The sequence below is a fragment of the Podarcis vaucheri genome, assembly GCF_965113315.1.
Source record: "Podarcis vaucheri genome assembly, chromosome: 10".
In the NCBI taxonomy this organism is placed as follows: domain Eukaryota; kingdom Metazoa; phylum Chordata; class Lepidosauria; order Squamata; family Lacertidae; genus Podarcis; species Podarcis vaucheri.
In genome coordinates, this window is record NC_138748.1 from 74,787,003 (window position 1) to 74,858,565 (window position 71,563).

Sequence of the window (71,563 nt, forward strand, 5' to 3'; positions counted from 1 at the left end):
TAGCAATGATGCTGTACGAACTGTATTCTGGGATATGGTGGAAAACTTTTAAAAGTCCTTGTCACCCCATCCTCAGGGTGCAAAATTCCTCTTTGAACCTGTTGTGCAATAAACTTTAGTCTACAGCTATTTGCTCCGGCTGGCTGGACTCCTTCCTTTATTCCGCAGGGACCCGTGGGCTCAGCCCAACCAGCTGGGGGACTGAGCAGCCTCACACCTAGATTCTTCCATAACAGTATCAGTTGCTGGAAAGCGCAGCAGTGGAGACTGCTCCTGTGGGTTTCCCGGGGGGGGGGCACCTGGTCAGCCCCTCATGCTGGACGAGATGGGCTTCTTCCTTTGGCCTAATCCATCAGGCACTTCCTGGGCTCTTACAGTCATGTATTGAAATTCTGCCCCACAAGGAGAATTGAAAAAACAAATATGCCAAACAAGCAAGTGTTTTGATCAAAATTAATTAGACTGCTCTCCATTTCAAGCGCCCAATCTTCCTCTGCACCAAAGCAGGGAAAACCTGTTTTCAAGCTCACCCAAAAGGAATGGAAACTTGGCATTAAGAAAAGGTGAGGGGACAGGAGGGAAGGGATTCATTCGTTCATTCATTCATTCATTCATTCATTCATTCATTCATTTGATAATTATACACTGTTTGAGTGTTAAAAAACAAACAGACCTCAAAGCAGTTTACAAAGAGAATAAAACAACAAAGTAACCTGTGAAAACGAATCCTTAAAACATTCAATAGATAAAACCAGCAAGGAACTAAAAACAAACACATCAACATGTCTGGGTGGACTCGACTAAACAGAAATATTTTTAGCAGGCACCAAACAGAGCACAGCGCCGTATCAATAGTTCCAAAGTGTGGCTGTTGCCACACTGAAAGATGGCGTTCTTACCAAGGCAAATGGGCATTAGATGCCACCTGCAGCAGAGGGCATATCTGTGGTAAACTGGTGCCAGGTTGTTAAGGACTTTGTATCTTGATAGCAACACCTTGAACTTGGCCCAGTAGCAAATTGGCTACCAGTTCAGATCCAAGGTGCAGCCAAGGTGTTCTGTACTGACAAGGCCTCACTCCAGTCAGCAATATCCGCCCTCCCTTCCCCACAGGTGGGCGGGGTTTGCGGCACCAAGCGAGGCTCACCTGGGCGGGTGCCACCCACCTGCCTGAGCTGGCCTTTGACCTGCCCTCGGCCAGGGAGGACAATGGACAGCCAGCCGGGGGTGGGCCTAAGGCCAAAGGAAAAGAGGTTGACTCCTGGTCTGGCTCAAGCCTCTTTTGCTGCTCTTCCTTCTGGGAACATTAAAGGCAGCACTTTAAAGTCAGAACTCCAGTCAGCAATCGTGCTGCAGCATTGGGGACTCTCTGCAGCTTCCGGATTATCAGGATGTGGAATGCTGAACCGGCCTCCAAATTTTCTCCCTCCCCGGGTTACAGATTGTGCCCAGCACCACTGCCTTTGCTGCCCGCAAAACGAGCAGAACCCGCAGCAGCTGGGAGCTGAAATCCCAAGCCCTCGATCTGAGCCATTGAACAGTCAAGATTTAGGAAAGCTATTTTAATTAGCATTCAAATGAGTTGCAAAGATGGCGGTGGGGGCGGGGTGGGATTCATCCATAGCTCTGTCTGTCTGAGCTCAGCTCAACTCCTGGATGGAAGCATCACCTCAGCTCAAAAGGGACTGCTGGGGGGGGGGGAGGAATTGGGATGCAGAGAAAAGCGGGAAGATTTAGAGACGGTTTGTGTGTGAGTGAAATGAAAAGGACATGGGAGGGAGCTGGTTTTGAAAACTGGGTGGCAAGATGAGTCCTTTATCCTTTCATAACACCTGGCAGCCATTCATCTCCTGCAGGAGAGACGAGGTGATCAATTGAGACAACCCCCCTTTTCCAAGACCCGCAGGAACATCTGGAGAGACTTATTGGACTGGAGTCTTTAATATGCATCATAAACATGTTCTAAGCAGCGCTGTCACGCCTTCCCCCAAGAAATGACAGGCTAGCCTGCTATTGTGCTTGCCTATTGTATTTCAAATTACATTTGCTACATGTGGAAGAGCAGTGAAATACATCTCTCGAAATAAACAGCAAATTGGGAGCCTCCTAGTCAAATCAAGCTGCTCTTGGCCACTCACACATCCCTTTGCATCCACTCCAGATTTGACACCCCTGCTATGTAAACGGAGCTGCTTCCCTGCCAGCGCATTAATGGGCCTTCTTCTGCTGGGTCAGCAATGGCCTGGAGTCCAGAGCGGGCTGCAACTTGCCTCCTCACAGCCCTCCAGCAGGCATTGGGCTGCTTTGCTCAATGGGGAGAGCTGGGTGAGGGGGCCTGGGAGAGGCATCCATCCCCCCCCCGGAAACAGCCCCTCCCCTTGAGCTCCTTGCTAGCACCCAGTTGGAGCGTTCTCTCTGCATGCACAGTCACGTTGTGCTGGCTGGGGCTGGGCTCAGGCAGTCTCCCTCCCTCCGGCCCGATTATCATGCCCGGCTTCCCCAAAGATGCTTCCTCCTCCATCCATGTGGAAACCTCTCTTCGTCTCCCCCTCCCCGCCCCCCCGAAGGAAGCCCTTGGCTCCTGGCAGTGGTGAGGCTCATTTCCAGCTCCACTGTGAAACATCCACGAGGCCTTTCAGGAGTGGGTGCCAGAGGGAAAAGCCCCGTCCACACTGCAGAGAAGGACCTGCAGGCAGAGGGCAGGAGCTCAGTCCACAGGGCACGGCACTTTTGCCAGGGCCTGGCACCAAGACCGCCTCACCAGGCTGTTGGGAGACTAGCCAGACATCTGCTGTGGAAGGAGGGGAGCAACCAGGCCCTGGGTCGCTTTGGCAGCGTTTTAAACCCGTCTCCTTGGCACACAGCTAGGAACCAGATAACAGCAGCATTCCCTGGTATAGCGGGCAGGTGGGAAGGCTGCAAAAAGGTGTGCACAGACTCTAGACATGCCAGAGGGATGGTGAGAGATAGCAGGTGGGGAATCCCCAAGGGAAGAAGGCTCAGACAATGAGTAGCTTGGACTACTGCCATGCGCTCTACGTGGGGCTACCTTTGAAGGTGACCCGGAAACTGCAACTAACCCAGAAAGCGGCAGCCAGACTGGGGACTGGGAGCGGCCGCCGGGACCACATAACACGTGTCCTGAGAGATCTGCATTGGCTCCCAGTACGTTTCCAAGCACAATTCAAAGTGTGGGTACTGACCTTGAAAGCCCTAAGCCAGGGATAGGCAACCTAAGGACCAGGGGCCGGATGCAGCCCAATCACCTTCTCAATCCAACCCATGGACAGTCCAGTGTGTTTTTACATGAGTCGAATGTGTCCTTTTTAAAAAAAATGCATCTCTGGCCTCGGCCCAGTAAACCTGAAGGAGCGTCTCCACCCTTGACACCAGGGTCCAGCGCTGAGGGCCTTCTGCTGGTTCCCTCCCTGCGAGAAGTGAAGTTACAGGGAACCAGGCAGAGGGCCTTCTCGGTGGTGGCACCCACCCTGTGGAACACCCTCCCATCAGATGTCAAGGAAATAAACAGCTACCTGGCTTTTAGAAGACATCTGAAGGCAGCCCTGTTTCTGAAGTTTTTAATGTTTGATGTTTTATCGTGTTTTTAATGTTCTGTTGGAAGCTGCCCAGAGTGGCTGGGGAGGCCTGGCTTGATGGGTGGGATATAAGTAATAAATTATTATTATTATTATTATTATTATTATTATTATTAGCCAGAGGGAGAAGAGGGGAAGCCTGAGAGGATGAGGTGTCGGAAGCTGAAGATGCAACAGGGCTTAGTGAGCAGGAAGAGGCCGTGGCAGAGAGAAGTCCAGAATCAGAAGCAGGAGAGGAAGGAGGCCAAGAGGCAGAGATGGGTCAGGCTGGTGAAGAGGCCCAGGTGTCTCCCACTCCTGCCGAGACAAGCTCCCCCCCCATGGTCTCCCAGAACCAGGAGAGGCGTGAAAAGGTCAGAGCAAAGAGAAGCAGGCAGGTGCAGTCTCTGATTGCTTGGGGAAAGCTCTGGGGAGGAAGAGGCATAGCCAGCTGTGGGGAAGCAGGGACCTTCAGTCTCGGCAAGACCTGAGTTGCTGTGCTCACTAGGCCTGACACTCCTGTGCAGATCCAGCTTGCTCAGTGGGATTTACTGCTGACTTCCTTCTGTCAGCAGGTGGTGCATCACGTGAGAGATGAGATGGAGGAACAAAGCCAGGTGACATAGTTTAGAAGCTGGGCAAGATGTAAAATAAAATAAAATGAAGTAAATTAAATCAATATACAGCCTCTGAGTGTGAAGCTGATGTTGGGAGATTCTTCATGCAGCACACAGTTGAATTGTGGAAGTCCCTCCCCCAGGAAGTTGATGGCTGCCAACCTGGATGTCTTTAAAAAAGGACTACACAAATCCACAGAGGAGGAGAGGGCTATCAATGGCTCCTGGCCAGAATGGCTCTGCTCTGCCCTCCAAAAAAAGCAAATTGGGAGCCTCTAGCCAAATCTTGGGAGAAAAGCAATGACAAACCTAGACAGCATCTTAAAAAGCAGAGACATCACCTTGCCAACAAAGGTCCGGATAGTTCAAGCTATGGTTTTCCCAGAAGTGATGTATGGAAGTGAGAGCTGGACCATCAAGAAGGCTGATCGCCAAAGAATTGATGCTTTTGAATTCTGGCGCTGGAGGAGACTCTTGAGAGTCCCATGGACTGCAAGAAGATCAGACCTCTCCATTCTGAAGGAAATCAGCCCCGAGTGCTCACTGGAAGGACAGATCCTGAAGCTGAGGCTCCAAGACTTTGGCCACCTCAGGAGAAGAGAAGACTCCCTGGAAAAGCCCCTGATGTTGGGAAAGATGGAGGGCACAAGGAGAAGGGGACGACAGAGGACCAGATGGTTGGATATAGTTCTCGAAGCTACCAGCATGACCCAACTGGGGGAGGCAGTGGAAGACAGGAGGGCCTGGCGTGCTCTGGTCCAGGGGGTCATGAAGAGGCCGACAAGACTAAACAACAGTCAAATCAAGCTGCTCCTGGCCACTCACACATCCCTTTGCATCTGACTCCAGATCTGAAACCCCTGCTGTGTGAACGGTGCCCCTTCCCTGCCGGCTCATTGATGGGGCTTCTTCTGCTGGGTCAGCAAAGGCCTGGAGTCCAGAGCAATGCTTCTCAATGGCTGCTGGAAAGGGCAGAAGGGGAGAGTGTGGATCTTGTGGTTGGATGCTGCTTGTGGGTTCCCCATAATAAGCAGCTGGCTGGCCACTGTGAGAAGAGGATGCTGGGAAAGGTGGGCCACTGGCCTGACCCAGCAGATGTTCTTCTCAGGTTCTTCTATGGGGGGCAGTGGGAGCCAAGCACTCCCCAATTCCAAATCAGAGGGCCAGACCCACCCAAACTTCTGTGGCTGCTGTCTCTAGCACCCCTGAACTCTCTCTCTCTCTCTCTCATAAAGTTTTTATTAGCAATTTCAACATAACATTTTATCAAAAGACATATTATCCTTAGTTCCCCCCCATTTTCCCCCTCCCCCCTCCTGAGAAAGCACCACCACCCCCGACTTCCCTCAGCTCCTCTCTCTGGTTTCTCAATACATGTAATTCTCTGCATATTATAAAATTGTAAAGAACCTTAATTTATCTATCTATAGGTTGTTAGTAATAAATTTGTGTATGTTTACTCAAAGCCTGCCAAGGAGTCCAGTTCGTTTTGTTGTTTCTTTAAGTACTTTGTGAATGGTTTCCATTCTTCTTTAAAGTCACAGTTGCCCTTGTCACTCAGTTTATGTGTCAGTTTCACCAATTCTGCATAGTCCGTCAGTTTCTCTTGCCACAGCTCTTTAGTCGGGAACCCCTGGACTCTCTCAGTCACGGGGGCAAGGCAACATGCATGTCTCTTATGGTCCCTCCAGTCCTTTATCATCTGCTCTGATTGGCAGTGATGCTCCTCCAAGGTCCATGACTCTCCGTCTTCCACAGCCCCACTCCCTGTGATTCCTTTTTAAAGTCACGATTCAGCCTGGGACCACCCCCTCCCCTCTTTCTGCCCTGAGCCTCCTGCCCTCCCCTGAACTCTTTCTGCTTTCCTAAAGTCTTCTCAGCACCAGCAGCTGTCTCAGCTCATCCTGCTCTGGTGACACCATCTTCTGGCAAACGGGTTTCCTCTCTCCCTTGTTTTGTTGTGAGCGCAAGTGACAGTCTGGCACGCTGTTGCTCATAAAGGTTTCGGCGCCACCGTTTGTGATCCTGACAAGCGATTCGGATGGCCCAAGCACCAGAATCCTAGAATCAAAGAACCATAGAATTATGGCAGGGGTCAGCAAACTTTTTCAGCAGGGGGCTGGTCCACTGTCCCTCAGAACTTGGGGGGGGCGGACTATATATTGGGGGGGGGGATACAAGAACACCATGAGCCCCAGTAGCTGCTTACCTGTGTCTTGTGAGCGGCAGGGGCTGGTGGTGGTGACAGAGGGATGATGAGCGGCGTGTGAAAGGGCTCCAGAGAGGGGCTGCTTAAAATGGCACTCAGCCAAACGACCCGTGGCTGCTGCTGTCACCAACAACGCCCAGCCCCCTTCCTCCTCTAGGCAGGGCGGGGAGAAGCCAGGAGGAGGGAGGGAGGAGGTGCCAGCACTGCCGTGCGATGGAGAGGGAGAGAACATGTGCATGCTGGCAATCCACGCAGCAATTCCCGGACCGTCCACGGGCCGGATCCAGAAGGCAATTGGGCCTGATCCGGCCCATGGACCTTAGTTTGCCTACCCATGAATTATGGAGTTGGAAGGGATTCCTGAGGGTCATCCAGATGTTAAAGTCGGAATCCCCTTCCGGTCAGAACTTGAAGCCATTGGTTTAGGACAGCGGTTCTCAACCTGTGGGTCCCCAGATGTTGTTGGACTACAACTCCCATCCCCCCTGAGCTTGCTAGCTAGGGGTGATGGGAGTTGTAGTTCAACAACATCTGGGGACCCACAGGTTGAGAAAGGCTGGTTTAGGATCTTATCTTCTGGAGCAGCAGAAAACAAGCTTTCTGCAGTACAGGCACAAAAAATACCATCTGCCTGGGCACACCCAAATCTGCATAAAGTGGCCTAGTGCCTTTGCTTACTGAGCACAAATAGCAACCATTGGTGCCACTGTCTCCATTTGGAGAAAGGAGCCTTCTTCTGTCTAGAGTCATGATCAAGTGTGTGGAAGGAGGAGGGGGACCAGGATGATCGAGGGTCCAAAAACCATTCCTTGTGAGGAACGGTTGAGGGGTTGGGGATGTTTAGGAAGAGATAGGAGAGCCACCTTCCTATATCCGAAGGGCTATCTCATGGAAGATGGAGCAAGCTTGTTATCTACTGCTCTGGAGGGCAGGACACGAACCCATGGCTTCAAGTTACAAGAAAGGAGATGTTGGCTCAAAGTTAGGAAGAACGTTCTGACAGGAAGAGCTGCTTGGCGGTGGAACGGGCTCCCTCTGAAGGTGGTGGAGGTTTTTGAGCAGAGGTTGGATGGCCACCTGTCAGGGAGGCTTTAGTTGTGGTTCCTTCATTTCAGGGGGTTGGGCTAGATGATCCTTGCGTCCCAACTCACAATTCAATGATTCTACACACCTGGAACAGAAAAGCTCCTTGGAACGAGACTTGGCTTGGATCCTGCCCTCTGGGTACCTGCAGGGCAAACGCTTCTGCCCCAGGCTTCCTGCCACCCCCCATCCTTGTGCCTCAGTGTCCCCTTCTGCACATCCAGTCCAGGATCCATGCCTGGCCGCTGCAAAGAAGGACACAGTCTCTCCATCTCTCCATCTCTCCCTGCTTCCTGCCTTTTGCTCCGTGAAAGTCATGCAGTGCTTCTGGCCTGAGCGGCGGGGGGGGGGGGGGCAAGTGGGGGGGGGAGAGTGGCAGCTTCTGCCGTTTTCACCAGCCGGCCTCCCGGATCCCTCTTCGTCAAAGGCACTTGTGCCCATAGAGGATACATGAATAAACCAAATGTGAAGTTTCTAGGGCAAGCTATTTGTCAAGCATTACCTTCCGTGCAAAAAACGCCACAACTTTCCTCCCTCCGAAGGGTGAGAAACCCTTTCACTGTCCTCCAGCTCGCCTGTCGCCACAACGCCGGATCCAATTACTCTCAGATGCCCAGAGGCTGGCGCTGCTCAGGGAAGAGACCGGTGTGCGGGGGGGGGGAGCCGTCCGGAGGGGGGAGAGCAAAGGCCAGCTGGGACGGCAACCTTGGAGGGGGCCGTAGGGGGACGGAGCCCTGCCCTAGACAAGAGTCAGCAGAAAGGGAGGGGGAAGGGGGCTTGCTGGGGGTGGGGGAGGCGGGCAGGGTGGCAAGGGAGAGCCAGTGGTGGGAATGTTCAGGGAGGCAGGAGCGTGTTTAATTATATCCTTCCCAACTTGTGTTAACAAGTTCTATAATTTAACATCCCCCTTTTTAAACTTGTGCAGCGGACCCAGAAACTGCAACTAATCCAGAACGCGGCAACTAGACTGGGGACTGGGAGCGGCCTCCGAGACCACATAACACCGGTCTTGAAAGACCTACATTGGCTCCCAGGATGTTTCCAAGCACAATTCAAAGTGTTGGTGCTGACCTTGAAAGCCCTAAATGGCATCAGCCCAGTATCCCTGAAGGAGCATCTCCACCTCCATCGTTCAGCCCGGACACTGAGGTCCAGCGCCGAGGGCCTTCTGGCAGTTCCCTCATTGCGAGAAGCGAGGCTACAGGGAACCAGGCAGAGGGGTTTCTTGGTGGTGGCGCCCGCCCTGTGGAACGCCCTCCTGTCAGATGTCAAAGAGAAAAACAACTACCAGACTTTTAGAAGACATTTGAAGGCAGCCCTGTTTAGAGAAGCTTTTAATGTTTGATGTTTTATTGTGTATTAAATAACCTGTTGGAATCCGCCCGGAGTGGCTGGGGAAACCCAGCCAGATGGGCAGGGTATAAACATTATTATTATTATTATTATTATTATTATTATTATTATTATTATTATTATTATATCTTTGCCAGGCTTGTTTAAGCCTCTAAAATAAGTTTCCTGGTAATTCCCCTTTATTCCCTCTTAAAAGAACAGACACGACACAGTCTTGTATCAAAGCATATAAAAGAGTTTACTCACATTCTGTTCACAGGTGGATCCCAGAAGGCAGACTTAAGTTACAAAATATATACACCTGGAATCTGTCCCATAAGGAAATATTTCCTTTGTCCTCTCTTGAAGCCAAGAGAGCATCTCATGCTAAGGAGATGTTGCTTCTTTGAGGAATGGAGTCAGAGAGAGAGATGGCTGCCTGCCCTGTGCTATGTTGTTACCTGCACAGGTGAGGTCACGCCCACCTCTGGTCACATGGATAGGAAGTTTGTCCCTGTCCAGGAGGAAACAGGAAGTTCTGACTGGCTGGTCCAGACATCCTCTTTTATGTCCACTCTAGCAATGTTGTACTTGACTGCTCCGTGCTTCACACCCCACACCATTTAGCATCGCAGAAGTGTAGAGTTGGAAGGGACCATCAGAGGACATCTAGTCCAGCCCCCCGCAGTGCAGGAATTGCAGCTAAAAATCCCTGACAGGTGGCCATCTGAACTCTCTTTAAAACCTTCAATGAATCATAGGACTGTTGTCATTTCTGAATGATTCACCGACTTGAAAATAGACCCAGTATGTTCTATTGTTACTCAAGAAAATATTAATGATAACATAATTTCAAAACAGAGAATCATAGAACAGGGACCCCACAGTGCAGGAATCTCAGCTAAAGGACACCTGGCAGGTGGTCACCCAACCTCTGCTTAAGAACCTCAGATGAAGGAGAGCCCCCCATATTCCCAGGTTGTCCATTCCGCTGTCAAACATTCACATTCAAGAAAGCTACGGGCTCCAAGTGTGTAGGACTGGGATGGACAATGTCCTAGGGAGATTTTGCCCCAAAGGCTGTGCGATGGGACGACACAGTGGGCTCAGGGGTTTCCTTGTCTTCAGGGACTGTTGGACTGCAGTGTGAGGCCTGGCAAGGAAACCGTGTTATCACCACCCAACCCCTCAAAAAAATCAGGTTATCAAGATGATTTATTTTACGCAGCTTGGCTGACTTGCCCGAGCAATGCGCAGTCGGAATGGCAGTTGTCAAAAACATAGGGCAAAAGGAGATATGGATTTACATAAAATGTGCATATACTGATTGATATGGATAGATGCAAGTTTAGAAAAAGGGACTAAAATTGAAAGAGGCGACACAGCTCACCTCCTGTGCCCAGAGACCTGTGTCCGATGGACTCTCCTTCCTTGGAGGTTCTTAAGCAGAGGTTGGATGGCCATCAGCCATGGAGGTTCTGCAGGGGGTTGGACTAGAGGACCCTTCCAGCTCCACAATTCCATGATTCCATGCTGCTCCGTGTTCCCCCAAGGGAGGGGTGGGCTGCTGATCCACAAAGGGACAACCCCCCCCATCCCAATGATCTCTCGTGCCTGCAAACATCCACATGGCCTCAAGTTTTGCCTACCTTTGCATCCACAGTCCTCCTTGTTTCCTGCGGAGACGACTTGATCCCTCGCAAATACTTTTTGGGGTAAGGGCTTCCTGACTACTGACTGGAGGAACAGCAAGCCCAGACCGCAAAAAGATTCAAGAGAGAGAGAGAGAGAGAGAAGGTGAGGGTGGAGGCAGCAAGCGACAGCAGAAGGACGACTGCCCTGAAAAAGAGAGAGAAGGAGAAGGAGGAGAAGGAGGAGGAGGAGAAGGAGAAGGAGAGGAAGAAGAAGGAGAAGGAGGAGAAAGAGAAGGAGGAGGAGGAGAAGGAGGAGGAGGAGGAGGAGAAGGAGGAGGAGGAGAAGGAGAAGGAGAAGGAAGAGGAGGAGGAGGAGGAGGAGGAGAGGAAGAAGAAGGAGAAGGAGGAGAAAGAGAAGGAGAAGGAGGAGAAGGAGGAGGAGAAGGAGAAAGAGAAGGAAGAGGAAGAGGAGGAGAAGGCGGAGAAGGAGGAGGAGGAGAAAGAAAAGAAGGAGAAGGAGGAGGAGGAGGAGAAAGAGAAGGAAGAGGAAGAGGAAGAGGAGGAAGAGGAGGAGGAGAAGGAGGAGAAGGAGAAGGAGGAGAAAGAAGAGAAGGAGAAAGAGAAGGAGAAGGAGGAGAAAGAAGAAGGAGAAGGAGGAGAAAGAGAAGAAGGAGGAGGAGAAGGAGGAGAAAGAAGAGAAGGAGAAAGAGAAGGAGAAGGAGGAGGAGAAGGAGGAGGAGGAGAAAGAGAAGGAGAAGGAGGAGGAGAAGCAGGAGGAGAAGGAGGAGAAGAAGGAGGAGAAGAAGGAGGAGGAGGAGGAGAAGGAGGAGGAGAAGGAGAAGAAGGAGGAGGAGAAGGAGGAGAAGGAGAAGGAGAAGGAGGAGGAGAAGGAGAAGGAGGAGGAGAGGAAGAAGAAGGAGGAGGAGGAGAAAGAGAAGGAGGAGGAGGAGGAGGAGAGGAGAGGGAGAGGGAGAGGGAGGGAGGGAGGGAGGGAGGGAGAGAGAGAGAGAGAGAGAGAGAGAGAGAGAGAGAGAGAGGTATTAATGAGATTCAACGTACAGCAGCATGCATGGTTTGTCCCATCACTGCTCTTAAGCCTCCAGAGACAGAAGCTTTCCAGCTTTCCAGAATTGCAGCATTGGAAGAGACACCCAACGGTCATCTAGTCCAACCCCCCGGAATGCCTTGCTACTGGGCTGCATGTTCCAATGTCCAGCTGACCCTCTGGCTGCTGCTGCCAGTCTGTGTAAGGAGCAGTGCCCACCATTTCTCTGGCTGCTCAGTGGCTTCACCGCCTGCTCTCTGTCCCTCCAAAACTTCTTCTCATCCAAAATTGAATTCTCACCCCTCCACACCTCCCCTGGCACATTCCACATCTCCTGCGTAGGTAAGAATTTCATTTCATTTCATTATTTTATTACTTAATACACCGTCCTTCATCTAAGGATCACAGAGCCCATACGCCCTCCCTCCAGGTGTCAAGGAGATAAAGAACTATGTAACTTTTAGAAGACATCTGAAGGCAGCCCTGTTTAGGGAAGTTCTTAATGTTTTTGCTTTATTAGGTTATTATATGCTGTGTGGGACGCGGGTGGCGCTGTGGGTTAAACCACAGAGCATAGGACTTGATGATCAAAAGATCAGCAGTTCGAATCCCCACTACGGGGTGAGCTCCCGTCGCTTGGTCCCTGCTCCTGCCAACCTAGCAGTTCGAAAGCACGTCAAAGTGCAAGTAGATAAATAGGTACCGCTCTGGTGGGAAGGTAAACGGCGTTTCCGTGCGCTGCTCTGGCCGAGGGAGCCGGCGTACAGCTTCCGGGTCATGTGGCCAGCAGGACTAAGCCGCTTCTGGCGAACCAGAGCTGCGCACGGAAATGCCATTTACCTTCCCGCTGGAGTGTACCTATTTATCTACTTGCACTTTGACGTGCTTTCGAACTGCTAGGTTGGCAGGAGCAGGGACCGAGCAACAGGAGCTCACCCCGTTGCGGGGATTCGAACCACCGACCTTCTGATCGGCAAGTCCTAGGCTCTGTGGTTTAACCCACAGCGCCACTCGCGTCCCAGAAATCCCCTAGGCTTAGCTAAAGGCCACCCACAAGCAACATACATGCATCACAGAAATTTGAAAGAGCGACTCACCCCCTGTCTCTCAAGATACCTGACAATGCTTGCTGATTGCCTTGCCCTTGACAGTCTGGGCTATTATTTAAGAATAGCAAATGCCTTCACTTTTGAATCCATTGTCAAGGACATGTCCCATTCATGCACAATGATGCTCTTTCCAACAGGGCTGCTCTGCTTTTAACAGGTTTTGCAGAGGAATTGCCCATTCACAGGAGAAGCTTATCTATTTACAGGATTTGAAGGATTTGCAAGTGAAAAGAACTCAGCCGGTCTCTATTGGAAAAGGCTTTTTCCAAGGTGTTTCTTTTTTTGCCGCAGAGAAAATATTTGGGGTCATTAAGAGAGTCAAGATGGCTTCGGGGTTTGCCCTGTGAACTCAAATGAAGGGTCTACTCTGTCAGGGAATATTTCCTAATTTTTGAAGGTTTATTTATTTATTTATTTCATAAAATTTTATACACCGCTTGATTGGAAAGCAAAAACAACAAAATCACCAATAAGGAGAATCAACAACAACGTCTGAAGACTTTTGAAAGGTTCAAATTACAGACTGAGTAGAAATGTTTTAAGCAGGCACCGAAAATAATAATAATAATAATAATAATAATAATAATAATAATAATAATAATAATAATAATTTGTTTCTACCCTGCCCATCTGGCTGGGTTTCCAACGAAAGATTATAAATAAATTAAAATTTATTTTACAATGACCTTGCCAACAAAGGTCCGTATAGTTCAAGCTATGGTTTTCCCAGTAGTGATGTAAGGAAGTGAGAGCTGGACCATCAAGAAGGCTGATCGCCAAAGAATTGATGCTTTTGAATTATGGTGCTGGAGGAGACTCTTGAGAGTCCCATGGACTGCAAGAAGATAAAACCTATCCTTTCTGAAGGAAAGCAGCCCTGAGTGCTCAATGGAAGGACAGATCCTGAAGCTGAGGCTCCAAGACTTTGGCCACCTCATGAGAAGAGAGGACTCCCTGGAAAAGACCCTGATGTTGGGAAGGATGGAGGGCACAAGGAGAAGGGGACGACAGAGGACGAGGTGGTGGGACAGTGTTCTTGAAGCTACAAACATGAGTTTGACCAAACTGCAGGAGGCAGTGGAAGACAGGAGTGCCTGGCGTGCTCTGGTCCAGGGGGTCACGAAGAGGCGGACATGACTAAACGACTAAACAACAACAACAACAACAATAATTTATTATTTCTATCCTGCCCATCTGGCTGGGTGTCCCCAGCCACTCTGGGCGGCTTCCAACAAAATATTAAAAATACATTTAAATACAAATCCAGTGGGGATTATGTGACACCTGTAACAATCCTGCCGGTCAAGGGAGAACATGATTTCACAGATAAACCGGTCCCAAGTTGTCAAGGGCTCTGTGTATTAACAATAACCCCTTGAACCCAGCCTGGTAGCAAATCCGCCACTAGCGCAGATCTCTGAGCAGTGAAGGATTTCTCTGCTGACAAGGCCTGGCTCCTGTTAGCAATTGTGCTGCAGCGTCCTGCACTAACTGTAGCCTCTGGTGCATTTTCTACGCTGCGACTGACGAGCTGGGCAGTTGCACAGAATATTGTCAATTCCCTGCAAAACCAGACCTGTCCTTTTCTCAAAAGAGCGAGCAGGCAGTCTCGACGGAACAAAGATGGACGTGACAGCTTTTGCCCCGCGGTGGCAAGGCTGATCCAAACGGGCAGGGAGGTGGGTAACGCAGCCCTTTGAAGGATCTGGATCAGCTCAAACGGCGTGGGTCAGTTCTGTGTGTGCAGGTGTCACTCATTTCAAAGCATCCCAACTCCAGATTTCATCTGCACGGGAACAGTTCACCTACCGGGGGAAGAGTGCTTGTTTTTACCTATTTATTGCATTTGCATCCAGGGCCGTCTTTAGCAGATGTGCTGCCAGGGTGCAACTATCTGCCCAGCACCCCCAAATTGCCACGGATAGTGTGGAGGACTCCCTGGTACTGAATGGGGCAACTGTGCCCCTGAAGGACCAGATGCGCAGCCTGGGAGTCATTTTGGACTCACAGCTGTCCATGGAGGCACAGGTCAAATCTGTGTCCGGGGCAGCTGTCTACCAGCTCCATCTGGTACGCAGGATGAGACCCTATCTGCCCGTGGACTGTCTGGCCAGAGTGGTGCATGCTCTGCTTATCTCCCGCTTGGACTACTGCAATGTGCTCTACGTGGGGCTACCTTTGAAGGTGACCCAGAAACTACAACTAATCCAGAATGTGGCAGCTAGACTGGTGACTGGGAGCGGCCGCCGAGACCATATAACACCGGTCTTGAAAGACCTACATTGGCTCCCAGTGCATTTCTGAGCACAATTCAAAGTGTTGGTGCTGACTTTGAAAGCCCTAAACGGCCTCGGTCCAGTATACCTGAAGGAGCGTCTCCACCACCATAATTCAGCCCGGACACTGAGGTCCAGCTCAGAGGGCCTTCTGGCAGTTCCCTCGCTGCGAGAAGCCAAGTTACAGGGAACCAGGCAGTGGGCCTTCTTGGTAGTGGCGCCCGCCCTGTGCAACACCCTCCCATTGTCAAAGAGATAAACAACTACCACACTTTTAGAAGACATCTGAAGGCAGCCCTCTTTAACAGACCACTGTATTTTAATACTTTGTTGGAAGCCGCCCAGAGTGGCTGGGGAAACCCAGCCAGATGGGAGGGGTAAAAATAATAAATTATTATTATTATTATTATTATTATTATTATTATTATTATTAGGGTGGCCATAGCTGCACAATGCCAGCCATTGGGGGGGGCAACTCTTGTAATTTAATTTTGAATGGACAATAAGTATTTCAATGGTTTATAACTTTACAATGGACATGCAGTATGCTGATAAACAATGGAAACAAGGAAAGGACCAGGGGGAAGTCAAGTTTTTTTTTGCGTTGTTTCGATTTGATATTGCTATTGATTTATCTTTGTTATTTTTGGAAAATTAATAAAATTGTTTCACACACACACACACGCACACACGCACACACACACACTGAGCTTCATGAATAGGGATTTGAACCCTGGTCTCCCAGGTCCTAGCCTGGCACTGTAACCACTAGGCCACACTGGCTAGAAATGTATTGTTGTTATATTTATTTACCCGTATATCTCACATTTTCAAGTGAGAGCTGTTCAACAGTGGAACAGACTCACTTGGGAGGCTGTGGGCTCTCCTTCCTTGGAGGTGTCTAAGCAGAGGTTGGGGGGCCACCTGCCAGAGATGCTTGAGCTGGGATTCCTGCATTGCAGGGGCTGGACTAGATGGAACACAGAGGTCCCTTCCAACTCTGAAAATCAACAGTTCCATGATTCAAGGCTTACGCAAATTGAAACAACAGAGGTAAAATGCAGAGAGCTAAAAACATATAAAAGGTAATAACTTGTAGTAGTTAAACTCTAGCAGAATTAAAACTGTATAATAACACAACTATTACATTTTACAATGCAGATTGTAAAAACAGCACAGCACTGCTAAAACCCCTTTCATATTTTTTTGAAAACAGTTCCCAAAGGCCTGTCAAAATAAAATAGTCCTCACCTGCTGGTAGAAGCAGGACAAGGAGGAAAAGGTGTTCTCTGATGGCTTGTATTTTGTACATTCAAGTATTTTTCAACATCCCAGTCTCTGGGAGGTGGAAGAACATGGGGCCTTTGATTTTTATCATTACACATCACTTGGGAAGACAGGCGAAGTAATGTCAGTGTCCTGGAAGAAGCAAAGATCACCAGTGTTGAAGCAATGATTCTTCAGCATCAACTTCGTTGGACTGGTCATGTTGGGCGGGTGCCTGATGATCATCTTCCAAAGAACTCCTCTATTCCGAACTTATAAATGGAAAGCATAATGCTGGTGGTCAACAAAAGAGGTTTAAAGACTGTCTCAAGGCAAATCTTTAAAAATGTAGTATAAACACTGACAACTAGGAAACACTGGCCTTCGAGCGCTCCAGTTGGAGAACAGCCTTGACCAAGGGTGTCATGGGCTTTGAAGACACTCAAACTCAGGACGCAAGGGAGAAACGTACTAAGAGGAAGGCATGCTTGGTTAATCCACACCGTGATCAACTCCTGCCCGGAAACCAATGTCCCCACTATGGAAGGACGTGTGGATCCAGAAGTGGCCTCCACAGTCACTTACAGACTCATTGTTAAAACTGTGTTTATGGAAGACAATCTTACTCGGCTACAAGGGGTCAAAGAAGAAGAAGAAGAAGAAGCCCCCACCTTGCTCTGCCTCTGCTGCTGCTCCTACCAGGAGCTGTAGCTATCATTCCAAAACCCAAAGTGATCTGATTCACTCCAAAACAGTGCTAGTGTAGCAACAATTTTGCAGCAAAATCCCATGTTTTGCAGCACCACACCAACTGAGCAACGGCTACTCACTAGTGACTGGGCCCCCTTTAATCCCCACAACCACCCTGTGAGTTAGGTCAGTCTGAGAGGCAGGAACTGGCCCAAGGTCACAGCCCGTGAGCTTCATGTCCTACTCTGGCACTCTAGCCACTACGCCACATGTTGGCCTTCCTGGTGCCTCGTTGCCTGGCAGACACAGCTGTTAGCAATTTCACTCCTCCGATGCTGCAGCTAGTGACTCAAAACAGGTTTCCGAACCTGAGGTCTTGCAAGAGGTACAGGGCTTGTCCTCAAAGGACGCGATACCATGCCCAGAGGCTGCAAGGGCCAACACTGTTTCCTCAGACAGGAACAGAGCTAAGGCTCTAGTCCCATGGAAGGAAGCTAGCCAGAGGTGCAAAATGGTCAGGCATTTTACTGCCTCTCTGTATAGAAAGGAACTTTGGCCAGTGATTGGATTAACTGAATTTATTTTGTTCCATGTTTCCGTCATACAAGAATATGGTATGTAAACTTGTTGTTTAATGCGTATGTTACGTTACTTAGTTTTGTACAAGGATTATGTTATACCATGTTTGTTTAATTTAGAGCATGCACGACTGATGAAGCCCGGTTGGGCAAAACAAGGTATTATCCCGGGATCCTTGTCATGCCATACCTTCAAGTTTTCCATCTGATCTGATATCTACATGCAAGGAATGTTAGAATCCTCAAAGCAGCGATATGTGGAACATCATAAGATAAGCATCCCATATTGTGGTTAATGCCAATATGCCAATTTAGGAGCCGAATGGACTTTATCTCCTGACGACCCATTGGACTTTAATTTATCTTGATATGTTCCGTTTGCATGATGTGTTGGTCTATGGAATTACACTTTGTGAGATATTATATGCTGAATTGTTTTTGAAATAGAAGCTACATAGTCAAAAACAGCCTGTTACGTTGTGTGCGGCATCGGATACCTGAAAGACGGTCTTGTTTCTTCCGCTGTTATGTACTTGCACCTTTACTTGGTTTTTTTGTTTTGTTCTTGTCAGGGAACTGCCATCGGAGCCAGAGGGAGAGGGGGGGCTCCAGAGGGATTCCGGAGAGCGTCCCAGGGGGAGAGAAGCAGCCCATCTTCTGGGGAAGGAAATCAGCGTAGCACCAGTGGAGAAGGGGGGCAGATGGGGGAATCGGCGAGGTGGCTCCAAGACTCCTCGCCGGGGACCAGCGGGGAGAGCACGGGTCCTCCGATGCCCACACCCTCCCTGCGCAGAAGGCTTCCACACAGGGAGACTAGGCGGAGACTAGGCGTCAAAGAGCTTCTTTGCTGGAAGAAGTTCAAGAAAGGCCCACTGACGGATTCTGCCAGCGATTGAGACAGCCACGGGTGAGTGGCTGTCCGGACAGAAAAGGTTCACTCAGGCAACCCAGACAGTGGTGGTGCCGATTTACGCACGAGGAACCCCTAGAACCATTACAGTTCTCTTGGAGAGCCAGTGTGACGTAGTGGTTAAGAGCGGTGGACTCGTAATCTGGTGAACCGGGTTCGCTTCCCCGCTCCTCCACCTGCAGCTGCTGGGTGACCTTGGGCCAGGCACACTTCTCTGAAGTCTCTCAGCCCCACTCACCTCACAGAGGGTTTGTTGTGGGGGAGGAAGGGGAAGGAGAATGTTGGCCGCTATGAGACTCCTTCGGGTAGTGATAAAGCGGGATATCAAATCCAAACTCTTCTTCTTTGGAGCTGGAGAGAAAGGGATGCCAGTCAAGCTTGCAAAAATCTATCATTTGCCTGATAATAAATGTTGAAAATGTAAAGAAACTGAAGGTACATTCTTTCATCTTTGGTGGACATGCCCAAGGATTAAGGCTTTCTGGGAGATGATCTATAACGAAATGAAAAAGGTATATAAATATACCTTCCTGAAGAAACCAGAGGCCTTTCTCCTAGGCATAGTCGGCCAATTGGTGCCAAAGAAGGACAGAACTTTCTTTATGTATGCCACAACAGCAGCAAGAATACTTATTGCAAAGTATTGGAAGACACAAGATCTACCCACTCTGGAAGAATGGCAGATGAAGGTGATGGACTATATGGAACTGGCGGAAATGACTGGCAGAATCTGAGACCAGGGAGAAGAGTCGGTGGAAGGAGACTGGAAAAAGTTTAAAGACTATTTACAGAAATATTGTAAAATTAATGAATATTAGAAAAATGTGGGAATGAAGATATATGGCTTTAGCAGTAATGTTATAAAGATGTATGTAAAAATGGATTGTTAACAGGTGAAAATTCAAAGTTATAATATATTAAGTTAAAGGATTAAGACAAAAACAAAGAGGGAAAGGAATTGCTGAATTAACTAACAGAACTGGAATACAAAAAAGGGAGGTGTGAGGAGGTCATGGAAGTAAGGAAATGAAATGTAAGGCATGGAAAGATTGGTGTGGTTTTTTAAAGTGTTTTTTATCTTTTTTTCTGTATTTTGTATTTTTTCCCTTTTTATTTCTCCCCCCCTCTTTTTATTTATGTAATCTTTTCTTTGAAACTTTAATAAATATCATTTTTTAAAAAAGAGAGAAAGGGATGCCATTATGCTTTTGTCTGTACATAATGTGTAAATAAATAGTAGATTAGGTCTACGATGTCTCACTCTTCTTGCTGTGTTTTGCCAGAAGATTAGTGTGCATATAGCAGCTGGTATATGTCCCTGGAGCAGCCTGGAGAAGAAGGGAAATGCCTTTTCCAGAGCTACACATACCAGAGGATGCTCAGAGTTTTGGGGGCTTGCAGGCACCCCCAGGGCATTTTCCCAACACCAGCATGGCCAGCTGTGCTTGAATTGCCCTTCCAGCTACATTGCAGTCAAAGGACATTTGGGGCTGAGCAGTGAAGATGCTGGAGAGACCTCAATGGGCAGAAAGGGGTTATGAGCTCATGGCGCTTTGATGGAAGCGTTGCCCTCCAAAGCCTGTGAGCTTGCTTCGCGTTGGCGTTCTGCTAGGAAAGGCAGAATTGCAGTCTACATTTCCCTGGAGTGGGCCTTGAGTAAGCAGCTCCTCCGTTGGCAAAAAAAGAAAGAAAAGTGCTTTTAATTCCACTTTTCACAGTTTGCTCCTAACTACAGAAGGAAGCGCGAGGTGCTTTGAATCCCTTTCCCTATCTATTACCGCAGAATTGCCAGCTCTAATGCCTTAATCGCAAGTCTTGCAATGCTGGGAGTTTTGTGGAGCCTGACACTGCAATGCTCCGTGAAATCGTGGCTCCCCGCTTTCATTTCTGAAAAGCAATTTCCCAGCCTTCGTGGCTTCTGGAGGAAGCTTTGAAAAACACGCTCTCTCTCTCAGGAGCCCAAAGTGAAATGAAAAGGACCTCAGATCCAAAGCATGGATTTTCTTTTAAAAAAAGAACAACCCCACCAGCCCCATGGTTTTCACTGTCTGCCTCATGACTGCAAATGCCTAGGGATATATATGCCAAATTCACTTACGCTAGTCCAGTCTTGAAAGCAGGAGAAAATTGGATCTGCTGGCCTTAGCAGTTTTGCACCATTACAGGTAATCTCATACCTTCAGAAGGGGATAGTCTGTGAATTTCATCAGGGAAGAAGACTTCAAAGGGCCGCCAGAAGTAGGGAAACCATTGTGGTTATGACTCATCTCATTTCCCTCCTTAATTCTCCTTGTTGGGCTGCCCTACATGGGAGTAGGTTTCAAAGATCCTTGGTCAATAGTAAGAAAACTGATTTTGAGTTGTCCCCTAAACTGTGAACAACCTACTTGGAAGTTTTTAAGTATGGTGGACATTATTATTATTATTATTATTATTATTATTATTATTATTATTATTATCCTGTACTCATGGGATCTCTCCTGGTATGCCCCACGGAGGACCTTACGGTCCACAAATAATAATATCTTGGAGGTCCCGGGCCTCAAGGAGGTTAAACTGGCCTCAACCAGGGCCAAGGCCTTTTTCGGTTGTGCCCCCCAGCCTGGTGGAACGCTCTAGCGCAGGAGACCAGGGCCCTATGGGACTTGACATCCTTCTGCAGGGCCTGCAAGATGGAGCTGTTCCACCTGGCCTTCAGTCCAGGCCCAATTTGACCCCCCACTATGGGACCCTGTAAGTTACCTCTTTGGCCATTTTATCGGCTCATGTGGGACCAACATGGACAGTTGGCCCTGATGAATACTTGAGGTTCCTGACCCCTATGGTTGTAATTCATGGGCAGTCATTTAATTTTATCCTGATTCTAATTTTTAAGCGGTCACTGCAGATGGTGACAGCAGTCATGAAATTAAAAGACGCCTCCTTCTTGGGAGAAAAGCAATGACAAACCTAGACAGCATCCTAAAAAGCAGAGACATCACCTTGCCAACAAAGGTCTGTGTAGTTAAAGCTCTGGTTTTCCCAGTAGTTATGTATGGAAGTGAGAGCTGGACCATAAAGAAGGCTGATCGCTGAAGAACTGATGCTTTTGAATTATGGTGCTGGAGGAGACTCTTGAGAGTCCCATGGACTGCAAGAAGAACAAACCTATCCATTCTTAAGGAAATCAGCCCTGAGTGCTCACTGGAAGGACAGATTGTGAAGCTGAGGCTCTAGTACTTTGGCCACCTCATGAGAAGAGAAGACTCCCTGGAAAAGACCCTGATGCTGGGAAAGATGGAGGGCCCAAGGAGAAGGGGACGACGGAGGACGAGATGGTGGGACAGTGTTCTTGAAGCTACCAGCATGAGTCTGACCAAACTGCGAGAGGCAGTGGAAGACAGGAGTGCCTGGCGTGCTCTGGTCCAGGGGGTCACGAAGAGGCGGACATGACTAAACAACTAAACAACAACAACATAAGCTCAGGTTACTTCAGACACCACCTTATAAGTCATGTGAGCTGCAGGAAAGTTTCTCCTGCAAGTTTCTAAAATCCCAGAAGCCCTCTCTGCCTTTTAGGGTGGCAGCTTCTGTTCTGTGGAATAGCATTCGTGTCAAGATACTATCTGCACTTTTCAGAAATGATTGAAGATGTTTTGTTCAGGCAGGCTCCCCCAGCTGGATAAATGGGCCCTTTTGAGGAGCCTTGCTTTTCCTACTGCGTTGCATCTGCTGGGGTTTTTGTGTGTGGTTTTAAGCAGTTTTTTTCTTTGCTTTTTAAACAATCCACAATTGTGTAGAAGGTAATTCGTAAATTACTGGCGGTGGCGATACTTTCAGCCTGTCATTCCCCATGTTTGTTACAATGCCTGGATTCCGTCTCCCAAATCAAACAGCGTTTTGTTTTGAGCTCCACTAAACTATTAATTAAGGCTTTAATTAGTATTTGAAGCAATCTTAATATGCAGCATGGTTTGCAAATTTTGCAACTGTCCACTGAAATTAAAAAAAAAATTAGCTATGACTGGTGAGTTTCATAAATGAAATCCAGCGGGATGCATTTAGTTTTTCTTTTGCTCAGACATTTCCTAATCATTTTCACACTAATTAATGTATGAATTGATTGCTTTGGGCTCCAGTTGTTTGATATTTTCTTACTTTGTTGTTGTTTTTTCTCTTTTTTATTAAAAAACCCCCTGTTTTGCTATTGATCCTCCCACTTAGCAAAGCAGTAATGAGTGGTGTTAGCAACAAAGTAATCAAAGTTCAATTCCTACTTCATTAAACAAACAGAAACACCCAAAGTGAAGTTCTCTCTCTCTCTTTCATTTTGCAGAGAGAAAAATTTAAATGTTTATCAGGGGCTTGTCTGCACCAGACCTAGGCTGAAGCAGACCATGCCAAGGGATTCCTTGGGATCCGCTCCAACTCTCCAGTTCTAGGGTTCTGTATGACTCTCAACCATGAATCCCATTTCCTCCTGTGGCTGCAATGACCCACGGTCAAAGGCACAGGGGAGCACAACATTGTTAATGGGGCACAGAGAGCCGACAGAAAGGATTCTACATTTCATGCACAACACAAGAGAAATTGGTTTCACGCAATGACGCTACCGGCAAGAGGTTTGGGACAGAGCAAAAGACCTGAACCAATGGATTCAAATCGCGAGAAAGGAGATTGTGCCTAAACATCAGGAAGAACTTTCGGACAGCAATACGATACGATACGATATGAATCTTTATTGTCATTGTCCCATACAGAACGAAATTGCAAAAAACTACACCAGACAATCAAAAACCAACGAGCCTGCTATCCCGGCCTAATTAACCCCCTAAAGACTCTGATACCCCATACAGTGGTACCTCAGGTTAAGTACTTAATTCATTCCGGAGGTCCGTTCTTAACCTGAAACTGTTCTTAACCTGAAGCACCACTTTAGCTAATGGGGCCTCCTGCTGCTGCTGCGCCACCGGAGCACGATTTCTATTCTCATCCTGAAACAAAGTTCTTAACCTGAAGCACTATTTCTGGGTTAGCGGAGTCTGCAATCTGAAGCGTATGTAACCTGAAGCATATGTAACCTGAGGTACCACTGTAATTAAATACAATATACTCCCATAGAGACTACCTTAAAGGTAAAGAGACCCCTGACCATCAGGTCCAGTCATGGCCGACTCGGGGTTTGCGGCGCTCATCTGGCTTTATTGGCCGAGGGAGCTGGCGTACAGCTTCCGGGTCCTGTGGCCAGCATGACTAAGCCGCTTCTGGTGAATCAGAGCACTGCACGGAAACGCCGTTTACCTTCCCACCAGAGCAGTACCTATTTATCTACTTGCACTTTGATGTGCTTTTGAATTGCTAGGTTGGCAGGTGCAGGGACCGAGCAACGGGAGCTCATAGAATCATAGAATCATAGAATCATAGAGTTGGAAGAGACCACAAGGGCCATCGAGTCCAACCCCCTGCCAAGCAGGAAACACCATCAGAGCACTCCTGACATTCCCACAAAATGGGCCATTAACAGAGGACAGGCAGGGAAATCATCAGTAAAGTAAATAATAATAATAATAATAATAATAATAATAATAATAATAATAATAATAATTTATTTATACCCCGCCCATCTGGCTGGGTTTCCCGCCACTCTGGGCGGCTTCCAACTGAATATTAAAAACAATACAGCATTAGACATTAAAAACTTCCCTAAAGAGGGCTGCCTTCAGTTGTCTTTTAAAAGTAAAATAGTTGTTTATTGCCTTGACATCTGCTGGGAGGGCGTTCCACAGGGCAGGCACCACTACCGAGAAGGCCCTCTGCCTGGTAAAGATTCTGTGCCAGCTGGAAAATGTGTGGAGCCCCTCCCTGAGCTCTGAGATAGTGAGCAGAGACAAAGCAGATTGGAGAGTTTAGGACAGTGTTTCCCAACCGGTGTTCCGCGGCACACGAGTGTGCCGTGAGACGTTGCCTCGTGTGCCGCGAGATGCCTGGAGGGAGGTGGGCGAGTCGGGCGGCGAGAGGCGGGGCGGCGGCGGCGAGGAGAGGCCGCGCCTCCTGCTGCTGCCTGGCGCTCCTCCTCGCAGCCGGCAGCGCTGCCTGGGCGCCTCCGCGCGACTCTGCCTCGCTGGGTTTGGTCTCCCAGCAGAGACGGGTCACACGCGCACCTCCCTCCCTCCCTCAGCCTGCGCGGAGGGAGAGCCAGAGAGAGGCATCGCTCCTGCGCGGCGGGAGAGTGAGCAGCCGGAGCGATGCCCCAAACGAAGGCATGGGACCGGAGGGGAAATCCTCTCCGAGGAGGATTGAGCGCAGCTGAGAGAAGCCTTTCGAGGAGCTGCCGTGTCCCCTGGAAACCCCCTTCCCAGCTCTGCCTGCCTGCCTGCCCAAAGCTTGGAGGTTCCCCGGCAAGGGGGAGGGAAAAAACTTTCACTTTTGTGCGTCCCTCCCGGCGTGACGCTGCGCGCTGACGTCACGGGGCGGGGCTTTAATGGTGGTGTGCTGCGAGATTTTTTTTCAGTAAACAGGTGTGCCGTTGCCCAAAAACGTTTGGGAAACACTGGTTTAGGACTGCAGCTGAGGATGAAGTGGGCGGGAGAAAAATAGTTGCAGTCTGTAAAATGCGGCCAGCTACAGAGAGGCCAGGCCACGGCTGGTTTCTTTTTGAATGCAAGGCTGCTGTGGCACTAGGAGAAGCAAGAACCTCCCAGGGCGTCAATGCCCCTCCATTGTAGACTCAGGTTGTGTATATATGTGTAAATAAGCCGTATATCATAAAGACGCCCAAATCTCTGCTGTGCTTCATTTGCAAAGGAAACACGAACCCCGGGTAAGTGCCTGGAGCCCCTGGAATCTCACAGCGCTTGGAGATTGGGATTGTGTGTAACATTATGTTAAGCTTTTGCCTTTAAGGAAGCAAATAAAGAAGAAAATGGTGCTGGAAACTCCTTGGACCATCTCATATTACTGCAATTTTAAATTCAGAGAAACTTTAAGATCTTGCAAGATCAGAACTTTTCGACTCAATTGATAATGTTGCATTTGCAGCTCGGCAAGCAAATTGGAAATTATGACAAAATCGGTTCCCCCATTGCTAGTCGCTGTGCTTATCGTGCATATATTTGAGCTTTAATTGAATTTTCACAGTCTGTACTTTTTGAATTTCATGGCCATTTGACTCCACTATTTACATTTCTCTCCCCACACCCCCTAATATATATATAGATATTCCTGTCAGCTGAGAAAAGCACTTCATGGCTCCTGGATCCCGGCTGATGGAAACCACAGGAGGGGAGAGTTGCTCTTGTGGTCGGATCCTGCCTGCTGGTTTGTGAGAAGAGGATGCTGGACTAGGTGGGACTCTGACCTGGCCCACCTGCGGAGCTCCAGTTTTGTTCTGACATTCTGTGGATCTGATTAAATGAGCTTTAAAAGGTAAAGGGACCCCTGACCATTAAGTCCAGTCATGACCGACTCTGGGGTTGCGGCGCTCATCTCGCTTTACGGGCCGAGGGAGCCGGCGCACAGCTTCCGGGTCATGTGGCCAGCATGACTAAGCCGCTTCTGGCGAACCAGAGCAGCGCACGGAAACGCCGTTTACCTTCCCGCCAGAGTGGTACCTATTTATCTACTTGCACTTTGACGTGCTTTCGAACTGCTGGGTTGGCAGGAGCAGGGACCGAGTGACAGGAGCTCACCCTCTTGCAGGGATTCGAACCGCCAACCTTCTGATCAGCAAGTCCTAGGCTCTGTGGTTTAACCCACAGCACCATCCGCATCCCTAAAGGAGCTTTAGTCCACAACAATTTCATTAAGATGACGCAAGAAACTTTGTGGTTTTAACACACATAAGTCCTTTTCCACGCAGCGCATAGCCAAGCGATGGACCTCTATATCCCTCAAGAGGAAGTGATGGCCGTCAACTTGTATACCTTTAGAAGAGGATTAGAGAAATCCATGGAGGAGGAGAGGGTCTACCTAGGGATGGATCTGCTATGAAACCAAGGAAGCTTGAGCTTCAAGGCCCCTAATATTGGAGGTTTGAGGAATCCCTGGAGGCGTAAGTGCCAAGGATTCAAACTTTTGTTTGGCTCAGAACCACCTTGGGGAGTCGGCTGTCCAAAGAGGAACAGGACCACCGCAACACCTTGCCTCCAATTTCTACCTGCAGATAACCTTTCCAGAATAATGCCACAGTCAATGGTTTTGGAAAATGCTGAGATACTGGGCAGCTCCCAATCAAGTGTTACCTACGGGACTGACTCTCCTGGTATGTCCAATGGAGGACCTTACGGTCTTCAAATCTTGGAGGTCCCAGGCCACAGGGAGGTTAGGCTGGCCTCAACCAGAGCCAGGGCTTTTTTGGCTGTGGCTCCAATCTGGTGGAACGCTCTGTCACAAGAGACTAGGGCTCTGCGGGACTTGACATCTTTCCACAGGGCCTGCAAGATGGAGCTGTTCTGCCAGGCCTTTGGCCAAGGCACAGTCTGACCCCCTCCTTCTGTAATCCTCACAGAACTCCAGCCCAATGGTTGCCATTAATTTGATTTTGAATTGATTTTAAAATGAATTTATTTTAAAATATTGTGTTACTTTTATTGTTGTTAGCCGCTCTGAGCCTGGCTTCGGCTGGGGAGGGTGGGATATAAATAAAATAATAATAATAATAATAATAATAATAATAATAATAATAATAATTATTATTATTATTATTATTATTATTATTATTATATATTAAAAACTTCCCTAAACAGGGCTGCCTTCAGATGTCTTTTAAAAACAAGATAGCTGCTTATTTCCTTCACATCTGATGGGAGGGTGTTTCACAGGGTGGGTGCCACTACCAAGAAGGCCCTCTGTCTGGTTCCCTGTAACCTCACTTCTCGCAGTGAGATGTCATAAGAATACAATAAGATCCTGCTGGATCCGGCCAATGTCCCACCTTTTCCAGCATCCTGTTCCTCTCTCATTGGCCAATCAGGTGCCCATTACGGAAAGCCTGCAAGCGCAAAAGACCTCTCCCCTCTTGTGGGTTCCAACATCTGGCACAGCATAGCCATCAATAGCCCTCTCCTTCATGAACTTGTCTAGCCCTCTCTTAAAGCCATCCATGTTGGTGTTCTTTTTTTAAAAAAATGATTTTTATTGAAATTTACAATCACCAACCAACCCCCACCACCCACCACCAAAACATCACATCTGAAGCTTCCGTCCTTCCCTTCCAGCAGTTTACCTATTCCATTCTATAGTTTACAGATTCTTTGATTATAAATTATACGATGACATGAGAATTATTTCAATCCTGCCAACGTTTTCATATTTGTACAGTTCTCACGTATATACACCATAACTTTACTCCATTCTTTTTGGTACTTTGTCTCCTCCTGATTGCAAATTCTGTGTGTCAATTTAGCCATCTCAGCATACTCAACCAACTTTATCTGCCATTCTCTTCTCGTCGACATCTTCTGTTGCTTCCACTTTAGAGCTATCAGAACTCTGGCTGCAGTTGTTGCATATAAATATAATCTTTGATCTATCCTTTTAATCCCTTCTCCCACCAAACTAGCAAAAATTCTTCCGGCGCCATCCATGTTGGTGTTCACCACAATGTCCCTTAATTTAACTAGGTGTAGCACTAAGAAGTACTTCCTTTTATCTGTCCTGCCATTTGGTCACACCAACCCTCCAGCTCTCCAGAGAGTTTCTGTGGCCAATGTTATCCGAAAGCTGCCATGGCTGAGAGATCCAGGAGAATTGGCAGGGACTAATTCCTTTTGGCTTAGGTCATCCATCAAGGTGACTAAGGCAGTCTCAGTACGGAGGAAAGACCTGAATCCAGATGGAAATGGATCTAGAAACTCAGTCCATCACTGGCCTTGTTTGCAGGTGGTGCCTCCGGTTTGCGGGGGGTGGAACTGGGGGAGTTGCTTCTCGTCTTGATTGAGACACAGTTGGGGAAACTATGAATTTAGCCCTTCACTCCTGTGGGTACAAATGCAGTAAATATTGCCTAGAACTTTAAATACAACGCAATGCTGTAGAAATGTTTCACCATGTAACGGGAAATGTGACCATGATTACCAGCTGAAGGCATGGCTCTCTTTTCTTTGATGGCTGCTTGCTAATGAGCCCTCCTGTCCTGATAATTAGCTGAAGGGGCTCATGTAGGCAACCCCTGGACTGCACTCATATGAAAGTGGCAGATAGACAATGGAAGGGACCCTGAATTAGAGGCAGGGAAGATGTTCCAGTGTGAGAGACTACAAGAGGAGAGCAAAGCTCCCAGGCTTAGATCAAGGGTCAGCAAACTTTTTCAGCAGAGGGCCAGTCCACTGACCCTCAGACCTTGTGGGGGCCAGACTATATTTTGAAGAAATGAACAAATTCCTATCCCCCCCAAAATAACCCAGAGATGCATTTGAAATAAAAGCACACATTCTACTCATGTAAGAACACGCTGATTCCCGGACTGTCTGCGGGCCGGATTGAGAAGGCGACTGGGCCGGATCCAGCCCAGGGCTTAGTTTGCCTCCCCATGGCTTAGAGGGCTGGATTAAAAGGGTGCTTTTGGGCAGAGAGAAAGTTCTGCATGTGTGAGTGTTTTTTGTATTCTGGTTACCCTGTTGCTGTTTTTTTCCTCTCTTTATTTTTATGCTTCTGTTGTTATGAGACTCTGTATTGTATTGCACATTAATACTATTATTATTATTATTATTATTTAGTTATATGACTGTTCTGATTTTCACATTGCCAAGATATTGTGTCATATACTGACATTTGCAAGCTGTGCTACCATAATGACTAAGGCCTTAAATGACAATTTTAGGATATACTTTGGTGATTAAGATTTAACTTAATATTTTTAACTGCTGCTATATCTGTATTGTCCCTGTAATACCCAATTGCAAATTCGAATGTATCCCTATCATGTTTTATGACTTCCCTGATATTGTATGTGAGCTGGAACTGGTCTGTGACAGAAATAATGAATTTATTTAATTTATTTAATTTACTGACATTTGTGTTCATCATTGTTAACTTCCCTGTGGTCTTTTGATGAAAGGCGGTATATAAATTTAACAAATAATAATATTAATAATAATTTCTTCAATAGCCACTGGTGACATCTGAGCTAGGGCACACCCCACGTGCTCACAGTGAAACACTTGGGGGTCACAGTACAGTCATCAGATGAAAACCAAGTCTTAGAGCTGGCTGGGAGTGAGGTGGAGAGAAGGGGGGATTCAAATGCAAGATTATTTTCTGGTTGCTGTTTTTGACTGATGCTCTTCTGTAGCCAAGCAATGGTTCTTAGCTGTCTCTGCTTGCTGAACAAACTGTCTACTTGCAAGCAAGCAGCACCAACACACCAGGTATCTCTAGAATGATCTCCTCATAATGCTTTGGACTCTGTATCACAGGATTCACTAACCTTGTGCTCTCCAGATGTTCTGGACTAAAATTCCCCAGAAGGCATGACCGTATTTGCTGGGGCTGGAGGGCAGCAGGTTGGGGATGGGACTTTGACAGATGCCTGTGGGATACTCACAGAAATGGGAAACAAGGCTGGTGAAACAACAATGACGAATTGCGATTTAAGAAGCATTGAGTTGAGTGACCTTCCATCAGGCTGGGAAGCTGCAGAGGCCTCCAAGCTCCAAGGAAGCGGTGAGGCCCTGTTGGAGCACGAATAGTAGCCAGACAAATGATGGGAGTGGGACAGGAGCCCACCCCTCACCCTGCCCAGGTGGCTGCTCAGCTCACTGCACATCCATTGAACCGAGGAAGCGCTGCGTGTCACAACAGCAACCCAAGCGGCAGGCTGCGTAAGGTTCACTGCCTGGCACAGGCGGGCGAGCCTTGCAGAGAGACTGGCAATGGCCATGATGTATCACTAGGGTTAGCGTCACACAGACAATCAGGAAACACACGAAGCCACAGATGGGACCACCAGAGGAGAGACAGACAAAAACAAAAAGCCTGTCCAGTATTGGCACTTAAATCTCTTCCTGTCTCCATTCTGGAAATCCACAGCTCCAAGGGCAATTAACCCATTTTTATTTTTATGCAACAGAGCCATATTTGCACCTCCAGGCCTGCCTAAAGGTAAAGGTAAAGGGACCCCTGACTATTAAGTCCAGTCTGGGGTTAAGTCCAGACTGGGGTTGCGGCTCTCATCTCGCTCTATAGGCCAAGGGAGCCGGCGTTTGTCTGCAGACAGCTTCTGGGTCATGTGGCCAGCATGACTAAGCCACTTATGGCGAACCAGAGCAGCGCACAGAAACGCCGTTTACCTTCCCGCCGGAGCGATACCTATTTACCCACTTGCACTTTTATGTGCTTTTGAACTGCTAAGTTGGCAGGAGCAGGGACTGAGCAATGGGAGCTCACTCCATCGTGGGGATTCGAACTGCCGACCTTCTGATCAGCAAGCCCTGGGCTCTGGGTTTGACCCACAGCGCTACCCGCGTCCCATTCCAGGCCTGCCTACTAGTGTTTAAATCTACAACAAGGAGCAAAAGCTTTGGGTGCTTGACTAAGTGCACAATGATGGGGAGGCATGGCTAGGAAGGAAGCCGCCTGCCTTGACTGTTTGGTCTCTCCATGACTGGATGAATCTGCAAGATTTCCGGAGAAGACACCAGCAAACCTTTGCAGCCTTCAGCTCAGAGGACGCTGGCAATGGCTTGCTGGTGATTTGACAGCTGTGGTCATTCCATGTTCCTAAGGCAAGTTCTGGAGCTCTGGAGTGAGCCAAAGGAACTGTGAAGCCCACAGACCCTCCCAGCCTCCTTTCCATACTGCTGCGGCTAAGAAGTCTCCCCTCCCATGAGGGTGCTTTGTTTTAAAGAAGGGTTTCTTAGCAGGCTCCTTGAGGCCACCTTCTGCTGCTCACTTGTTGTTGTTCTGCAGACCCTTCTCTATTCCTGTGGCCACTCTCTTGCTGCCAGCTAAGCAAATCACTGCTTACCAGGAACAGCCGTAGGTGAATCAGCCTTTGGTATGCCACGGGGCTGTGGCATTTCCAGTGTGGCCCTCACTGTGTGGGCCACATGCTGCCTGCTCCCTGCATTTCTCCATCCTTGGCACAGCCCACTCTCCCTGGTTCTCAAAACCTGGCAAAGGCAGCCTGTCGGAACCCAAACACGGAGGAGGAGGTTTGCCCTCCCTGGCGCCATCATATTGCAGAGCCTCATGTCCCAGCGTCGCACCAAACCCAAGCCGGAACCAGCCTCGCTCTTCTTGGCAGTCATCATGCACCATGCCAGCCGCAGACGGGCACCAGTGTACCGCATCCCGAGATGACCCCGAAGGTGACATTCCTTGCAGTGGGCACCTCAATGCCCACGTTGGCCACCCAGCCGGCCAGCCAGTCATGCGGCGCAAAGTTTAATAGCACTGCTATGAGGTCTGTCCTCCTGCATGGAAGCTTAATAGGCTTCCATTAGCCCTGTTGGCCCTCCAGCCCACTGGGGAATGGGCTCTCTGTGTGACCAAGGCAGAGGCCCCTGCAGAAAGGCTGGCACCCCTGGCTGGCCTCGGGGCATCATCGCTGCCCAACAGGAGCCAAGAATTGGGCTCAGCGCCTTTATCTGGCCAGGCCGGAGCGGAGAGCTGTCCGGAGCCGGTGGTGCTGAAACCGGCCGAGGGAAGGCTGCCGGGATCAGGCACTCTCGGGGGGCTGCGGGGGGGGGGCGCCACCCAAGGAGGCCAGCGCCCTGTCCTTCTTGCTCCAGCTTCCCCGAGGCCCGCCAGGAGGGGGTCGCAGCCCCCTGGAGACATCGCAAGGCGCAGGTTGGGCTCCATGCAGCGTGCGTGCTGGAGAGCGCCCAGGGGTCATTTCTGAGGGGCGCGACCCACACCCCCCCCCATAGGGAGAGAAGCGCCCTCCCCGGCTCCAAAGGCGGACACCAACGAAGGACTCAGCGGAGCGGGGGAGCTGGGGTGAGGGGCTGGGGCGGACCTCGAGGGCCCCGCTGCCGTTGGAGAGGATGCGGCGTCGGAGGGGAGACCGCGCCGGGCTACCTGCACAGTCCGCCAGGCTGAGGTCGGACAGCCGGAGCGGCGGGCGCACCAGCCCCGGAAACTGCCTTCTACAGACTCAGACCTTTAGTCTATCCAGTTTAGTAGTGCCTACACTGATTGGCAGCTCTCCAGGCTTTCTCGTCGGAGTTTCTCCCAGCCCACCTCGAAGATCTCGTTGGGGGCTGGACCTGGAAGAACCTTCCGCGTGCAAAGCCACGGAACTGCGACTCTTCCCCGTGAGGGAAGCGGGCGCTGCCAGGCGGCAGTCTCTGCTCGACGGCGCTTGCGTTTCCGGATCTCCCGGGGTGAGAGCGTGCCCGCCATCCTACCCCACCCCCGGAGCTCAACGCCCCCTCCCTCGGCACTCCCCGCACCTCACCTCCTCAAACTCGCAAGCAAAGGATCCCGGCGGGATCAGAGGAATGGGGAGGGGCGGAGGGGCGGGCAGTCCGGCCTTCCTAGCCCACCCCCAGCTCCTGCCGAAGCTCAGCCCCGGGGGGCCCCAGGAGCCCCCGCGGGGCGAGGCACCTACCTGGGGGTCGCGGGGAGGGGGTCCTTCCGCGGGTCCAGCCGCCGCCACGGCCCTCCAGAGTCACGTCTCTCCTCCTCCTCCATCACCACCCCCTCTGCATCAAGAAAGCGCCCCATGGCAAGCTCCTTCCACTTGGCGGGGTCGGGCGGAGGGGAGGCTCCAACGCCCCCTCCCCTCCAATGCAAAGTCTTGCAGCTCGCCCCGGCCGCCTTTCCTGGGCGCCCCTCGTAGAAGATGGAGCCCCCCAGAAGCGGAGGGGAGGCAGGCAGGCAGGCGGCGGCGGCGCGGCTCCTCCATCCAGTCTGCCGCTGACCTGCATTGACGTCATTGCGTCATTAGGTTTCCCCTGGAAACACGGAGGAGCTAAAAATAGCAAGCCGCCGCTTCGGTCCGGGAGAGCGGCGGCGGCCGCGCGAGGAGCCCGTCCGGCCCGCGGGCCACGGCAGGAGCCCAGCAGCAGCAGCGGTAAAGGGCCCCGGGGCCCGCGGGGCTGGAGAGAGGCTGGCCGTCGAAAGAAGGCGCCCCCTCCCTCCTTTGCTCGCGCCCTGGGGGCCGGGTGGGAAGGGCCCTGGGCCTCCCCAGGTCTCTAGAATGGGGGTGGGGGTGGCGCGCGCGCCCTACTGCCTGGACCCAGGGAACTCCGACGCCAGCCCAACTCCAGCCCTTCTCCCTGGAGGACGAGACCCCACCAAAGCGCTCTTCCTCCCGACGGCGCAGGAGGGCTGGGTCCCCCCACAAGCGAAACGAAGCTGCCGCCCGCCTCCTGGCGCCCAGCCCAGAGGCCTTTGCCTCCTTCCCGGCCGCGCCGTCGGGGATTTGCCCGGGTTAAGCGCTCAGCCTTTGGGCAAGCGCCCCGCGAAGGAGATCCGCGCTCCCCCCTTTCATCTCCTGCTCGCTCCCTTGGCACACTGTCCGGGCACCTGTGTCTATGGGGCGGGAAGGGGGTTTCTTGCCTGCCTCGGAGCCCCCCCCTCTCCCCACTCAGGTGTTTGCTGAGCAAAAAAAAAGGAAGAAAGATGACGAATAAGAAGTGCAGCGGGGCTAAAAATAGACGGGGCGAGCTTGGTTTAGCAGCCCGTCGGGGGAAGGCGAGGTCCCGTGAATCCAGGAGGCGTTGCCGGGCTTTCCGAGCTGCAAGAGAGGGTACCCACGGCAAGGAGGGTGCTGACGCTGCCAAGGTGGGCTTGTTCCTGGTGTCTCTTGGATGGGGGGGGGGGAGCAACAGAATTCGCTGGGCTCAGCATACTGAAGGTGGATCTGCTGCACCGGCGGAAGATGCAAACGAGCGTGAAATTTGCATACAGTTTGTGCCATATGCAAGTTTTTGCCCTTTTTTTTGCTGGTGGGGGTTGTTGTTGTTTCGTCGTTTAGTGGTGTCCGCCTCTCCGTGACCCCCTGGACCGGAGCACGCCAGGCACTCCTGTCTTCCACTGCCTCCCGCAATTTGGTCAAACTCATGCTGGTAGCTTCGAGAACACTGTCCCACCATCTCGTCCTCTGTCATCCCCTTCTCCTTGCGCCCTCCATCTTTCCCAACATCAGGGTCTTTTCCAGGGAGTCTTCTCTTCTCATGAGGTGGCCAAAGTCTTGGAGCCTCAGCTTCAGGATCTGTCCTTCCAGTGAGCACTCAGGGCTGATTTCCTTCAGAATGGAGAGGTTGGATCTTCTTGCAGTCCATGGGACTCTCAAGAGTCTCCTCCAGCACCAGAATTCAAAAGCATCCATTCTTCGGAGATCAGCTCTCACTTCCATACATCACTACTGGTGGGGGTAGAGGGTCCCAAAATTAACTGTGCGTCACTCATAAATGAAAAGGTGCCTGACAGCCAAGTTGTCAAGAGAAAAGGCTCGCCCTGTAGAATTTCTGTCTGCCACATAGCCTGATGGGCATGCTCTGCTCCATCGCCAAGCAAACCAGGCAAAGAATTATAGAATTGTAGAATTGGAATTTCAGATGTCGATTCAGATACCGTGGAAGGAGGAGCAACAAGGTTTCTGCTCCTCTAGAGGAGGAGGCCCCGAACCAATGGATTCAAATGATAGGAAAGGAGATTGCGACTAAACATCAGGAAGAACTTTCTGATGGTAGGAGCTGCTTGACAGTGGGCCAGACTCCCTGTTGGTGGTGGGCTCACCATTGCTGGACGTTTCTAGCCAGAGGTTGGACGGCTCTTTAGCTGTGATTTCTGCATTGCAGGGGGTCAGTCTGGATGACCCTTGGGGTCCCTTCCAACCCTACAATTCCATGATTAGTTTCCTCACATTAAACTCCAGTTCACTGAAGTTCAGTGCATGCTTCACAGTTGCCTGAAATGCACACGACTCATCTTAACCACAGTTTCTGTTTCCTTATCAGAAGGTTTGAGGGAAAAGGCATCACCAAACAAGAGTATTTCTCTGGAAGCTGCAGGGATACCTATGGATGGTGGTTAACCTCAAATGCCAGGCGTGGAAGCATACAGGAGCTGGAAGAAGCAGAAATGTGTACACAGCCCTAGGTTGTGGTGCTTTTACACTCTGTGAGCACAACAGCAGCCCCAAAGCCGGGACATCCTGTGTGTTTCCAGGGTCCTTGTAGACACGACGGCTTGTCTTGGTAGTTTAAACTAGTTTCTTAGTTTCAGACACTTTTAAACTAGCGTATTGTTAATGCATTTCTTTTGAAAATATGTGTTTCAATTTAGCTTAACAGCTTTTTAATGAATGTGCCCCTTTTGACGCAGTGAAATTGCTTGAGATTTTCCGTTATTGTCTTTGCCAATCATTAGGTGGTCAAATGCTGGAGTTTGTTCAGGCAGGCAAAAGTTCCTAAAAGGGATGTCAGGGTTTCAGGAGAGGGCAGGAGGCTTTCATGCAAGCTGCACACTTCGCAAGACATGTTAATTGGCTGCTTCATAACTGATGTATTATTGCCCCTGGCTGTCTTAAGTGGGGAGGGCTCCCTTAGGAGCAAAGAGTCTGTTCACCTTGAAGTCTCTCTCTCCCTCTCCCCTCCCTCCCACTGGCATAGCCAGCTGCTCGGGTGCCCGGTACAGCGCATGCACCCTGCAGCCAGGGCCGGGGCGAACGCGCTACGTGGAGCCTCTCCGCAGCCTCCCCCTCAGCTATAGGGCAGGTGAGGCGGTGGGCAGACGCAAGCCCCACACTGCTCAAAAAAGCAGCATGGAACTTGCAGGCTGTCCGCCCACCGCCTCCCCCTCAGGAGAGACGTGTGGCTCAGGCACGCTGCAGGCCCCGCAGTGTGGTGCCCAGTGCCCCCGCCTCAGCTACTGGCTTAGGAAGGGGGGGTGCGGGAGTTACATATTTTTGCCATATTTTTTCACCCCCCTCAGTGATGACATCTGGGGCGGCCCGCACCCCCCTTCCTGCTCCCTCCCACTCCTTTATACCTTTCCCAGGAAAAACTGACAACCTCAACCACACCTGAACCCCCCCCCAAGTCTTTTGCTTTGTTCCCTAGAGCTTTATCCTCAGATTTTCTGCATTCATAGTTGTACCTGGCAGTGCCATTCGTTCAGGGCCTAAGAGCTCCTTCCTTCTCGGACTGTGGAGTCAGAGCCCAGCCACCACGGTTCACAGCCATCCATAGACTTATCCACGCATTTGTCTAATCCTCTTTTCAAGCCATCCAGGTTGGTGGTCATCACTGCCTCTTGTGGGAGTGAGTTCCATAGGTTAACCGTGCGCTGAATGAACAAGTCGTTTCTTCTATCTGTCCTGATCTTCCAAACAAGGAAGATTCCCCACAGGTTCAGCTGATCCTCTCCTTTCCATAAAATAGCCCAAATACTGCCCACTTTGAAGGCAGGGGGCGGGTGGGGGGAACTCGACTGGTGACTTAAATGAGAAATAAAGGATGCCCTGCATGAAGAAGTACAGTAGTACCTCAGGTTAAGAACTTAATTCATTCTGGAGGTCCGTTCTTAACCTGAAACTGTTCTTAACCTGAGGTTCCACTTTAGCTAATGGGGGCCTCCTGCCAGTGGCGTAGCGTGGGTTGTCAGCACCCGGGGCAAGGCAAGTAATTTGCGCCCCCTAACCCATGGATTTGCACCCCCTACCCCCCAGATGTTGCGCCCGGTGCGGCTGGCCCCCCTGCACCCCCCACGCTACGCCACTGCCTCCTGCTTCCGCCGGAGCACAATTTCTGTTCTCATCCTGAAGCAAATTTCTTAACCCGAGGTACTATTTCTGGGTTAGTGGAGTCTGTAACCTGAAGCATCTGTAACCTGAGGACCACTGTCCTTCCTTGAATTTGTAGGATGGGGTTGCCAAGCAGGGAGCTAAAGTTGACTGAAGGCTTTCATAGGCTGACAAGACCCACAACGTGGCCGCCTCTGGGTTGTGAGAGGACTCTTGCCTGATTTTGCAGCCTTTGGCTTCTGTAAGGCTGAGAAGATGAAGGAGAGTCTCATCCTCTTGAGTCTTAAGGGCTGCGTCCTCCAGCTGAATAGATCCTGGTGGCCCCACCCTGGAAGAAATGGCCTGAGCCCCATCCTGACAGTCTCCCTCTGTGCACTGCAAGGTCCTAAAGTGGAGGTGGTGGGGTCACTATCCAGTCAAATATATTGCTTTAGAGTCTGAGAAATGAAGGAGGAAGCAAACAAAATTCCCGTTAACTGAACAAGGAAGTTAAGCAGTTCAAAACAGAACGAGGCACAAGAGTCATTGTTACAAGGAAGAAGTAAGGGCATAGTCCTCCTGGATTACTGGCAGGGCAAAGGCTCATCTTGTCCATCACCCCCTTTCTCATAGTGGCCAGCCGGATGCTGAAGGAAAGGCCACAAACAGGGCCGTCTTACCCACAGGCGCTAGGGGTGTGGGGCACCTGGGTGCCAGGCTCTCAGGGGCACCAGGCTGAGAGTCCAGGGCCTGAGAGTTGAGTCCGCGGAAGAGTCCACCCATCAGTCGGAGTGCCATGGCGGGCTCTTCTGCTGCGGGTAGCTCTGCGTTGCGAGTTCGGGGGCAACCAAGCCAATGAGATGCTGAGGGGGCCATCCGGCTCCGCCCTCCTGCACGCCTGGGACTGGGCAACCGGGGAGACGCCAGGCGGATCTTTGCACCCCGGTGCCGCATATGCTTAAGACAGCCCTGCCCACAAGCGGGACCTGAGGGCAGTAGCATTCAGGGCAGAGGGAAAAAGGCCCTTCTTCATGCAGCACAGAGTTAAACTATGGAACTCACTGCCACAGGAGCCAGTGGTGGCCACCAACTTGGATGGCTTCAAAAGAGGATTCAACAAATTCATAGAATCATAGAATCATAGAATCATAGAGTTGGAAGAGACCACAAGGGCCATCGAGTCCAACCCCCTGCCAAGCAGGAAACACCATCAGAGCACTCCTGACATATGGTTGTCAAGCCTCTGCTTAAAGACCTCCAAAGTAGGAGACTCCACCACACTCCTTGGCAGCAAATTCCACTGTCGAACAGCTCTTACTGTCAGGAAGTTCTTCCTAATGTTTAGGTGGAATCTTCTTTCTTGTAGTTTGGATCCATTGCTCCGTGTCCGCTTCTCTGCAGCAGCAGAAAACAACCTTTCTCCCTCCTCTATGTGACATCCTTTTATATATTTGAACATGGCTATCATATCACCCCTTAACCTCCTCTTCTCCAGGCTAAACATGCCCAGCTCCCTTAGCCGTTCCTCATAAGGCATCGTTTCCAGGCCTTTGACCATTTTGGTTGCCCTCCTCTGGACACGTTCCAGTTTGTCAGTGTCCTTCTTGAATTGTGGTGCCCAGAACTGGACACAGTACTCCAGGTGTGGTCTGACCAGAGCAGAATACAGTGGCACTATTACTTCCCTTGATCTAGATGCTATACTCCTATTGATGCAGCCCAGAATTGCATTGGCTTTTTTAGCTGCCGCGTCACACTGTTGGCTCATGTCAAGTTTGTGGTCAACCAAGACTCCTAGATCCTTTTCACATGTACTGCTCTCAAGCCAGGTGTCACCCATCTTGTATTTGTGCCTCTCATTTTTTTTGCCCAAGTGCAATACTTTACATTTCTCCCTGTTAAAATTCATCTTGTTTGTTTTGGCCCAGTTCTCTAATCTGTCAAGGTCGTTTTCAAGCAGGAGGAGAGGGCGATTGAGGGCTCCTAGCCAGGAGGGCTCTGCTCTGCCTTCGCAATGGTGTGGGAATGTTCTGGGATGCAGGAGAGGATATATTGTTTGATTATAGCCTTTCCAACTTGTGTTAACAAGTTCTACAATTTAGCAGAGTAACATTCCCCTCTTTTAAATTTTGCAGCGGATGCGTTTTGCTCAGGCTCACTAAAGCCTCTATAATAACTGTTCTGGTATTTCCCCCTTATTCCCTCATAAAAGATGAGACACGACACAGTCTTCCATAAAAGTATAAAAAGAGTTTACTCACATTCTGTTCACAATCGGATCCCAGAAGGCAGACTTAGCTTAGAAAAGTAACATTCACCTGGAAACTATCTCATAAAGAGACAGTCCCTTTGTCCTCTCTTGGCTGGAAGCATCTTTGGCTAAGCAGATGTTGCTTCTTCGATGCATGTGGTGAAAGAGAGAGAGATGGCTGCCCTGCCCTGTGCTTATGTCGTTACCTGCACAGGTGAGGCCACGCCCACCTCTAGTCACATGCAGAGGAAGTCTGTCCCAGCCCAGAAGGAAATAGGAAGTTGACCTGCTGGCTGGACAAACATTCCTCCCCATGTGCAAACATGTTCACTCTAGGAATGTTGTACTTGACTGCTCTTGTGTTTCACATCCCACAAATGGGAGCGGCAACACTTCTGCCTACCAGTTGCTGGAAACCACAGGGGGGGGGCGACATAAAGGGCTCTTGTACTCCAGTCCTGCTTGTGGGTTTTCCACAGTCATCTGCTTGGCCATTGTGGACACAGGATGCTAGACTAGATGGGCCATTGGCCTCATCCAGCAAGTATGAGAACCAAGGAACCCTCTATCATATCAGTTTCATTATTTTTCACCTGGCAATATATCACAAATCATTATGTGTATGTGTGTTTGTGTGTGTGTGCTATGCAAAAATCACAATGTGGGAGAAACCTTGAAGCCAGCCAATGCTTCTCTCGATTCCTGCAGTCCCTGTTAGCTCTGCTGGCTCCACTCTCTCAGGCCTCATGCCGGGACAGTGAATCACAAGAGCAGCTGCAGGCAAAAATCGCGATATGGGAATAACTGTGAAGGCAGCCAATGCCTCGACAGAGCTCCATCCTTATTTAAGACATCGTGATCTATGAGTACATCGCAATGTTCTGTTGTTGTTTAGTCGTGTCCGCCTCTTTGTGACCCCTGGACCAGAGCACGCCAGGCCCTCCTGTCTTCCACTGCCTCCCTCATGCTGGTAGCTTCGAGAACACTGTCCCACCATCTCGTCCTCTGTCGTCCCCTTCTCCTTGTGCCCTCCATCTTTCCCAACATCAGGGTCTTTTCCAGGGAGTCTTCTCTTCTCATGAGGTGGCCAAAGTCTTGGAGCCTCAGCTTCAGGATCTGTCCTTCCAGTAAGCACTCGGTTTTTTTTAAAAAAAGTATAAAACAACCATTAAAATGACTGGCTCCTCAAAGAAAATGCTAAGCAGCTGCAGAGGCCTGTCAGCCTGAATCTTATATAGAGCTTGCATCATTTCTTCTGATAACGTTCTTACGATTCCTATAAATATGCAATTAATATTGTTTTGCAAGGTGGAGTGTTGATGGAACTGATAACGTCTCAGGCACCTCATTCCTTATTGCAGGAGAAGACTTTGAACATTCCTCATTACGTGCCACCAAAAGTGTGCAAGCCCCCCACCCCCCGTCTCTCTGGCTAGAGCCGCTTCGTCAGGCTGGGGCTCTTCGCAAGGAGGACCCCCCTCAACCATTGTTGCTCCTTTTCTAATTTGGTTCATTAGGGATTCTATAGATTTTATCAACCCGCCTGAAGGCATAAAACAGATTGATGAAGATTATATTCTAGTTAATTTGGATGTTAATGCTCTCTCCACAAGCGTCCCCCACAGAACCAGGCATTCCTCGTTGCTGAGGACAATTTAAATAAGAGACCCAATTTACCCTGTGTTGGCTTTGATGGAAATTGTGTTAAGTAAAAAGGACTTCTCCTTTCATACAAAGTAAGTTTTGTTGGGAAATTTACGGGAGAGCTGAGAAGAACTCCGTGGCCCCCCAAATAGCCAATTGGTTTAAGACGCTGTGGGTTGGCAGGGGGGAGTCAGTCTGGATGATGCCCCGAGTCCCTCCCAGTTCTTGGGGTCCTGTACCCAGGGAGGTTATAATCTAAAAGAGGATTCTGTAGCTGAACTAGACAGAGAAGTTTCTTTGCAAGACAACATCCATAGTTGCTCAAGTATCTTCATCGCCATCCCGAAAGAATGAGCTCAGTTGCAAGAGCTACAACTAAGTGAGGGGGCCTTTCCTGCACCCCCTCACCCAGCTGTAGGTAGGAGAACAATCGCCAGAGAGTTGTGTGTGAGATGAGCTGGAAGCCAAGTGGAATCTTCCAACATGACCAGGTACTGTAAGGGTTAGGCTCTGCACATACAGGGAGATTGGTGGAATACTTGATTTAAGTAAGCATTCTCAAGGATTCTGGTTGGACAAAGAGATGGTAAGGTGCTAGGCTGGCAGAAGGTGGGTTGCCTAGAGAATAAACAGCCAATATGATGAATTTTTTCCCCTATATGGGGTGTGTGCTCTTGCTGGAAATGCTCTCACAGACTCTTTTGGACTCTGTCCAGTGATGCATTACTGAATAAAAAGTCTAATTGGGAATCTGGTTTGAGCCTCCATACTGAACCCTCAAATCCCCCTCCCCGCAGGTAAGAGGCTGCCCAGGTATCTAAAGCTGCGTCACCACCACAGAGAAGGCCCTGCAGTGATATTTCCCCCTGCAAAGGGAGCAAGACTCGGAGCAGGATGAGAGAAGATTCCCTGGGGACAAACTGGCCAGGAGAACTCAGAAGCAGATGTTCTGAAGGCAGCAGGACCTGCCACACGTAGCTGTCAAAAGATGGGCTTAGGGACCAACGAGCCGCCGAAGTCTCCAGACGTGCCCCTGAGTCCCTTGGAATGTCATAATTATTTTTGCTTCCTTACTGTAATAGGGAAGTTGTCCCGGCTTGTACAAATTGGTCTGCAGCCCAATGCACATTATGGACTATCAGGGAAAAGCAAGGGCGGGGAATTTATTGTCCTTGAAGGCAGAAGAGCTGCAGCCAGGTAAATGTGCATTAACTGAGCTGCTGGAGCCTTAATTTTGATTCAGCTGGAAGGAGAAGGCGGTGGGGGGAGAGAGCGAAAGAGCACCCGTGACTTAAGCATCTGCAAATGATCTGTGTCAGATAGGCTAATAGGGAAAGCCAAGGGTATTTGAAATGAATTGCAAAGCCTGCCTTGCTAAAACTGCAAAAGGTCTGGAGGTGATTGTCTAGCCAGCCTGTCTTCAGGAAGAAACCCAGACTCTGGAACACCTACGTGCCCCGCAGGACAAGGAGGCGCCCCACTCTCCCTGGGGCAGGGGGCAGGGCCAGGTGCTATTATGACTCCATTACAGAGGGCGGAACTAGATGACCCTTGGGGTCCCTTCCAGCTTCTGTAACTGATGGGTGACATTTCTATCACGCGTTTCCCCCAAGGAGCTCAAGGTGATGTGTGTCACCCTCCCTCCTCCCCCTTTCATCCTCACAACAACCAGGGGAGGGGGGTGAAACCACCTCTGCCTTTATTTTCTTGCCTCCATCATAGAATTGCAGAGTTGAAAGGGCTCCTCTCCGAGTTTGGCGGCGACGGCAGCGGCACAGGCAGGGAAAATAGGGACATTCTGGGATCAAATCAGAAGCTGGGATGGCTTTCATACTTCCAGGACTGTCCCTGGAAAATAGGGACACTTGGAGGGTATGTAGCCACAGCTGCTCTCTTCACAGCTGTTGATGACAATACACACATCATGGCATTGGTAAGTCAATTAGCACATGGAGTATGATTTAGAAAGGAATCCCTCTATCCCAGTTCAAGCCCAAAGGGACTGAATTGAAACTCTTTACTCTTTTGTTGTTGTTGTTTAGTCCTTTAGTCATGTCCGACACTTCATGACCCCCTGGACCAGAGCACGCCAGGCCCTACAGTCTTCCACTGCCTCCAGCAGTTGGGTCAAACTCATGTTGGTAGCTTCGAGAACAGTATCCAACCATCTCGTCCTCTGTTGTCCCCTTCTCCTTGTGCCCTCCATCTTTCCCAACATCAGGGTCTTTTCCAGGGAGTCTTCTCTTCTCATGAGGTGGCCAAAGTCTTGGAGCCTCAGCTTCACGATCTGTCCTTCCAGTGAGCACTCAGGGCTGATTTCCTTCAGAATGGAGAGGTTTGATCTTCTTGCAGTCCATGGGACTCTCCAGAGTCTCCTCCAGCACCAGAATTCAAAAGCATCCATTCTCTGGCGATCAGCCTTCTTTATGGTCCAGCTCTCACTTCCATACATCTTTACTCTTTACGCCTTGCAATTCAGGAGTTTGCTGTCACCCTTTGAGGGTTATTTGTTGAAAAGCGGCTACTTCATACCCAGCTCAACAGTCCTCGTGGATTGACTTCTGTGATGCTTTGGGGAGAGAGTCTCTGAGCATGTGCCGAGTGCCTCCGTACCTCTGAGCCCCCCAGTCTTGCAGGGTGCTGGGATCCAGAGCAATCCTTATTCTTTTCCCTCTCCTCGAAAGCGTCTGAGGCTGGGCTCTGGCGCAAAGGGGAACAAGTCCTGCTAACAACTCCTGGCCTGGCTGCGTCTCTCGGGGGCAGTGGCTCGCCGCAGGCCCTCTCAGAGCCTCGTAATGAAGCCGCCTGTCACTGCTGCTCCCGCCGTTGGATAATGACAGAGTAAGCCCAGGATCTGCAGCAGCAGCAGCAGCCGGAGAGAAGAGGTGAGCTCAGCGCTGCTGACTAAGCCAGGGGAGCAGAGGTCAGCCAGTAATTACTTTGGGGTCTATTATCTACAATTTCTGTAATCTGTACCAGCAAGCGGTACACTGGCAATAAAGGAGAAGGTGGCCGGCTTCTCCCTCCTGCCTCCGGCAAAGAAGGCTGCAGAGCCTGAGACTTCTCAGTTTGGAGGCAGCAAGATGGAGATCTGTAGAATGATCCACGCCCAGGAGAAAGTGGATCGAAAACAGTCTGGACTTCCTCTCTTAGTGCAAGAACTCGTGGTTCAGCTTAGTTTTTGTGTGTTTGTCTCACAAAGTCCTACCGTGTTTTGTGGGTTATATGGCGGCATGCATGGGACATGTCAGAACATTACAACATGTGCGCACATCCTCAGTGGCCCGGAGTGCCTTCCATCAGCTTTGGCTACTGGCCCAGCTACGCCCAGGGACAGCCTAACTACTGTTGTCTAGGCTCTGGTAACTTCAAGGTTAGACTACTGCAATGTGTTATATGTAGGGCTACCTCTGAAGACAGTTTGGAAACTTCAGGTGGTGCAGAATTCAGCAGCCAGGTTGCTCACCAGAGCAAGACAGTTTGAGCATCTTACACCAATCCTGGTCCAACTGCACTGGCTACCGATTAGTTTCTGGGCCCAATTCAAAGTGCTGGTTTTGACCTATGAAGCCTTAAATGCCTCGGGACTGCAATACATCAAGGACCGCCTCTTTCCATATGAACCCACCCGGACCCTAATACCATCTCCTGAGGCCCCCCTTCGTGTGTCTCCTCCTCGAGAAGTCCAGAGGTGGCAACACGAGAACGGGGCCTTCTCTGCAGTGGCTCCCTGTCTGTGGAATGCTCTCCCCAGGGAAGTTTGCCTGGCGCCTTCATTATACACCTTTATGCGCCAGGCAAAAACATCCCTCTTTAGCCAGGTTGATTTGATTGACATCCTATGTCCTTTTAAAATGTGGCTCTTTTTTGGGGCGGTGTTATTGGGTTGTTGTTTTTATTTTGATTAGATAGATATATGCCAGTATATAAATTCAATAAAATGAAGTGTGTGCATGGTGTCAACATGGTGTGTGCATGCCGACATCACTTGCACGCGGTACTGGCCCCTTCAGTTGTGGGCCCTCTGCTGAACTGACAAACATGAGGAAGGAAGGATAATGTCTAATAAATATATCCTCTCCTAGCATCTGTTCACATCCCAACAAACAAACTTCATTTAGGGTTCCCTTGGGAGACTCTTCCAAGCCCACCGTTCTATGATTCTGTGACCTTGGAAGGTGCTGGGAAAGGTCTTCCTTGCAGGTTCATTGTTGTTGTTGTTCTTTAGTCGTTTAGTCATGTCCGCCTCTTTGTGACCCCCTGGACCAGAGCACACCAGGCACTCCTGTCTTCCACTGCCTCCCGCAGTTTGGTCAAACTCATGCTGGAAGCTTCGAGAACACTGTCCCACCAGAAGGTAGAAATCTGCCCAAAAACCTGTTCCGACCATAACGCCGTGAAGATGGAAATGAAATTTACAACAACTGGTCAGTTTAGATGGAGAATGAATGACACCCTATTTCGAGATAGAGAGATCCACATGAAGGCCCAAAAAACTCTAAAGGACTATTTTGAAATCAATCTAAAGGGCGATGTGGAAAAAAGAGTGATCTGGGACGCAAGTAAAGCTGTGATGTGAGGATTTTTGATTCAACAAAATTCAATAAAGAAGAGAAAACAGAATGAGAAAAAGGAAAAATTTTTGGAAAAGATAAAAGAAGGAGAGAAAAAATTAAGATCAAAACCAAAGTCCCAGGAGATTTTGAGGGAGATTAAGTTGTATCAAACACAATATATGGAATTGATGAACCAAGAGATAGAATGGAAAATAAAGCAAATGAAACAAAAGACATTTGAGTCGGCAGACAAATGTGGTAAACTTCTGGCATGGCAACTTAAGAAAAGACAGAAATTAAATACAGTCACAAGTCTAGAAGTGGATGGAAAAAATATATCTAAACCCAACGAGATAAGAAATTGTTTTGTGAGTTATTTTAAAAAACTTTATTCCCAAGGATTACAAAATGAAGAGGACATAGATAAATTCCTTAATAAATATGGATTACAAAAAATCTCTCATCATAGCAAGGTGGAGTTAAATCAGACAATAACAGAACAAGAGATAGAGGGTGCCATTCAGGACATGCAATTGGGCAAATCTCCAGGGCCAGACGGACTGACTTCCAGATATTACAAATCTTTAAAGGAATGGCTGATACAACCGTTAAAGGAAGTTTGTAACGAGATTTTAGAGGGAAAAAAGGCACCCGAATCGTGGAAAGAAGCATATATCTCACTCATACCAAAGACAGAGACTGAAAAGACTCAACTGAAGAACTACCGCCCAATTTCGTTATTGAATGTGGATTACAAAATTTTTGCAGACATTTTAGCAAAAAGATTTAAAAGAGTACTGATGGAGAAGATTCACAGAGACCAAGCAGGCTTTCTCCCAAAAAGACACCTCTCAGACAATGTTAGGAACATAATAGACATTCTGGAAAAGTTAGAGGTGAACATAAATACTAAAGCAGTTTTGATATTTGTGGATGCGGAGAAAGCCTTTGACAATATTTCGTGGAGTTTTATGAAAAAGAATCTTCATGGGATGGGGGTAGGACAAGGATTTGAGAATGGTATGGGTGCAATATATTCCGAACAAAAAGCTAAGTTGATTGTAAATAATGTAATAACTGAGGAACTTAAGATAGAAAAAGGAACACGACAGGGGTGCCCAATTTCCCCATTGCTTTTTATTTCGGTCCTGGAGGTGTTGCTGAACATGATTAGAGATGACCAGCAAGTTAAAGGTGTAAAGGTCGGAACCAAACACTATAAGTTAAGAGCGTTCGCAGATGACCTTGTATTGACCTTGCAGGAGCCAAACACTAGTACAAAAAGAGTGTTGGAAATAATCCAACAATTTGGGCAGGTAGCCGGATTTAAATTGAATAAACAAAAAACTAAAGTCTTAGGGAAAAACCTAACAGATATGGAAAAGAATAAGTTTCAAGAAGAGACAGGTCTGACGGTGGTCAAGAAGGTGAAATATCTAGGGGTTAATTTAACATCTAAAAACTTGAATCTGTATAAGGACAATTATGAAAAATGTTGGTCAGAAATTAAAAAAGATCTAGAAATATGGTCAAATTTGAGATTGTCAATGTTAGGCCGAATTGCAGTGATTAAGATGAATGTATTGCCTAGAATGTTATTTTTATTTCAAACTTTGCAGATTATTGACAAGATGGACTGTTTCAAGAGGTGACAGAAAGACATTGCGAAATTTGTCTGGCAGGGCAAAAAGCCCAGAATAAAATATAAAATATTAACAGATGCAAAAGAAAGAGGGGGATTTGCCCTGCCGGACTTAAAATTGTACTATGAAGCAGCAGCATTCTGCTGGCTGAAAGAATGGATGCTCCTCGAGAATACAGATATCTTGGACTTAGAAGGTTTCAATAATGCATTTGGCTGGCATGCATATTTATGGTATGACAAAATCAAAGTGCATAGTGCCTTTAAAAACCATATTGTAAGGAAAGCGTTGCTTAATGTTTGGATGAGATATAAAGATCTGTTGGAAAACAAAACCCCTAGATGGTTGTCACCCTTAGAGGCTAAGGCCCACAAGAAAGTTAATATGGAGGTCGGATGGCCAAAGTATAGCGAGATCTTAGAACAGGATGGAGAGAAACTGAAATTAAAGAGCCATGAAAAACTAAAACCCAAAGTACAAGATTGGCTCCACTATTATCAAATAATGGAGGTTTTCAAACAAGACAGGAAAATTGGCTTCCAGATGGAAAAATCAAAACTTGAGACAGAATTGCTAGAACCCAATACTAAGAATTTGTCAAGAATGTATAACTTGCTGTTGAAATGGAATACACAAGACGAAACAGTTAAATCAGTTATGATTAAGTGGGCACAGGACATTGGTCATAATATTATGTCTGCTGACTGGGAAAGGTTGTGGAACACTGGTATTAAATTTACGGCATGTAGTGCTTTAAAGGAAAATGTGATGAAAATGGTTTATAGGTGGTACATGACCCCAGTTAAGCTAGCAAAAATTTACCACTTGCCTGATAACAAATGTTGGAAATGTAAGGAAACTGAAGGTACTTTTTATCATCTTTGGTGGACATGCCCGAAGATTAAGGCCTTCTGGGAGATGATATATAATGAAATGAAAAAGGTATTTAAATATACCTTCCTTAAGAAACCAGAGGCCTTTCTCTTGGGCATTGTCGGCCAATTGGTGCCAAAAAAGGATAGAACCTTTTTCATGTATGCAACAACAGCAGCAAGAATACTGATCGCAAAGTATTGGAAGACACAAGATTTACCCACCTTGGAAGAATGGCAGATGAAAGTGATTGACTATATGACATTGGCGGAAATGACAAGCAGAATTCGTGACCAGGGAAAGGAGACTGCGGAAGAAGATTGGAAGAAATTTAAGATTTATCTTAAGAACTATTATAAACTTGATGAAGTTTAGAATGTCGAGATTTTACAGAGAGAAAGGGTTGCAGTAATATAAGATCAGATTAAGAAAGGACTATGATGAATTAGGATGGGAAAAAACATTTATAAGTTGCTATAAAAATTTGGACATGAGGATGCAGAAAGGGGAGGTATGGGGAAGTCCGAGGAAAGAAGTCTATGAAAGGACATTTTGAAATTATATTTGTTTGTTTGTCTGTCTTTCTTTTATGTTTGTTTGTTATAAAAACTTTTGTAAAACTAATAAAAATTTTATAAAAAAAAAAAAAGAGAACACTGTCCCACCATCTCGCCCTCTGTCGTCCCCTTCTCCTTGTGCCCTCCATCTTTCCCAGCATCAGGGTCTTTTCCGGGCAGTTTTCTCTTCTCATGAGGTGGCCAAAGTATTGGAGCCTCAGCTTCAGGATCTGTCCTTCCAGTGAGCACTCAGGGCTGATTTCCTTCAGAATGGAGAGGTTGGATCTTCTTGCAGTCCATGGGACTCTCAAGAGTCTCCTCCAGCACCATAATTCAAAAGCATCAATTCTTCGGCGATCAGCCTTCTTTATGGTCCAGCTCTCACTTCCATACATCACTAATGGGAAAACCAGAGCTTTAACTAGACAGACCTTTGTTGGCAAGGTGATGTCTCTGCTTTTTAAGATGCTGTCTAGGTTTGTCATTGCTTTTCTCCCAAGAAGCAGGCGTCTTTTAATTTCGTGACTGCTGTCACCATCTGCAGTGATCATGGAGCCCAAGAAAGTAAAATCTCTCACTGCCTCCATTTCTTCCCCTTCTATTTGCCAGGAGGTGATGGGACCAGTGGCCATGATCTTCGTTGTTTTGATGTTGAGCTTCAGACCATATTTTGCGTTCTCCTCTTTCACCCTCATTCAAAGGTTCTTTAATTCCTCCTCACTTTCTTAAGCAGGTTCTTAAGCAGAGGTTGAAGGACCACCTGCCAGTGATGCTTGAGCTGTGATTCCTGCATTGCAGGGGGCTGGACTAGATGGCCCTCAGTGGTCCCTTCCAGCTCCACAATTCTTTGACTGGAGGGCCTCTTTCCGGAGATTCACCAAGGCCTCCCTTCGCAGGAGGCTGAGCGATCACTGCAGCGGCGATCACTTTCAAGCATGCAGCTTTGCGTAAATTGCAAATCGGGTGTGGTTTGAAGTGGCTTTTCAAATATTGTTCCGCTAATTTGTAAGCTGGGGAGGGGGGGCTGCTGCGCATCTGTGGGGGTCTGCATATCAAAAGGAGCCTCTCCCTTCGAAGCGTAGCCTGCCGTCTGTTCCTTCTGAATGTATCAGCTGTCGCTTAAACTGCACGGTCTCCTTCGGAGCAGGTGGGAGCCTCCTTGATTTGGAGCTCGGATGGAGACGCCGCGCGCAAGATCCGGGGAGCCGCGAGGAAGCTGCGCGGCGACTTTCTTCTCCGCGAGACCCTAATTTCTGCAGCTGTTAAGTGGAAGGAAATGTTAATTGCCGCCATTGTGCATTGTTCGCCTTTCATCTCCGCGTGCTTGTTGTGTGCAAACAGGCTAAATATAGCTCTAATTGTTCTGTCAATTAATTGCTTCATCTGAGAGGCACCTGCGCCGACTCTCGCCGGGCTCCGTCTGCTCTCTCGAAATTCCTCGGGAGGGACTCCCTCTGTCAGCTTGCCTGGGCTGGGCGAGGCTGCGAGGGGGGGGGCGCAGCGAGGCTGGCACGGAGCCCCAATGCGCGGGGAGGGGGTTTGTGGGCTCCCCGAAGGCTGTTGAGGCGCAGGACTAACCCAACTGTCTTTCAGGGCTCCTCCAGACTGGGGACAGGGGTGTCGTTCCCGGTACCCCAAGGGTGTATTGTGCAAAGAATCGATGACCTAGGGATGGTGCAAAATAAAAAAAAAATCCTTCCAGTAGCACCTTAGAGACCAACTAAGTTTGCTCTTGGTATGAGCTTTCATGTGCACGCACACTTCTTCAGATACACTGGAACAGAAGACACCAGACCCTTATACAGTGGTACCTCGGGTTACATTCGCTTCAGGTTACAGACGCTTCAGGTTACAGACTCCGCTAACCCAGAAATAGTACCTCGGGTTAAGAACTTTGCTTCAGGATGAGAACAGAAATCGTGCCCCGGTGGCAGCGGGAGGCCCCATTAGCTAAAGTGGTGCTTCAGGTTAAGAACAGTATCGGGTTAAGAACGGACCTCCGGAACAAATTAGGTTCTTAACCCGAGGTACCACTGTATATAGTGAGAGGGTGGGGAGGGGTATTCCTCAGAAGGGTGGTGGGAATGGGTGATTGGCTGATAGCTTTTAGCCATCTCACCCCTCGCTTTTTCCTGTAAGACCAATTGCAGTCGTTAACAGTCGTGGACAGGTTTAGCACACCTATCAGTCAGTCACCCATTCCCACCACCCTTCTGAGTAATACCCCTCCTCACCCTCTCACTATATATAAGGGTCTGGTGACTTCTCTTTCAGTGTATCTGCAGAAGCATGCATGCACACGAAAGCTCATGCCAAGAAGAAACCAAGAACAAAAAAGGAATTTTTTAATTTTGTTTCGACTACGGCAGACCAACACGGCTACCTACCTGTAACTAGGGATGGTGCGTTAGCAGTGGGTTCACACTTGACCCTTGGCACATAATGGAATCATAATAACCCCAGCAGACCCTACCAGATCAGGCCCAGTGGTCCATCTAGTCCTGCGGTGGCCAACCAAAATGACTAGTATTATGGGAAACCAGGAAGCAGGATTTGAGAACAAGGGCCCTGTAGAAGCTGGTATTCCAAAGCTTTGCTGCCTTGAGCAACTGAGGCAGAGCAGAGCCATTGTGGCTCTTAGATAGTCGTATCCCTCCTGTGGGAAGGAGTTCCACAGGTTAATTGTGCGCTGTGTGAAGAAGGGCTTTCTTTTATTCTTCCAAAATTCGGCTTCATTGGATGCCTGTGAATTCTGGTGTGATGTGAGAGGGAGGCTGCGCCAGGCATAATTCTATTCACTTCCATCGTGTCGCCTTTTCCTCACCTTTTCTCTAAACTAAAAAGTCCCCCCAATGTTGCAGAGGTTCTTCACAGGGGAGTCTCTCCATAGACTTAGAGATTTGGAAGGTGTCATTTTAGTCCAACAGCTTGCAATGCTTCCGCTTTATTAGTTGCCCCGAGATGCTTCCTCAAAATCACGGCATCCTTGCCATCTGGAGGGGCGTAGCAAAAGTGGCACAAGCCCCCCGTCCCCCCAGAACATTTGTGCAAGAGCTGGCGTGAGAGCCGCTCATTGGTGCAAGAACGGCTCTTGCCATCTCCTTCGTTGGATGTTTTTAAATGGAGGTCAAACGGATGCTTTAGCTGCAATTCCTGCACTGCAGGGAGCTGGACTAGATGGCGATTTAGGGTCCCTGTGATGGTACAACCCTCTGCCAGGGGATCCCTTCATTTTTGTACTGGTTTGGGATGCCTGAGGGAGCATTGAGCATGTGAGCTTGGAAGAGGCTGCCCCCTGGCAGGACCCTGGATCTCGGGGGCTTAACCTGATATAGATCTGGCCGAGATAAATGTTCGCCTGGACCGTGAAATGGCCGCAGGTGATTGAATTGGACACCAGTGAAGGCTGAGGCAGAAAAGGAATTAAATTTGCAGCAACAGAACCCACAAAATCACAACATAACACTATCAGCTGTGGGAAATCGCCAGCTACGGCTCCAGTTTCCAAGCAGCAGCAGAAATGGAATGCAAAATCCAGTAAACCTGCAGAGAGTGTGTCACTCTGCCTTGCCTTAGAAGGATGAGGGAAGATGGTCAGAAGAAGCTTGGCTGCCCTGGTCAGACTAAAGGCCCGTCTTGACCAGCATCCCCAGTGACCGATGAGGCAGAGGAGAGGTCAGGGTGAGGATCTAACTGGGGGCCTTTGCACCCCCCACAGAGAGACAGACCTCAGACTTTGGCCTCCCCTGAGCCTTCAGCCAGTCAGCATTTCAGCTCATCCCCGTTCCTCAATAAGTGGTCAGAGCTGAGCTGGGAACAGAGGAAGCTGCCTTACACTGAGTCAGCCCATTGGTCCATTGAACCCAGTATTGTCTGCACTGACTGGCAGCAGACAGGAGCCTCTCCCAGCTCTGCTTTGAGATTCGTTTTATTTATTCTATTTTATTGCATGAAGTCCATGCACCGCTGGATTATGAGAAAACCTCAAAGCGGTTTGAGAATAACTCAGTAAACTTATCTGTGGAGATAACGCACCGCTTGTGCTGAGGCACATCTCGCACCCGGCATGCAACAGGGTGCCAAGGAGCCTTGCGCCCACGCTCCTTGAACTCCTGCCTCTTGGCTAGAAGACAGGGTTTCTCCCCTAGACATAATGCTTGGCTGGAGCATGACTGGGGATGCAGATGTAATCAAGTATCAGGGAACATTTTAGGGAAACACCTGCTAACACGTGTATTTGCTAATGCTGGAAGTGTGCTTAGATGGAAATACGTCATGTTCAGGGTGGTTTCACTACTGTTCCCAATCGTTGACTTCTGCTAATAAAAGGGGCCTCTGTTTGCCAGCTTGCTCACACACAGCTCACCTGCATCCAACCTCCCATCGCCCTCCATCATTCCTCCACTTATCAGTTAAAAAACCCAACTCTTTAAAACACTGAAAGGGTAAGATCTGCTTTTAAACTAAAAGCGGATGAAAACTCGCATCCACTTTCTAAGCACCTGGGCAGGCTCGTCTACACAAGAATGTTTTTGGCAGGCACTGAGAAGAGTACAGCGAAGGCCCCTGCCTGGTGTCCACAGGCAGGGAGTTCCAGAGATGCTGCCACACTTTAAAAGACTGAGTTCTTACCATTGTGGAATGGGTATGACGCACTTGTAACAGCACCAGTTCTGCTGATGAAAGCTGTTCGAATGGGAACCTGTGGGGCAAGGTGATGTTGCAGGTAAACTGGTCTCAAGGTGGGCTTGAAGCTGGAGCCTTCTACATGCAAACAGATGTTCTGCCACAGAGCCAGGGCTCTTCCGTAGATCGCAGGGCAGAGACCGATGACCCTCTATTAGCAGCCATGCAGTCGAAATGCAGTGGCTGTTTTGGGTGCCATTGGTCATGTGGGACAGAGCAGGCCATGGCGGGTCCATCAAGGGCAGAAGAAGCCAGGCAGATGCCCCAAGGAAGCCCATGAGCACAAAGTAAAGGTAAAGGGACCCCTGACCATTAGGTCCAGTCGTGGCCGACTCTGGGGTTGCGGCGCTCACCCCGCTTTACTGGCCGAGGGAGCCGGAGTACAGCTTCCGGGTCATGTGGCCAGCATGACTAAGCCGCTTCTGGCGAACCAGAGCAGTGCACGGAAGCGCTGTTTATCTTCCTGCCGGAGTGGTACCTATTTATCTACTTGCACTTTGATGTGCTTTCCAACTGCTAGGTTGGCAGGAGCAGGGAACGAGCAACGGGAGCTCACCCCATCGCGGGGATTCGAACCGCCGACCTTCTGATCAGCAAGTCCTAGGCTCTGTGGTTTAACCCACAGTGCCACCCATATCCCTGAGCACAAAGTAGCACATACCAAAATGTGTGGCTTACTGGCATGACTCCCCCCATGTGTTCATTCCCCACTGAGCATTCCCAGCATTCAACGTGGGTCTCTGTCTGGATAGACCAGGCATCTTCCTGGGTTCCTAGCTGGAAGGACCATAGCTCAGCCAAAGGACACCTGCTCTGCATTCAGAAGGTTTAATTCCCATAATCTGCAGGGAGAGGCTCCCTGCCTGGAACCCTGGAGAGCTGTTGTTGCCTGTCAGAGTAGACAATATTGAGCTAGATGAATCCCTGGTGACCGGACTCAGGATAAGGCAGCTGCTTCCTCTGTCCCTTCTTCCGTGTCTTGCCTCTCAGTTTTTGGTTTCGAGTGAGATGGATGACGCGTTTATCTTTATGATGCTGCCATACAAAGTTAACATTTGCCTTCCTTTCTGCAGGCCACCTTGAGGTATTCCGATAAGGCAGCGTAACAATTCAATAAAAAATTGTTTTTGACTGATTTAAGAGCCTGCGTGCTTCCTGGGAAACTCAAAGGCTTGCATGCTCAGAGCTGGTCCAAGAATTGAGCTCATTTCCCTGATGTTAAATTGGAATGTTCTTTCTTATAACTTGAAGCCACTGATCCGAGTCCTGCCCTCCGGAGCAGAAGAAAGCAAGCTTGCTCCATCCTCCATGGGACAGCCCTTGAGATATGTGAAGATGGCTGTTCTTTCTCCTCTCCATCTCCTCTTTCCCAGGCTAAACCTGCCCAGCTCCTTCAACCATTCCTCATCAGGCTTGGTTTCCAGACCCTTGATCATCTTGGCTGCTCTCCTCTGCACACCTTCCAGCTTGTCAACATCCTTCTTAAACTGTGGTGCCCAGAATTGGACAAAGGACTCCCGGTGGGACCCGCCCAGCTCCCACCAGCTCCAGCCAGCATGTTCAACGGTCAGGGCTGATGGCTGGCCCTGCAGAGGATATCTCCTCCATCAGGTCCCCGTCCTCCCCACTGCTGAGCTGGAGTGGCCCTCTGCCTGAGTGGGGCAGACGCTTCCAGGGCTTCACCACTTGTCGTTTCCAGGATCCCATTCATCCTACGTGTCTTTAATCACATCAAGAGCTGAAACAGACGGCAGGCTTAAATGATATACCATTAATGAAAGGCGTTAATTACCAGACACTGATTCCTTTGTATGTAATTTGAGCACCATGCAATAATTTAGTCCCGAAAGTTGCCAATTGATTGTAATTTATTTCCATTTAGTTTTTAATTCTAGTCAATCTATTCCGCGTTTCCCCTTCCTGCTATTGGTGGGTGAGTCGCTGGGCTGTTCCTTCCTCCTGTCTCCAGCTCCTGCGCAACAGAGGCAGAGCCTCAGCGACTGCCCATCCCATAAGGTGGCAGGGGCTGCCCACTGCCCTCGGCCAAGCGCCATCATCCTGGTCCCTGTCTGTGGAGGAGGCTGGAGGCCTCTGGGTTCACCACTCTTTCCCACGGACTCCTATTACATCTGACATTAGAGGGCTGTGTGTCCTCCTCACTTGGGTGGATGTCCTGAATCCGACCTTCAGCCGAATGAGTCTGGCTTTGCTTTTCAGAAAAAGATTTCCCAGTTCCTAAAGCGGGAGTTTCCTGCCCTCTGCAGAATCCCACGTTTGCAGACGAATCTAAGAAAAGCACCTGCAGGATCAGGCCCAGGGGCCCATCTGCTGTTCTCACAGGGACAAGCCAGACACCCTAAGGGGCAGCCACAAGCAGGATTCGCACCCAGGAGCCCTCTCTCCTCCTGGGGTTTCCAGCAACTGAGATTCAGAATTGCTGCCTCCAGTTGTGAACTGTTGAGCTGAAATGCACTGAAAAACACTCTTGCTGTATGTAGGTTTTATTTGTTTTTTATCTTCTATTTTGGAAATGTACATCCAGGTTTTTTGTCTTTATGGTTTTTTTTTGGGGGGGGTCCAAGAGAGCGTGGCCCTAAGCTAGAGCTTGTTTAGCTTATATGTAAATCCGGCACTGGATACATCCCACAATGAGAGAGGGAGAAAAGTGTTTTTCCATCCTCTTTCTCCTCGCCAGGTATACTTTTAATAAACTTTGATCATTTTGCCCCTTACTTGCCTTCAAACTCAAAAAAACCCAAGTGCTGCAATTTGTTCTCACAGGGCAGCTTCTCCGTCCCCCTGACCATTCTGGCTGCCCTCTTCTGAGCCTTTTGCAACTCTACCTTACCCTTTCCGAGGTGAGGTGGCCAGAACCGTGCACAGAACTCCAAATGTGCTTGTGCAATCATGATGCCAGCGGTTTTATTGTCAATTTGCATTCAGCAGGAGATCTGGCTTCCCCATGCCCGCCACAGCCTAGTCCTGGGGGTGCAGAGTTCAGTGGATTGATCTGGACAGAACACAGCTCTGCGAAGCCAGAGGACTTTCTCTCAGATGCTTGCCCATAGAAGAAAGCCCTCTTGTCACCATCAGAGGCTATTGTCCCTTTGGGTCATCCCTCGGAGGAGCCACTGGGGTGGGGGCTACTGCCATGCGCTCTCCATGGGGCTCCCTTTGAAGGTGACCCGGAAACTACAACTAATCCAGAATGTGGCAGCAAGACTGGTGACTGGGAGCGGCTGCTGAGACCATATAACACTGGTTCTGAAAGACCTACATTGGCTCCCGGTCCGTTTCCAAGCACAATTCAAAGTGTTGGTGCTGATCTTTAAAGCCCTTCAAGGCCTCAGCCCAGTATCCCTGAAGGAGCATCTCCACCCCATCGTTCAGCCCAAACACTGAGGTCCAGCTCCGGGGGCCTTCTGACGGTTCCCTCCCTGCAAGAAGTGAGGTTACAGGAAACCAGGCACAGGGCCTTCTCAGTGGTGGCGCCCTCCCTGTGGAACGACCTCCCTTCAGATGTCAACTAAATAAACAACTACCTGACTTTTAGAAGACATCTGAAGGCAGCCCTGTTTAGGGAAGTTTTAAATGTTTGACGTTTGGCCTATCTCAAAAATATTACAAAATTCTAGAGGAACATCTGGCCCCGGTCCTGTGTAATGTAATGAACAATATTCTACAGGGGGGAGAAATACCTGATTCATGGAGAGAGGCGTATATTACGGTAATTCCGAAATCAGACTTGGATACGCTCGATATAAAGAATTATAGACCAATATCACTGCTCAATGTCGACTATAAGATCTTTGCAGGAATAATGGCGAGCAGATTAAAAAAATACTTGAATAGAGCGATCCACAGGGATCAAACCGGATTTCTGCCCGGTAGGCAGATTAAAGATAATGTAAGGCATATAATTAATATAATTGAATACTTGGACATCAGAATCGATATCCCCGCAGCCTTAGTCTTTATAGACGCCGAGAAGGCCTTCGATAATGTATCCTGGCACTTCATCATAAAGTGTATGGAGAAAGTAGGAATAAGAGGGCCATTCCTAAGAGGTATAAAATCGATCTACTCAGACCAGAGAGCGAAACTAATTATCAATAGTAACCTGACTAACTCATTCAAGATTACCAAAGGCACAAGACAGGGGTGTCCTTTATCACCCCTGCTATTTATTTTGGTCTTGGAAGTTATACTAAACAAGATAAGAGATACATCGGAAATAAGAGGGATTAGAATAGGCACCAAAGAGTACAAAGTTAAGGCTTATGCCGATGACTTAGTAGTTTCATTAGAAGACCCCGCAAAAGGGATTAATACAGTGATTGAGCTGATGGAAGCGTTTGGCAGACTTTCTGGTTTTAGACTGAACAGAACTAAAACGAAGATGTTGGTAAAAAATGTAGACGAACAAGTAAAAAATAAAATCGAGTTGGAATCCGGGATAATGGTATCAAAAAAGGTTAAATATCTGGGTATCTGGATCACCCCAAAAAATATAAATCTGGTGGAAGATAATTACAATAGAACTTGGAGAGAGTGCAAAAGAGACCTGGAAAGCTGGAGTAGATTAAAACTTTCTTGGGAGGGGAGAATGGCTGCCATTAAAATGAGTATCCTCCCAAAAATGATATTCCTATTCCAAAATATCCCAGTAGTCAGGGGCACAACCATGTTCAAAGATTGGCAGAGGACCCTTTCCAGATTTATCTGGCAGGGTAAACGAGCCAGAATTAAGTATAAGTTGCTCACCGACAAGAGGGACAGAGGAGGGTTCGCGGTCCCTAACCTACAACTATATTATGAGGCTTCGTGCCTCTGCTGGACCAAGGAATGGATAGTTTTGGACAACACCGACCTATTGGATTTGGAGGGTTTTGATGTTAGACATGGGTGGCATGCGTATCTGTGGCAGGATAAGGGGAAAACACACAAAGGATTTTCTAATCATATTATAAGAGGAGCGTTGTTGGAGGTGTGGAACAGGTGTAAAAGATTAGTAGAAAAAGATACCCCATGGTGGCTGTCACCCGTTGATATTTTAGTAACTAAGAAACTAAATATGGAAGGTAAAAGGTGGACATATGCTGACCTCCTAAGAAGATCGGATAAAGGATGGGAAATTAGACCCTATGAAGAATTAAAAGACAAATTAACGGGATGGATACAATACCACCAAATCAATGCTGTTTGGAGGGAACATAAAAAAGCTGGAATGAGCAAGAACAAATCTAAATTCCAATTAGAAATAATAGAAGGAAAGTCTAAACTCCTCTCTAAAATGTACGACCAGCTATTAGAGTGGGATACAATGGACGAGGAAATCAAAGACGTTATGATTAAATGGGCCATAGACTTAGGACACCCCATAGAATATGAAAGATGGACAAAACTCTGGACTAAAGACATGAAATTTTCAGCTTGCGTCAGAATCCGAGAAAACATAGCGAAGATGATGTACAGGTGGTACATCACCCCAGTAAAATTAGCCAAATTGTATAAAACCGGGGAAAAGACGTGTTGGAAGTGCAGGAAGAAAGAGGGAGACTTCTTTCATATGTGGTGGTCCTGTGAAGAAGTAAAAAGGTTTTGGGGGCTGGTTTACGATGAGTTAAAAAAGGTCCTAAAATACACATTCCCTAAAAAGGCCGAGGCATTCCTTTTAGGAATGGTGGGAGAAGAAATTAAAAAAGACGACCAAATCCTCTTCCAATACGCAACAGTATCCGCAAGGATACTGTTAGCTCAGAGTTGGAAAACACCTAACATTCCAACGATTAGTGACTGGCAGAATAAATTAATCGAATACATAGACATAGCAATGATGACTCAGAAGATCAGGCAACAAAGAAATAATAAATTTATAAGCGATTGGAATAAATTTCTCTCATACATGGAATCGATTTTAGGAAATGTTAAAGTCTCAGTCGGTATGATATAAAAACCGCGAGGTAGCAATAACGATTGGATGAAGACACTGCTGAATATATTGTTGAGTTATGGCTCTCAACGTGGTGGTGGGAAGTTAAACAGTGTAATGGATTTGTATAAGGTTTGCGTATTTAAGCTGTAAGGAACTCAATTTGGTATGTATATGCTTACTTTACTTCTTGTTTTTGTTTTTTATGGAAGATGTATATATGCTTCTTTTAACCGTTGGAATATAATAAAGCTAAAATTTTTAAAATTAAAAAAAAAAAAAAAAAAAAAAAAAAAAAAATGTTTGACGTTTTATCGTGTTTTTAATACCGTATTCTGTTGGGAGCCTCCCAGAGTGGCTGGGGTTAACCCAGCTAGATGGGAGGGGTATAAATTATTATTATTATTATTATTATTATTATTATTATTATTATTATTATTTGGTGATGTTTAGCCCATCAGGTAAGTAGGATGAAGTCAGCAGTTTCAGGGGACCATCTTTGCTATGGGAGATTTTGGAGTGATCTGAGTTTGAACCCTGGGTGAGAGCCCAGGAGGCTGAGAGGCATTCAGTAGGGAGGGGGGTTAGAAAGAGAAGGAGTTGTATTCAGTTACAGTACTGGTAAAAGTGTGTATCTTATTAGCATTGCATTAATCTGTGCGACTATTGTTGGTTTTATCATAAGTATTTCTGCTTTTTTAATTGGATGCACCCTGCTTAGAGACATTTCCTGTATTAGGCAGTATAGAAATGGCCTTCATTTATTGTCATCATCCTTAGTAAAAAGAATCTCCACAAAGCATGCAAATCGAACAACAACCCATAATGGTAGAGAATCACAATTCAAAACATTCCAAATCCTTCAAACCTGAAAATAGCCAGTTTGCAAAACAGCCCAGCATAATCCTAAACCCCCAAGTGGAACCAGGATACCAAAACCACTTTCTGCAATCCAAGCAGACATAAGGAGAGCCTTCTGCGTCCGGCCAGTGGCCTGATCTAGTTCAGCATCCTGTTCTCACAGTGGCCAAACAGATGCTGCTTCTGGGAAACCGGCGATCAGGATTCGAACACAAGACCACTCCCCCATCCTGTGCTTTCCAGCAACTGGCATTCAGCAACATTGCTGCTTCCAGCTATGGAGGCAGAGCAGAGCAACCCTGGATAGCTGCCTTCAATATCCCTCTCCTCCATGAATTTGTCCAGTCCTCTTTTTAATAACAATAATAACAACAACAACAATAATTGGCTAACACCAATAAAATCACAGTAAAAACATAATAGGGGGGGAAGGGGGGGACCAACATTTAAAATACAGGTTAAAATGGAACTTAAAATGAAGCCTCAATTTAAAATAGCCGATACATCAAGAGTATAAGGGGAGGGAAACATAAGGGTCAGACTGAGTCCAGACCAAAGGCCTGGTGGAACAGCTCTGTCTTGCAGGCCCTGGGGAAAGATGTCAAGTCCCGCAGGGCCCAGGTCTCTTGGGACAGAGCGTTCCACCAAGTCAGGGCCAGTACTGAAAAGGCCCTGGCTCTAGTTGAGACCAGTCTGGCCACCTTGAGACTTGAGACCTCCAGAATGTTGTCATTTGTGGACCTTGAGTTCCTCCGCGGGACATACCAGGAGAGGCAGTCCCATAGGTACGTGGATCCTAGGCCACATAGGGCTTTAAAGGTCAAAACCAGCACCTTAAACCTGACCCTGTACTCCACCGGGAGCCAGTGCAGTTGGTAAAGCACTGGATGAATATGATCCCATGGCAAGGACCCCGTGAGGAGCCTCGCCGCGGCATTCTGCACCTGCTAGAGCTTCTGGGTCAGCTTCAAGGGCAGCCCCACGTAGAGTGAGTTACAATAATTAAGCCATCCCTGTTGGTGGTCCCCAATGCCTCCTGAAACAAGGAGTTCCACAGTTTTAAGAAGGACTTTCTTTTCTCTGTCCTGGACCTTCCGACATTCAGTTTCTCTGGGCGTCCACAGACCCATAAAGGCCACTGCAAGGAGAGCGCTAACACACATGGGGTTGAAGTCCACAAATGTGGGGATGGGGACCCCCCCCCCCACCGCCAGGCCTTCCTTCTCTTTGGCCTGTAGATAGATGCTCTTGCCTCGGCTAGAGGTGGCAGAGGCAGGAGGGACTTTTCCCTGGGAAAAGGACGTGCTTAGAAGTGACAGGATTAATTGGACGGGGACCGCTCAGCAGAGGCAGCCCTTGATTTTTTTTGCTAACTGCGCTTTAATGACAGGTGGCTTGGTCCTTCAGCCTGGGATGCTGCGCACATGTCTTGCTTGAGAGCATGCTGATCTCTCGAGAGACTTGCTAATCATTGGCTTCTGAGCTGGCTGCATCCTGCCTGCTTACGCCTGCAATTTAATTCTAATATGTAAGCTGAAAGCTGACTACTGTGCGCTCCAAACCAGGATATAAACGGGTGCCAGAAATTAATCTGCCTTCCTCCATGCTGAATCACTCGGATAAAAGCTGAGGATGCTGGATCCAAGCCGCAGGGAGCCTCTGACCACAGGATCCTCTGCATGCCCATCCTTCACTGGGGGGGGGAGCCTGTCGTGGTGGCTTCTGGGTCGCCCGTTCGGCCCCCAGATTCTGAGGGCCCAGATTCACCCCCTTCCTGCTCTTTCCTCCGGCTTTCTGGCTGGTCTGGAGGCCAGCAGGTGGCGCATTTCCCTCTGAAATATCAGAATCCCGCACGGATCCTGCTTCTGCCTCCTTCCATGGCCCCTTTTGCTGGCATGTGGGGGGGGGTCGAGGAGGGAGGTCGAGGACTTCAGATGTGAAAAATGAACACTCCTGGGAGGAGCACAAGGCTCTCCGAGGGTGCAGTTCCTTGATGTGGATGATACCCAGCTCTACCTCTCTTTCAAATCGGAACCAGTGAAGGTCCTGTGTGAGTGTCTGGAGGCGGTTGGAGGATGGATGGCAGCTAGCAGATTTAGGTTGAATCCTGACAAGACAGAAGTACTGTTTTTGGGGGGACAGGGGGCAGGAGTAGGGGACGATGACTCCCTGGTCCTGAATGGGATAACTGTGCCCCTAAAGTCAAAATAAAAAAATTCCTTCCAGTGGCACCTTACAGACCAACTAAGTTAGTTCTTGGTATGAGCTTTCGTGTGCATGCACACTTCTTCAGATACACACTGTGCCCCTGAAGGACCAGGTACGCAGCCTGGGCATCATTTTGGACTCACAGCTGTCCATGGAGGCACAGGTCAATTCTGTGTCCAGGACGGCTGTCTGCCAGCTCCATCTGGTACGCAGGATGAGACCCTCCCTACCTGCAGACTGTCTCGCCAGAGTGCTGCATGCTCTGGTTATCTCCCGCTTGGACTACTGCAATGCGCTCTACGTGGGGCTACCTTTGAAGGTGACCCGGAAACTACAACTAATTCAGAATGCGGCAGCTAGACTGGTGACTGGGAGCAGCCTCCAAAACCATATAACATCAGTCATAAAGGATCTTCACTCTCTCCCAGTACCTTTAAAGCCCTAAATGGCCTTGGCCCAGTATATCTGAAGGAGCGTCTCCACCCCCATCATTCTGCCCAGACACTGAGATCCAGCGCTGAGGGCCTTCTGGCGGTTCCCTCCCTGCGAGAAGTGAGGTTACAGGGAACCAGGCAGAGGGCCTTCTCGGTGGTGGCTCCTGCCCTGTGGAATGCCCTCCCACCAGATATCAAGGAGATAAAGAACTACACAACTTTTAGATGATATCTGAAGGCAGCCCTGGGTCGGGAAGTTTTAATGTTTTATTATGTTTTGATATATGCTGTAAGCTGTCCAGAGTACCTGGGCAAACCCAGACACATGGGTTGGGTACAAGCAATTAAATTATTATCATTATTATGGTGTATTATAGGCAGGATGTAGTCATCCAGTGCTGGGGGGAGGCACTCTGCACATGCCCAGTTGCCATCTTTTCTACTAGTATTTTACATGTTTTAGATATTTGTGAAGAGGTTCTGAGGCTGGGCGTGGGTTCAAATTAAGCCCTAAAGGGCCAGAAACATGGATCCTTCTCCCTCCCCAACCCCAAGATGCCTCCTTTTCTCGTTTCCTGGGCTGGCAGTCCTCAATGGCATCCATGCAGTTCGGTGTCCTCCTCAGAAGCAGTCAGAGCTCTCTTTATTTATTTACTTGTAAATATATTTACAATATATTATTAGGGACGCGGGTGGCGCTGTGGGCTAAAGCCTCAGCGCCTAGGGCTTGCCGATCGAAAGGTCGGCGGTTCGAATCCCCGCGACGGGGTGCGCTCCCGCTGCTCGGTCCCAGCGCCTGCCCACCTAGCAGTTCGAAAGCACCCCCGGGTGCAAGTAGATAAATAGGTACCGCTTACCAGCGGGAAGGTAAACGGCGTTCCGTGTGCAGCTCTGGCTCGCCAGAGCAGCGTTGTCACGCTGGCCACGTGACCCGGAAGTGTCTCCGGACAGCGCTGGCCCCCGGCCTCTTGAGTGAGATGGGCGCACAAACCCCAGAGTCTGTCAAGACTGGCCCGTTCGGGCAGGGGTACCTTTACCTTTACCTTTATATATATATGTGCCACTAATTCATAAAAGGAAATAGCAAAGCAGTTCACGACAGCTTTACATAAAACAGATACATAAATTTTATAACTATATAAATGACCTGAAATCAGAAATCGGGTAACTGTTGTGGAAATATACATTCTTAATTGCCTGCATAAGCCTGATGGAAAAATAAAAAGTTCAGCAGGCATTTAAAAGTTGGAACGGAAGTCGCCTGCTGAGTGTCCAGTGGCAGGGAGTTCCACAGGACTGGGTTGAGGACACTAAAGGGTTGGTTCCTCGTAGTTGCCCAATGAGGCTCTCCATCACAGGGAATGATCAGCGATCTGCCTGCAGGTGATTTCAGTGATGGAGCTGGGATACAAGGGTTCAGGTGATCCCTGAGGTGCCCGGGACCTAAATTTTCCAGGACTTTGAAAATTAATACAAAGACCTTGAATCTGGCTGGGAAGCAGGTGAGCAGCCAATGCAGATGATTTAACATCCTATGATTTTATGACTGTCCTGTTTCCATTTTCTGAGAGCCTTTTTGACCATCTGACCTCTGCTCAAAAACCTCCAGTGAAGGGGAGTCCAGTGTGGGAATGTTGTGTTGTTGTTTAGTCATTTAGTTGTGCCTAACTCTTTGTGACCCCCTGGACCAGAGCACGCCAGGCACTCCTGTCTTCCACTGCCTCCCGCAGTTTGGTCAAACTCAAGTTAGTGCTTTGAGAACACTGTCCCACCATCTCGTCCTCTGTCTTCCCCTTCTCCTTGGGCCCTCCATCTTTCCCAACTTCAGGGTCTTTTCCAGGGAGTCTTCTCTTCTCGTGAGGTGGCCAAAGTCTTGGATCCTCAGCTTCAGGATCTGTCCTTCCAGTGAGCACTCAGGGCTGGTTTCCTTCAGAATGGAGAGGTTTGATCTTCTTGCAATCCATGGGACTCTCAAGAGTCTCCTCCAGCACCAAATTCAAAAGCATCCATTCTTTGGCAATCATCCTTCTTTATGGTCCAGCTCTCACTTCCATACATCACTACTGGGAAAACCATAGCTTTAACTATATGGACCTTTGTTGACGAGGTAATGTCTCTGCCTTTTGAGATGCTGTCTAGGTTTGTCATTGGGGAATGCTGTAGATACTAGGAAAGGATATATTGATTTAATAGCATCCTTCCTCACTCACGCTTGTGAGTCAACAGCAGAGTGCATTCCCCAATATATAGCAGGAAGCTAGTTGGTAGATTCATCTGAATCTCTTTACTTACAAGCAATCCAATCTGGCTTTGTTCCGATTGGGTTTTGTTCCTGGTAAGTCCCCCATTATCCCTCCTAAAAAGAATAAAGACACAACAGTCTTCTTGAAAAGTAGAACAAGAAGTTTCCTCATATTCAGTTCACAGTTGGATCCCTTAAGGCAGGCTTCAGCTTAGAGTTACAGAAAAGAGAGTGGGTTCATCCCATGGAGGGATTTGAGTCCATGAGCTGCTGGCTGAGAGCCAGCAGACAGCAAAATACAACAGAATCAGCAGCAAAAGAGAGAGCATGCTATCAAGAGTACTCCTGGCTGGAGTAACACACCGCTGGAAGTCAAAATAAAGAAATTCCTTCCAGTAGCACCTTAAAGACCAACTAAGTTAGTTCTTGGTATGAGCTTTCGAAAGCTCATACCAAGAACTAACTTAGTTGGTTTTTAAGGTGCTACTGGAAGGAATTTCTTTATTTTGACTATGGCAGACCAACACGACTACCTATCTGTAACTGGAACCGCTGGAAGTGTTGCACTTGTATGCTTATGTTACATCCCACATTCAGCACTTTCTGATATCGTCCCTTCCACTGTTTATCTGCTCTTACACCAGAAAGGTCTGCCTCATGTTTAGCCAGAATCTCCTTTCTTGTCATCTGAACCCATTGAAAGACCTACATTGGCTCCCAGTAAGTTTCCGAGCACAATTCAAAGTGTTGGTGCTGACCTTTCAAGCCCTAAATGGCCTCGGTCCAGTATACCTGAAGGAGCATCTCCACCCCCATCGTTCAGCCCGGACACTGAGGTCCAGCGCCAAGGGCCTTCTGGCAGTTCCCTCACTGTGAGAAGCCAAGTTACAGAGAACCAGGCAGAGGGCCTTCTCGGTGGTGGCGCCCGCCCTGTGCAACACCCTCCCATTGTCAAAGAGATAAACAACTACCAGACTTTTAGAAGACATCTGAAGGCAGCCCCGTTTAGGGAAGCTGTTAATGTTTGATGCATTAAATATTTTAATATTTTGTTGGAAGCTGCCCAGAGTGGCTGGGGAAGCCCAGCCAGATGGGCGGGGTATAAATTATTATTATTATTATTATTATTATTATTATTATTATTATTATTATTGGTTCGCATCCTCCCCTCTGCAGCAGCAGAAAGCAAGTTGGCTCCCTCTTCCACATGGAACCCCTTCAAATATTTTTGAAGACCCCTCAGTCTTCTCTTCTCCAGGCTAAACACCCCAAACTCTCTCAACCGTTCCTCATAAGGCTTGATTTCCAGACCCTGGACCATCTTGGTTGCCCTCCTCTGCATCCAGCTTCTTCCTTGGGCAGGAGCAGATTTAAATTTGACCCTCTTCCATCGACCACATTTGGGGAACTGTATTGGTGCGTGGGGGAGAGGAGAGGGAGGGAGCCCTGGTTACTCCTAGATTTGTCTCATGCCCTTGAGAGGAGTCGGCAGAAGCAGCTCCTCCGAGGAGCTCTTCCATCCTCGACCGCCTCACCTGTCCAGGTGAGGAGGAGGGTGAAGAAGATGGCTGGCTCCGTGGAGCCTGCCTCGGCGGCTCTCCTCTCCTCTCTCTGCCATCCCTGGCTGGTGCAGAAATGGGGTCATGCTTGATCTCTTCTCCCCCGGGATCAATAACTTGCGCAGGAGTAAATAACGAATCCCATTTCGCAACCGGCTCTTATCTGGCCTGAGTCACGGCAAACGCCAGGCAAAGTCCTTCCTCTCTGGGTCTGCCGGGGAATCCATCTTCAGGGCCAGAGGCTTTGGGGAGACGGCTGAGTGATGAGTCTGTCTGGGCCCAGGAAGATCTGGCTGCTTATCTCTGTTCACCTCCTCTCCCCCACCTCATCTTCTTTGCTGTAATCTCTCCCTCCCTCCCTCCCTCCCTCCCTCCCTCCCTCTCTCTCTCTCTCTCTCCATCTCTCTCTCTCTCTCTCTCACACACACACACACACACACACACACTCACACTCACTAAGGCACACACCTCTTCCTTCCTCTCTATTTCTCAGGACCTGGAATCCTGCCTCTCCCCACCTGCCCAGAGACAGAGCGCAAGAATGCAAGAAGAGCCTCCTAGATCAGGCCAGTGGCCCAACCAGGCCAGCTGTCATGGCCTGGGACTCGGGCTCAGACTCAGAACCGGAGGAGACTCAGTCCACACCGGATCCTTTTCCTCAGGCGGCATCTGAACCAAGTCTGAGGCCTAATCCTGAAGAGTCCCAGTCTGCACAGGTTCCCCTGCAACAAGGACCAGCTGGGCCGAGTCAGGGGCCTGAGCCTGCCCTGGCTCCAGATGTGGGGGTTACCTCGTTGCCTCCAGCTGGGCCATCACTTACAGCTGCTCCACTACCAGTTGGGTCAGGGGAGGCTGAGGCGGCCTCTGGGTCTAGTAACCCACCGACGTCTCCTGAGCTGCAGAGACTGAGGTCTGAGAGAAGGAGAGACCTGAGTACTTGCAGGAGGAGTGCTTGCCTTCGGGCGAAACAGGGAGGTGAGTCGCCAGGGGATCCAGACCGGCCGTTACCCCGACAGAGATAAAAGGCTGTCGGACCCCACCCCAGGTTGCGGGAGCAACATTGCTGTTTGCCAGATCCTGCCTGAGATCCTGTGCCTGACCTTGCCTGGTTACCTGACTCGTGTCCTGCCTTGGCCCTGTCGGACTGACTCCTAGCAGAACCTTCGGATTCTGGACTGGTCCTGGACCGTGTTACTAGGGTCACCCCCGGACCCAGCCCACCAGCATCCTGCTCTCCTCGTGGCCAACCAGATGCCCCAACGGGAAGCCAGGAAGCAGGATTCTCCCCTCCTGAGGCTTCAGAAGAAGGGCTGCTTCCAATGGAGGAGGCAGAGCATGGCCGTCATGCCTAGGAGTCATCCCTAGCCTTCCCCTGCACTTACTCAGTGTGATTGATGGCTGACCCACTCCGGACACATTGCTTCCTCCAGCCATGGAGGCAGAGTGTATCTGTTGTGGCTCATGGCCATTCCTAGTGAGTTTGTCCCGTCTTCTCCTCTTTGAAAGCCATCTAGGTTGGTGGCCTCCTTGGCTGGAGAGAGTTCTGCGGTTTAACCTGCTGCGGGGAGAAGTCCTTCCTTTGATCTCTTCTGGATTTTCCAACATTCAGCTCCATTAGATAATACAGTAATAATTATAATAAAAAAATTATTTATATCCCACCCTCCCCAGCCGAAGCAGGGCTCAGAGCGGCTAACAACAGTAAAAGTAAATAACACAGTTTACATAAATTCACAATCAATTAATTGAAATACATTCTAAAATCAGTTCTTTCTAAAATCAATTCAGAATCAAATTAATGGCAACCATTGGGCTAGAGTCCTATGAGGATTACAGAAGGAGAGAGGGGGTCAGACTGTGCCTTGGCCAAAGGCCTGGTGGAACAGCTCCATCTTGCAGGCCCTGCGGAAAGATGTCAAGTCCCGCAGGGCCCTGGTCTCTTGGGACAGAGCATTCCGCCAGATCGGGGCCACGGCCGAAAAAGCCCTGGCTCTGGTTGAGGCCAGCCTAACCTCCCTGTGGCCCAGGATCTCCAAAATGGTTTTGTTTGAAGACCGTAAGGTCCTCCATGGGACATACCAGGAGAGGTGGTCCCATAGATGTCTACTCTTCCATGGTTTCCAGGAACTGGTATTCAGAATGTGAGTGGTGCAGTGATCTAAACACCTGAGCTTCTTGGGCTTGCCAGTCAGAAGATCGGCGATTCAAATCCACACGACGGGGTGAGCTCCCGTTGCTCGGTCCTTGCTCCTGCCAACCTAGCAGTTAGAAAGCATGCCAGTGTGAGTAGATAAATAGGTACCGCTGTGGTGGGAAGGAAAACAGCATTTCTGTGCGTTCTGGCTTCCATCACGGTGTTCTGTTGTGCCAGAAGCTGTTTAGTTCTGCTGGCCACATGACCCAGAATGCTGTCTGTGTACAAACGCCAGCTCCCTCGGCTTGAAAGCGCCGCAACCCCAGAGTCGCCTTTCACTGGACCTTACCATCCAGGGGTCCTTTGCCTTTGTGGGATGTAAAACACAGATAGCAGTCAAGTACAACATTCCTAAAATGAACAAGAAATGGGATGTTTGCTTCAGCCAGTAGAACTTCCTGTTTCCTCCTGGGCTGGGACAAACTTCCTCTACATGTGACTGGAGGTGGATGTGACCTTACCTGCCCAGGTGACAAAAGCACCTGGGACACAGCACCCCCCGACTCCATTTGTTATAGAGATGCCCTGTTGGCTTCTAGCCAGCAGAGCACAAAAGGACTATCTCTTTATGGGATAGATTCCACGTGTATATACTTCTGTAACTAAGTCTGCCTTCAGGGATCCATCTGTGAACTGAATGTGTGAGTAAACTTGTTTTATACTTTTTACACAACTTTGTGCTGTATCTATTCTTTTTAAGAGGGAGTAAAGGGAATTACCAGGAATCCTATATATTTAGAAGCTTAAATAAGCTTGCAACAAGCTAAGCGCTGTGCGTTTAAAGGGGAATGATTAAAACTCTGCTAAGTTATAGAATTTGCTCACGCAAGTTTGGAAAGGATATTAAGAAACAATATATTCTCTCCTGCCTCCCTGAACATTCCCACAACCTTTACCTATTCAGAAGCACCCCTGCCTCCGACTGCAGAGTCAGGGCAGAGCCATGATAGAACAGCAAAGGTTCTCTGCTGCAGGCGAGACTCCTGCCGGGTTCAGCACCCAGGACAGTTCCTGAGAGGAGAAGGGTGGAACTGAGCAAGGCAGGAGTCCGTGAGAATGAGGCTGGTGGGGTGTCTCTGCCTCCCCCACCCGCTCCTTTGCTGGCAAGATCCTGGGTCCACCCGGCCCTTATCGATTCCTCATTAGCGGTGCTCAGGACTCATATAAATCTCTGCTTGCCAAAGGTTATGCTGTTTGTCAACTGAATAGCAAAAAGAGCCAGCGGGGGGTGGGGGCAGGGAAGAGTTGCAGATTTCAGCAGAGGCTCCCTTGCGGGGGGGGGGTGCACGGCGCTTTTACAACACCCAGTCTCCTGCACTGTGCTGGGGGGTGTAGAGCCCACCCCAAGCCATTTGCAGTGAGCCTGGTGGTGGGTCACACTCTTCAGCCTCCTTCAAAAAAATAAAAATAGAGTGCTTTTTATATTTATTTGTGCACCTGGATACACGGGCTGGCAAGACAGTCTCTGCCCTCGGTGCCACTCAACATCTCCATTTGCCAAGAGGCATTTTATTAGTTTTGATTATTTGTGCATTGAATGTATTTATATCCCACCCCAAGTGGGGATCCAAGGCGGCTGGTGGTTTTGAAGCACCGCTATGAAATGCAAAGTAATGTGAAGAAATTGCTTAAAAGCAAGAGTTGCGATACAATGAAACATGTTCAGAACCAGCATTAAGACACCGGTTACTCCGACAGCAGCCCAGGGGCCAACATTGCCGGCACGTCAGTTTTCAAAGACCAGCCTGACTAGGAAGTTCTTAGCTTGCCAGTGGAGAAATATCAAGGAGGGGGCCAGGCGAAATAACCTCTCTTGGGAGGGAACTCCGCAATGTGGGAGCAGCCACAGAGAAGGCCCCGTCTCGTCTCACCCTCTTGTGTCGGATGTTGATGGGACCGAGAGGAGGCACCTGGGCATTAACATGGGGATGCTTTGTGCCAACCTGTGTCATGGCACCTGTGCAACTCTCTCATAATGCTGGAACTCCAATGGAACCGAGTGCTGGAAGATTTGGGACAGATAAAAGAAGGCCTTCTTCACACAGCACATAGTTAAACTGTGGAACTCCCTCCCACAGGAGGAAATGAAGGCCACCAATCTAGATGGCTTTAGAAGAGGATTGGGCAAATTCATGAAGGAGACGACTATCAGCGGCTCCTAGCCAGGATGACTATGCTCTGCGCTCCACAGCTGGAGGCAGCAATACTACTGGATCCCAGTTGCTGGAAACTGCAGGAGGAGAAAGGGATCTTGTGCCCAAATCCTGCTTCCTGGTTTCCCATAATGGACACATGGCTGACCACTGTGAGAACAGGAGGCTGGAGTAGATGGGTCACTGGCCTGATCTTCTGATGTTCTTACATTAAGGACCTAGACCAGGGGTCTGCAACCTGCGGCTCCGGAGCCGCATGTGGCTCTTTTACATCTTTGCTGTGGCTCCGGGGCGGATACTAGCGAGGGGAGGAGGCGCATTGTGCGCCCCGACACTCCTCACTGTGGCAGGCGCTGTACCAGCTGTGACGTCGCATGGGGGCGGTGCGTGCGTTAGTCACGCACCGTCCTGACGTCACCTTCCCGCCCGCTGTCAGATCGTGGCTCCTGAGATATATTTGTTTTAAATGTCGCAATGGTTTTGCGGCTCCCAGTTGTTGTTTTTTTCTTCGGAAACGGGTCCAAGTGGCTCTTTTTGTCTTAAAGGTTGCAGACCCCTGACCTAGACTATCCTCCACCAGGGACAGGGCCTTTTCAGTGATGGCTCCGACCTGGTGGAATGCTCTGTCCCAGGAGACCAGGGCCTTGCAGGATTTAACCTCCTTCCGCAGGGCCTGTAAGACAGAGCTATTCCGCCTGGCCTTTAATTTGAATTCAGCCTGATCTTTTATTCCCCTTCCTTCCTTCCCTCCCCCTCCCCTTTTATGAAGATCACCCACTCTGAGACCCCACAGC

The 71,563-nt window shown here is 49.0% G+C and overlaps 2 long non-coding RNA genes across 2 annotated transcripts; one reads left to right on the forward strand and one right to left on the reverse strand.

Moving 5' to 3' along the window:
* Positions 1–5,531: 5,531 nt before the first annotated feature.
* Positions 5,532–33,119, reverse strand: LOC309541510. Its single transcript, XR_014223777.1, has 3 exons — positions 32,855–33,119; positions 10,466–10,655; positions 5,532–6,253 (listed from the first exon to the last, which is right to left on the reverse strand). It is a non-coding gene; the product is annotated as an uncharacterized lncRNA (long non-coding RNA).
* A 113-nt stretch (positions 33,120–33,232) lies between these two features.
* LOC309541492 lies at positions 33,233–49,870 on the forward strand. The gene is made up of 3 exons (XR_014223749.1): positions 33,233–33,319; positions 41,669–42,068; positions 49,648–49,870. It is a non-coding gene; the product is annotated as an uncharacterized lncRNA (long non-coding RNA).
* Positions 49,871–71,563: the final 21,693 nt, after the last annotated feature.